The following is a 72,089-nucleotide window of genomic DNA, read 5'->3' as shown; positions in this document are numbered from 1 at the left end:
ATATGTTTTTCTATGACACTCGTGAAATAAAATACGATCTTACACTGAAATAAACAAATATCCTCTATTTATTATGAAGGATACTGAGTTTAGTTTGAAGAAAAGGTGCAGTAAACGTGGAATTTCTACCTTATGAGACATAGTAAATTGCAGAAAATCAGATTAGAATTCACCAATCATTTAATATTTTGGCATATTCAGCTATTAAATACACAGTTACAATCTTGTTATCAGTAATTAATATTTTCCATTAATGCATTATTACGGAAGTAGTTAAAGGCATATCACTATAGTTTTTGTTTGTTATATGCAGTGATTTTGAATAAGAGTGTCACTTTAAAGAAAACGGTTATTCAAGGGAATAATGTAACAAGAAGCTAAGTAAACTTGGAAAGTTCGTGTAATAATGAACTGCTTTCAATACCTAATATTTAGTTCAAAGTCTTGTATTTTTTTTAAATATTTAACAATTATTTGGACATGAGTAACAATTATTCTGCTATTATGGAATATATTGTTCGTTAAAAAAGTTCAAGACAAATAGTTCAAGAGTCAGCGTTCACAAAGCCGTTACTTTAGTTGCCACGTCCTGTCATACTACATGTATATACATATAATGAAAGTCATATGATTCGAAAGAAATATGTACACAACCTGGAAATCTGACATCTTGCTTGATGTGTTTTGTCCGACGGGGACTATTAATTGTTTTTCAATTAAAAGAAAATGTGTTTTTTTCGGTTTTTCGAGAAACAATCGTTCGGCAGAACGTCTAAGATTGTATGTGATGGCCCAGAAACATACTTGCTCCTTTAGCATGAAACAATCATAGTGAGCAAGTTTGCAAAACTTCTAAAATGCCATTTCCATTAAATGTTATCGTCAGAGTTTTAGATAGTTAATACCCTACCTCGATATATTTCACCAGTGGGCAAATCCCAGAATAAGCATATTATGCATTTGAATTGTCAGTGGCCCCTTAACAAAATCCACTCTGATAGTTTAGTTGACCCCACTTGAATCCGACATATCAAAAGAAGATTGCTATTCGCTGGAATAAAGATATTGAATATTTACGTCAGTAAGTTAGTTGACCATATTATAATGTATAGAAATATTGATTTTTAAGTGTAATTTTTCACCTTATATGATATTTCTTTGCCTTCAGCACCGCCATTGCATCCATACAATACATATTTTCAGCAATTTTGTGAAACAACCTGGTGGAATTTGATTGACTTTATTTTTTCAGGTTGATTGCAGCACCAACACGCCTCAACTGTTGCCTGCCGTCTTATCCACTGCGCTAGTAAAGTATCATAGTGGATATTTTCTATTAGAAATGTAATTTTTTATTTTACACTTTTTAAGATCCAGAGTGGTTTTTGCTGACAATATCAAAGACTGAACCATAACTGACGTCGAAGCATTATTGATTTATAGAGAAAATACAGTTAAATGTTAATTTCGAAGAAACTGGATGTTACCACAGTATAAAACAATGATTTGATATTACATGCAATATTTATAACAATGCTGAGTGATAATAAACGTTGAGATCTCCGTCAGCAGATTATCAAGTTACTTGTTTGCCTGATTCATATATTTTACAACATGAGAAGTATCTGTCCATTCATTTATAGAATTATATTCGGAGAGGCAACCAATACTGGCATTTATTTCAACATATCAGACATACCCACTCAAATCGAGATGGTGTTAGTGTTTTGATGAACAACGTAATATGAAAAAGGCACACGACAATGATGATGCTGCTGCTGCTGCTCCTGCTGCTGCTGTTGCTGCTGCTGATGATGATGATTATTATTTATAAGATTAAAAAACTACAAAGAACAGATTTATTCTGGGGCGTGTGTAAAAAGTATGGAATAAGCAACCATCTTTGTTATTTTTACACACTAACGGACTTCACACTTAGTAACTATCATAATTCTAGTCCCTTACAACCGTTTTAATTCAAATGTGTAATGTTTATACGAAATAACCCATGTTTGAGAAAGAATAAATTGCATATAAATAAAAGGGTAACACATATAAGCCGCTTTTTAGGTTATGCTATGCATACATATTATTTAAATAATGTCTCATATTTATGACGCTTTATTCATTATTATATTGTTGAGATTGGCCTGTTATTATAGTAAATAATTAAATTGTGTAGAAATAACTGTCGTATTATTTAATTATTCATTCTTGCTGGCGTAGATGGGACCGGTTTGTTCTCTGGCTTCCCGTTCCGGTGCCCCTGAGTCTTGTGTTGCCGTCTTGTCACTGCCTCAACTGTAGATGACGGTTCGCCTCTTACTACCTACTTGGGCTCGAACCGACTCTCTTTGTTTGGCCTCAGTCACCGCCTTTTCTAGCGACTATGCTGAGTCAAGCTGCAGTCTTTCGGACAATTTGTGGTCTCGGATTCCGACCACAATCCTGTCGCGAATTAAACTATCATGTAAGTCCCTAAACTCACAAGTTTCTGCCAAATGGTACAGTTCTGTGATGAAATTGTCCACGCTTTCACCAGCCATTTGTGATCGTTGGTTGAATTTGGCTCTCTCGAAGATAACGTTCTTTTTAGGAATGAAATGCTGATTGAGGTTTTCCACTACAGTGTCAAATTTCTTGCTGTTTTCATTCGAAAGATTGAACGATGACATAATTTCTTCTGCTTCTGGTCCCATTGAATAAATTAAAGTGTTAACTTGCACGTCTTCGTCTTTTTCTCCTTATCCTGACGCAAGCCTAAATCTCTCAAACCGTTTTAACCACTTTTCCCACTGTTCCTGCTTTTGGAAGTCAAATTTATCCGGATGTTGGAAATTAAAATTTGCCATTTTGTTTATTAACACTAGTGCAAATAGTTCCAATATTAGTGTTGAGTTTAATCCCACCGCTGCCACCATGTCGTATTATTTATTAACTATAGGGATGATAGATAAAGACTGCTATGTAGTTTACGATGTTTATTCGACGCTAGCTAACTACAGACTGCTGATAAGCCTGGCCACTCGCAGGTAGCCGATATTATATTACAACAATAACATCACTAATAGATGAGGAAAGCAATATCAAGCATTGTTAACATGTTATATAGCAACAAGAAGTTAAAGAGCTAGAGAAGCAGAGGCCGGAGTAGACATAAAAGTAGTTTTAGTAGGTTGGTCGTCGCGTGAAACAAAACAAACATTGTCACAGAAAGACGATGGCAAAGACGGGAGAGATTATCGCAAACACAAAATACGGCATTCCTCACATGAATCCAACATTTTCTGTTTGATTGAAATAGTTCACTGAGAATATCATTAATAGACAAGAGAAACACTATGCCCCAAAGCACAAGCTCCATTTAAACTCCTAAGAATATCACCCGTTTCTTCAAACTGTTCAGATTTGTCTTGACACTAATTTATTTTACTGCTTTTCACTAAACAATTTACAAAAGACCTGACGTAAATAACGTTTTCCATACGATAGGCCCAACGCTTTAAAATGGAGACTAAACGGAACACTTGTTTACTGTGAATAAAAGGGACATTAACTGAGTACTATAGGGAACTGTTTTACGTCATATGAAGATCAAATTGTGTCTTGCACTTGATCGCTAGCGTGACAGATCTTGTGGCATTTTTAATTAATTTATATATGTATTGTGATGTTATGTGTAAGTTGATTATGAGGGAAAAAGAAGATAGAAATACTCACGCAAGGAACTTAAACGGATGGAACAACTCGAAAAACATGATGACAAGGCAAAGACGAAAGAAAAGTGATAAGATAAATATCACACAATCAAACATAAAATGAATCTACATACCCAATGTATGAGGTTAAATGATACTTTATAGCTTTAGTCTGGCAAAGTTGGTAACGCGTGTCTATTGCTAAATCCAAAGGAGCTGGTCAGTAAAACTAATCAGACAATTATCCGACATACTGTCAAGAAAGATTAGCATCAAAATACAGATATGCTTTATGAGAAGGAGAAAAGACACATTTCCCTTTAATAATGTGTTTAGGATCTATGAAGGAAACAGGTCTTATGGGCATTGAATCAATGACGTTCATTTATGCCTTTATGTCAGACACAATTCCTATAAGCTCTCTGCACGATTCTGACAGTGGCATCTGCAAATCATCATGCATTTTGTTTATCAGAATGTTGGATGATTGACAATTGTATGATGAAAATGTTTGTGGATGAAATGGTATGTTATAGATGATATGGTGTTTGTACATATTCCCTTATGGTTTGACACAATTTGTGAACCAAAAAGTAAAAACACTTCTATCAATTTATATAAAAAATAATTTTGACGCAATCCAAACATTCCATTGTTCATAGAACTTGTCTGTAATGAAGATGTTAATATGCTTAATTAACAGAAGTTCTGTAAGGCATCCAAATAGATACTAGACACCTTTCTGCAATGATCACTTTAGCAGTTTAGTTAGACATACTGTAATTAAAGCATATGTAATATATTAATGTTTAGAACAATGTTCGAGGTGTAAGCTATTGATTTATTACACGTTCTAATTACGTACATACATAAATATGTGATATGTTTTAACATAATTGTGTTTTAATTATGCTTCACACTCTAACGGATCCAAATACATTCTGCATAATCATAATTGCCATGGTTGTACCGGAAATGTTTATAAAAAAGTACTTTGTTAAACTTAAGTAACTCATGGGCTGTAGCATATGGTCTTATAAAAAATATGCTTCTATTTTGAAGTTAATAGCCGCCTACTATTTGAAAGGGCACCCGACACAGGTGTACAACTAGTTGCTGAAACATGAACATGAAGCATACGTTGACTGGTTATTTCTGTGAATAATTATGGTCAACTCGTACAGATATCCATGATGGAATACGTTATCGTAACAGGTTTCCAAGCGCTCAGTAATGCTCTCGGTTGCCAGATATTAAACGTTCCGTTTATAAGCTGACTTTGACAATATTTTCGATCGAACATTTTCTGCTATAAAGACAAAGATTAAACAACAAAAGAAACTGTACTTTCTTCGACATTACTTGAACAGATAATGACATTAAGACACGTTTTTACCATGTTGTTATACGAGGGTTGTCCGAGAAGTTTTGAGAATGCATTTATAAAACAAGAGCTGTCACAGTATGTGACGAATGCCCCCGAATGTGACATTGACCTATGAACAAGGTCAGTACATGAAAAGTTAAAGATCAAACAAATACATATGGCAAGTTATTTTAAATTGCCTCTGAACATAAAAACATACAACCCATACTTGACAACCTACATTCTTATGTCCTTATATTCAGTATTCCATTGTGAATAAACACAAAGTGTATCTTTCACCTTAGAGGTAGGGACATGGGTCTTGCACGTGACACGTCGTCTTGGTATGTCGAACACCTCTGTATCCTTATATGCAGCACTCCATTGTGAATAAACACCTAAGTGTGACCTTGACCTTAGAGATAGGGACACGGTTCTTGCACGCGACACGTCATCTTGGCATGTGGCAAGTTATTTTAAATTCTGTCCATACAAGGGAAAGTTACAGCCCGGACACGACAATCTATACTCTATGTCGTTATATGCAGCATTCCATTGCAAATAAACACTAAGTGTGACCTTGACCTAAAAAGTAGGGACACGGGTCTTGCACGCGACACGTCGTCTTGGTATGCCGAACACATGTGGCAAGTTATTTTAAAATCTGTCCATACAAGGGAAAGTTACAGCCCGGACACGACAACCTATACTCTATGTCATTATATGCAGCATTCCATTGTGAATAAACACCTAAGTGTGACCTTGACCTTAGAGGTAGGGACACGGTTCTTGCACGCGACACGTCGTCTTGGTATGTTGAACACATGTGGCAAGTTATTTTAAAATCTGTCCATACAAGGGAAAGTTACAGCCCGGACACGACAACCTATACTTTATGTCCTTATATGCAGCATTCCATTGTGAATAAACACTAAGTGTGACCTTGACCTTAGAGGTAGGGACACGGGTCTTGCACCTGACACATTGTCTTGGTAATTCAAACACATGTGCCAAGTTATTTTATAATCTTTCCATACAAGGGAAAGTTACAGCCCGGACACGACAACCTATACTCTATGTCGTTATATGCAGCATTCCATTGTGAATAAACACTAAGTGTGACCTTGACCTAAGAAATAGGTACACGGGTCTTGCACGCGACACGTCGTCTTGGTATGTCGAACACATGTGGCAAGTTATTTTAAAATTTGTCCATACAAGGAAAAGTTACAGCCCGGACACGACAATCTATACTCTATGTCCTTATATGCAGCATTCCATTGTGAATAAACACTAAGTGTGACCTTGACCTAAGAGGTAGGGACACAAGTTTCGCACACGACACGTCTTCTTGATATGCCGAACACATGTGGCAAGTTATTTTAAAATCTGTCCATACATGGGAAAGTTACAGCCCGGACACGACACCCTATACTCTATGTCCTTATATGCAGCATGCCATTGTGAATAAACACTAAGTGTGACCTTGACCTAAAAGGTAGGGACACGGGTCTTGCACGCGACGCGTCGTCTTGGTATGCCGAACACATGTGGCAAGTTATTTTAAAATCTGTCCATACAAGGGAAAGTTACAGCCCGGACACGACAATCTATACTCTATGTCCTTATATACAGCATTCCATTGAGAATAAAACCTAAGTGTGACCTTGACCTTAGAGGTAGGGACACGGTTCTTGCACGCGACACGTAGTCTTGGTATGCCGAACACATGTGGCAAGTTATTTTAAAATCTGTCCATAATATTCTGAGTTATTGAGTCGGACGGACGGACGGACGGACGGTGCGATTTTAATATGCCCACCTTCGGGGGCATAAAAAAACATCCTCTCGTAGGATGCATATAAAATTTTATCAGCTGACAGTTTTATCTAATATAAACAAATCCTGAAAGTTTCAGCAATATAATACGTAGTCATTGCGTCACGTCATTTACATTTATTTTAGAATTACGCTCCTTCTGATATCGTATTACTGCTGTTCTCATAGCGAAACGATGGTCCAGTAGTTCTTCGTTGCGATTACCCCGTATATCATTATTTAGCCTCGAGAAGTTTGAAAAATCGGGGTCAGATCCGGACTGTAAGGTGCCTTATTTATCCTCTCGTACCCTTTTGTTGGGAGAGGAGAAGATAAATGTTTCCGAACCATAGAGGCTAACTTCGTTTCGACAGTGGTGATTATTCGCTGTAAAACCAAACTCCCTCTAGTTCGTATCTACGAACGAAGGGAGGCCGTTACACGTAGCGCCTTTTTTCTTTAGAGAGCAGCCTAGGGACCCATCTGGCACTTACCTTTGATAAATTGAGATGTTTTTTTCAAGATATTATGAACAGCTGTCATTTTTAACTGAACGGAGTCGCAAATTTCCCTATTTGTCCACCGCCGGTCTTCTTGTAACATGTCCCGCACTGAATATACGTCACTTTCACTCACAACTGACGGCCTGCGGCTCCGCTTTAAATGGCACATGTTCATGCCCGTTCATAAGACGTCCATGGCAGCGAAAGATCAAAGCCCTTGAACATGGCTTTGTTTTATCCCGAAGAAGAAAAAACAAACGAAGAAGTATTCGTAGGAGTCATCCCGCTGCGAACACAATGTTTGATCACAGCGCGCTGCTCCGTGCGTGACGTGAACGGTTTTTTTTGACATCTTGGAAAATACCTGTTTACTTCCGTTACAAACTAGTTTTCAGATAGATGACGTCAATACTTTGTGCAGTTATGCAGTTGAAGTCATACTATCGTCATATGTTTTAACATGACGTTTTGGCGTCTATTATTCAGACGGAGTAGTAAATATTAATTGTGAACTATTTTTAGAAAACATCAATTTCAAAGTGCTCCGTGAAGCGGTACATAGGTTGTCTTGACATACATATCCTTCTTAGTATGAGATTATATAATGTTATTTTTCAAAAGGAGTCTCATGAATAGTCTATATACAATAGGGTAATTAGTACTGCGCTTTGATCCGGGAGGTTGTATTCGACTCGAGTGGATTTTTGCAGATTCATTTAAAAGCCACATGTTTTCATAATCAATGTCATTTTAACGACGCACTATTTTGTTTTATAACGTCATTTTAACATCGCTCAACGATACGTGACGTCACAAGAGTTGATTACGGCCGTATTGCACTGGAGTGGAATACGGACTACCGTATTTTGCGATATGTATTGCGTATGAAATCATGATGTGTATATATTAAACAGCTATATATTGTCAACGAACAAGACTATAACATTCAATTGATCGTTATTTCATAAGATTACGCTTAATACGCACTTAGATCTAAGTCCTGAGCCCCTATTCACTTAGAACTAAGTCATGGGCCCTTATTAAATTAAAACTAAGTCTTGGGCCCGTATTCACTGAGAACTAAATCCTTGGCCAATATTCAATTAGAACTAAGTCCTGGACCCATATTCACTTAGAACTAAGTCCTTTGGCCCATATTCAGTTAGAACTATGTCCTTAGCCCCTATTCACTTAGAACTAAGTCCACGGCCCATATTCACTTAGAGCTAAGTCCTTTGGCCCATATTCAGTTAGAACTAAGTCCTTAGCCCCTATTCACTTAGAACTAAGTCCACGGCCCATATTCACTTAGAGCTAAGTCATGGGCCCATATTCACTAAGAGCTAAAGCCTAAGCCCATATTCACTTAGAACTAAGTCCACGGCCCATATTCACTAAGAAATAAGTCCGCGGCCCATATTCACTTAGAACTAAGCCCTGGGCCCATATTCAATTTGAGCTTAGTCCTGGGCCCATATTCTCTAAGAACTATGTCCTGGTCCCATATGCACTTAGAGCTAAGTCATGGGCCCATATTCACTTAGAGCTAAGTCATGGGGGCCCATACTCACTTAGAACTAAGTCCAGGGCCCAAATTCACTTAGATATTAGTCCTTGGCCTATATTCAAGTAGAACTAGGTTCAGGTCCCATATTGAATTAAAGCTAACTCCTAGGTCCCTTTTCACTTAGAACTAAGTCCTGGGGGCCCATACTCACTTAGAACTAAGTCCAGGGCCCATATTCATTCAAAATTAAGTCCTGGGCCTATGATAAGTTACGTCTCAGGACTCAGACTCAAAAAGGAAAAATTTAAACATTGTTCTTAAAATGTAATAAAAGCAGTAAAGATTTAAAAAAAAAACTATTTGTATGTTTCAAATAATCTGGTCTATTATCAGCGATAGGCCTTCATTTTGAATCAATTATAATTATATTAAAAACATTTGAGAACTCATTTTTCTGAGTGTGAGTCTCAAACTCAGACGTTAGTGAATACGGGCCATGTTTGTAATAATATTGTCTTGTTCATACTCTGGATTGATTTGGATTGCTGTGTTGTATATATGTATAATATATATTGGTTAATTGCCTGATTTATGTCAGTTGTATACTTTCGATTTTGCATTGAACAATAATCACATAAGAAATTCAAGCGAGAGTTATGGAACCATGTGCTCAATTTAAGAGTTTGAACTTTGACCAATATCGACATTAGCACGTTGTTTTAGTCTCAATCTTGAAGGAAAGTGTACATGTAGGCACCCCTAGAGAGCTACAATGCTGCAAAAAGACAGACATGTGTCTGCATCAAATAAATCAAGAAAATCAAATTGCTTGTGCCATCATTAAAAAGGCACGCAATTTAACTTGATTGTTCTTGTTTCATTTCTGAAAAACTCGGTGTTTCACTGAAAATGCATTAAACAACATCTTCGATACTTCTTTGTTCAGTTGAAACTGAACACTTAGCGGAATTTAGAGTTAAAACCAGCTCGCCATTAGTAATATTAGGAGGTTATCATTATAGCCATTAAATTATTATTGAATATTGAATATTGAAGAAACAACCCATGTCCTTATTTCCCACTCGAAGCACTTTCTTGTGGTGATACGGTCGACAATTATATTCAGCCATCGTCAGTATATTTTCTTCAGAATACACACACACACATATATATATATAGTAACAAATTAACGCTAAAGAATCTCTTTTACTTGATTCTGAAAAGTTGTTTCGCTTCTGTAGCCTTCACGTGTAGAGCTTTTATAGATACAAATCCACTGACTAAGTACACGTGCAGCTATACGTCACATACGTTTTTGTTTTTTTTAAATGGCCGCTGTCGAGCTTACTCTACAGCTGCTCGCCAACAAAGTATTAGATCTAGACGGTAGGATCGACCACAAAACTCACACCTCCCTTACTAAGGGGGTGTCTGATAAAAATGAAAATACAGAAAAAGCTACCGGGGGTCGGCTTAAGAGCTATTTTTTAATGCCTGACGTTTATATACGTTTTCAAGTAAAGACACCGACTGAAGCGATTTTTCTAGATGATTGTCGATTATTCAATCTAAATATGTTTTACTCGAATACAATTACACTTAAAACATACTGAAAAACCTCAAGCGAGTTAGTGTTCTCCATCCACCAAAACTGACATGCTCCTTTACATTCTTCATAGTGTTGCACTTCAATTTGTTCTTATTTTAATGAAATATTACATAAACAATGAATCAAACAACCTTTTAAACATAATACCACGAGCTCACTTAATCATGCAGGAAACTGATAACAAAAGTGTAACTGTTAGGTGTCGCGCCAAAGCAGTAGCCATTGTATTGCATTTGTTTATAATTTTATAACGTCACGATGTATGCCGTTATATAAATATTGTCGTAGACGCGAAGCTTATTCATTTTTGTTGGGGCTATATATTTTCCGGGCAATCATTGGGTTAGTAATATTACAACAAACATTTATTAAAAGCACCCCTATCTGTTGATGTGCAGAACATTACTTGGAACAGAACGATGCCAATATGCGTAGTAATACGAGTGTGCCTGTTCTGAAATTGTACATGAAATCAAAGTGCTGAAAATACATAATGGAGGTGTATTTTATTTTCAACCAACGCTCAAATCAAATGGTGGGAAAGAGGCTCGTGATTTTTTTTCTTAGCAATGCATGATATACTAAATCAATAATAAACATTAACCTAGAATCCTCTATTTCTAGTCTGGATAGACCATGACCGTACCTATGTTTTAATTATCCATCGAATTCAGCTTAAGATTATTGTACAAAAAGTTTTGAGATTGCATTCATAAAAAACTTACCACTCATAGGATGCATTTAAAATTTTATCAGCTGTCAATTGTATCTAATATGAACAAATCCTGAAAGTTTCAACAATATACTATGAAATGAACGTATACAACAAACATTACAAAAAGTACAGGTTACAAGCCACAGAGCACTTCGTTTTCTCATTGCGTCACGTCATTATCAGTTTTTCAAAATACGCTCCTTCTGCACGTACACACTTACGGTGACAATCAACCCATTGCTTGAGTATCTGTCCGTACCACTCTTTTATGATATTATGAACAACTGTCCTTTTTAGCCGAACAGATTCGTCAATTTCCCTCACTGTCCTCCGCCGGTCTTCTTGTAACATGCCCCGAACTGAATTTACGTCACTTTCACTCACGACTGACGGTCTGCCACTCCTTTTTAAATCGTATACATTTCCATACCCATCACTGAAACGTCCATGCCAGCAAAATACCAAAGCCCTTGAACATGTTGGCTTTGATTTATCCCGAGGTAGAAACGTATAAGTATTTGTAGGAGTTATCCCGCTGCGAACACAGTGTTTGATCATAGCGCGCTGCTCCTTGTGTGACGTCAACGTTGGATTATTTTCCGACATCTTCGAAATACCTCTCTACTTCCGCTGAATGTTACAACCATGTCTACAATTAAACTGCGTCAATAATTTGCGCAGTGATACAGCTGATGTCATACTGTCGTCATAAGCTTTGACGTGACGTTTTGGCGTCTATTGTACAGACGGAGTAGTATATATGAATTGTGAACAATTTTCAGAAAACGTCAATTTCAAAGTGCTCCATGAAGCGCTAGATGAGTTGTCTTGACAACCATTTCCTTCCATATTACGAGATTATTAAATTCTATTTTTCAATAGGAAACTCGTGAACAGTCTATATTCACAGCTGTATATTGTCTGTTGATTTATATTAAAAACGTTTTGAAATATAGACACAGTCTCAAAACTTTCTGGACAACCCTCGTATTATAGGCTAACTTCACAGACATTGCTTTATGTATTGGTGTTGAGAGTCAACACGATAACATGATTAAAATACTATTTTTTTACATGCTTCCAATTATCCCGACAGTTGCTGTTCTCATTTGAAGATGTTGTCCTATTTATAACATTAAATGAAACAACGCAGATTCAGCAATCAATGAATCACAAGCAGTCAAAACAAATATAATACATTGCTATTGACACACCAGCATCATACAACGCTTGCCCCAACCACATGAGGGTATTGACTCTAACGCCCGTCCACAAGATACACGCAATCGTAAAATAGTCTGATATATCTTATTTAAGAATACATCAAAATGTAAATTAATATGTCTCTTCGTTACATTAAAACAACAACTTGGTTGCTAAAGAACTGTTGTATATTTGCTAGAGGTGTCCTGGTCAGACGCCCTGACGCCACTATCTATAAATGATTAATGGTGAAAAGCCGAGATGAAAATGCGATTCTCCTCTTATTTCTCTTGAAACATAGGGCAATTTGGACACGTCTCTTCGTAATTTTAAGAACTAGTTTATTGATGAAGCATGTTTTCTACCTTGTGGTGGATATTTTTATTCCCTGAAATCGTTCATACAACACGATTTTGACTTACAATACCATTAGGAATATTGGGAAACAGTCTGAGCGAGATGGATGTTGTATAACTGCACGTTTTTTTTCAAAATTCTAAAACTATGTTGTAAAGAACCCATTTCAATGTCCGTAAATAGATAAAACACTGATATAAAACATGTTCACGCGCATCGAACTATAAGAATGAGAGTGTACCAATATAGTACTTAGCGTAAGTTATAGTACAGACAACTGGAGTATGTCATTTGTATATGCATATGTTTCTCCCTTTGTTATCTATCATATACATATGCATAAATTTGCCTTATATGACAGCGTAATGCTTCAGGTAGACATTAGGCGAGTACGCACCTGATACTGACCTTATAAGTATGGAACATTTTCCACAATTCTCCTAAATTGTCGCTTATTTCAATTACTTATTAGAACCATATATTTTTTCTGTATGTATATGTGTTATTATGACGATTAGATTGTTATGCTTAAGTCTAATAAATATCCTGTTCTGTTCTGTTCTGTTAAAACTCATGTTAACATTTAATCGGATTTTTTTCAACACAGCACTAAATAAATGCAGATGAATATTGAAAGTGCATTTTGCCTAATCGTACGTTAGTGAAGTGAAATCAATATCAGACGTTTTTATACATTTTAACCCAATTAACGTCTTCCTGCGTATTGTGACGTTTATTGCATCAAGCCTGAGTGATGTTTCGATGTAATCAAAGAGTGGGCAAATATCAATATCACTAAACTAAACTTCGTCTTGTGATATAAACATTGTTAGATTGAGTTCCTGTGTAAGCCACTTAGTAAAAGTTAGTAACATACGTGGGCTATGTTTAGATACACAAACCTTATTATCAACATACGTGATATTAAGAAGAGAAATCAACTTTGTAGGTCTATTTTCAGATAAGAAAATCACTCGAGTTTATTGCCATGGTGGTACCTTTCTAAACATAGTGACGTTTTTTCTTGCAGTTCACAAGACTTTCCAGACTTATGGCAAAATTATAGTACTAACACACCTTGCCCTTTTAATTCGGCATGCTTTAAGTGAATAACATAGGTGTTGTGCTCAGCAGGAAGGAGAGCTTTGTCACGTATGCCATTGGGTCTCCAATTAAACTAATAAATAAATTCTCTTCGGCAGTTCACTCGGAATATATCTACTATATTTTAGTTTCTGCAACCAAATGACCACTCTTAAAGCATAGGAATCACATATAAATATAGCGGTTCATTTTTGATATGTGGACTTCTAAGCTCAGTTCATTAAGGTTCTTTTAATGAGATGAGGAAACGTGCGATTGATTTGTATGGTGTGTTTCACATGTGTCTAGATCACTGCCACAAAACGTAGACGTTAGTTTCCGCATAACTGGTTAGGAGGTTCAAAAGCTTGGATCTTCAGACTTAACGGGTCTTGGTGTGTTTTCTTTCGCCTTTGTGAAAGATTCAAGATGTTGATGTTAAGTTTAATTTCCAAACACTTTAATTAATTATATTTCTCATCATAAGGGATCTTCAGGGGAAACACAACAATAACATGATTTTAATATATTCTATTAATGCAAACCAAAACCACTATTGCTAACTGATGATTACCAGCGGCACTCAATGGCACGATTAAAGCTCCTATATACATAGAGGATATTACATTCCTGGTCATCAAATGCTGATATCATTTAACAAGTTTTCTGAAATGGATTAAAAACAAGTCTCGGCGAACTAAATGTATTTAACAAATGTGGCCAATTGGTTTAAAAAATAAGAAGAACATATTTACTTATGAAGTTTATAGAACCATTCATTTTAAGCCAGACGAATAATGAAACAAACTGCTCGTTTTATTGCTTCTTATTAACCTGATAGGGAAATTTATTTGCATGCTGACGATCTTCGCTGCTATGTTAACACAATTCGATATAACTGTAAAGTGTGCTGACAGAGTTAAATAACACCTGATATATAGTCGAATCCTTCTGCCGATCTAAAATATGTTTCCTTTTTTTCTTCATTAATTTTATTACTTTCAAATCTTTGCATTTGTTCCAATTAATACCACAGCTTATATGCTTTTAAAATGATTTTTTTTTATAATATGTCATATAGCTATATAGTTTTATTCTTCTCATTTCATTTAAACGTTACAACAATTAAAAAAAAAAGAATATATCTCCAAATACGTGAGAATTTTTGGTGTAGCACATTTGACTTTAATTACATACACACTTAAAACTATATTAATCGCTTTAATATGTTACATGTGTCTGCCATTAAACCACTGTCACCCCATGTAGTACCATGCATATTCACAAATAAATGTACAGCAATGACTGTATGCCAACAAAAACGAAATACATAAAACTGTTAGGCAATTGATAATCAGGAAGAGGAACTAATTCCGCTCTCTATGTCGCAGCTATTCCTATGCTTCGGAAGGCACAGATTGTCAGTGAGCAAAAGGCTGGCTTCACATACTTGATCATCTTTTTCATCATTTGTTTTATCACCGTCTTCACTGTCTTTTATGGCAGAGTTCTTGTAATCCTTCACCTTTTGCTGTTTCACTGCACTTTGATCTGACTGAGTAATTCCATTCCCCCGATTGTCATATATATCGTACAATTCATCATCCTCATAGGCAGAATCCCTACTGGTATTTTTCAAAAGAATATATCCTTCGTGTTTGGATGTCAAACTATGACGTTTGTTTGAAGTGTTTTGCGCATCTAAAAAAGGTCGCGTGAGTTCCACTAAACTGTTCGACTTTTGTTTATGAGTCACTCCATCAAATATGCCGGAATTTCTCCACAGAAATGACAAATGAGACGTTTTCCTCCACTCGTTAATATGTTTATCTTTTTCCTTTTTGGCAATGGCTTTTTGTATGTTATAGAAATGTGATGAAGGTAACTGAAAATCTGTTTGCGATGACGTTGTCACCCTTGCTACTTTATTTTCTGTTATTCTTGGTTCTGGTTTATTAATATTCGCAAAACATTTTGATTTTAACCCTATTTCCTTGCTTCTTTCGGCTTCAAATAGTTTTCTTACTCCGTTTTCCGAAACTTTTGAATTAGCATCTTCATGTAATGTTTCAAGATCTGCGTGTATTTCTTTTTCACAAGTTTCAACTGTTTGTGACTCTACAGATCGCCCTAGGTTTCGGACTGATTGCAGAGCATAGCCAGAGTTCCTCGTGTGGTTACACAGTCTTTGTGCACACTTATTAACGGCTCCTTTTCCTGTCAAACTTTTAACACTTCCTCGTCCTTTCCGCCTTAAAACTTTCTGTGTATCTAACTTTGTACTGAGGTATACGTTACCTTCTTTAGTGTGTAAAATTATATCTGGACTGGATTCGCTTTCATCGTCCTCCGGGGTGATATGAGGAGGCACAACGCGTGATCGTTTTATTGGCACCAAATTATAACTCCCTCCGTGTTGCCTTTCAAATGACCGATTCTTTGGCAGAAGCAGTGATCTTCGAGGGGATGTCCCTTCGGCAGATTTAACATATCGTAAAATTTGCTTTTCCTCAGATGTAAGATGTATCTTTCTCATTGTTAAATCTGAGTCATCCGACGCCTGATTTGAGCTCGTTGATGGTTCCCCGGAAGTGCTGGGTTCATAAACAAGCTGATCACAACTTCCTCTTTTAGAATGAGAACGCCTTCCATTAGGTTGTCTATTGTTGGCTGTAGATGATCGTCCAACTCCACTGCTAGGCAAGTGTCGAGAATAACTCGATTCCTCTATACGTTTGCACAGTTTTACACAATCACGTTTAAATTGTCGTGTAAAGAATGCATACAAAAAAGGATTGGCACAGCTGTTCAAGGGCAGAACAAATATTGTAAGTACTTTGGCTTCATCTAGACTTATTCTTGCGGCTTCCCAGCCAAAGGCTGCAGTAATTGAACAAAATATTATAGGTGCCCAACAGAAGAAATCAGTAAAAACCAGAAGTGCCATCCGCTTCGCCACAATAGTGTCTTTTGAATTCCAAGAATGAGATGCACGAATCGATACAAACATGCATCCATAGCAGACGAGAATAATAAGAAAAGAAGACGCGTTGAATATCATGATGAAACAGACGTAAGCTGAAACGATAATACATTTTTGTTATCTTTAGGCATGAATCAATTTAGATACAAAATTCACAGAACAATTCAATTCTACATTTCAAGTCGAAATACATAACGCGTAAATTAAATGGGCTTGTTACCCACCGAGCGAAACATTATTTTCGGTCTCGAACGGTAAACATATTGCGAATTTTCTGTAGTCGCTGATCTCAAACAAAGGGAGACTTGCAATGCAGGTACATAATATCCAGCCGCAGATCATCACTACACCTGTTAACATAATGACCATTTTGTACGAATGTGTATATACATATATGTGCGATTTTCTAAATTTCATGTGTATTAGCAATGCATTTATAGATGGTATGTTCATCTTATATCGTATTTGTAAACCGAAACGAACAAAGTTATTATTACAGTATTGGTTATATCAATATCACAATGACTAATACTTAATTTATTTTTCAAATGAATAATTAAGATCTTATATCATCATGAAATTTCAGGGTCAATACCGGTAGAAATAATTTTAAAGACTATCCAGTTTAGAGGCACAAGGCTAGGGTTCACAGACATTTGTAGCAACACAACGTTAAAGTACCAAAGATGGATTAAACATACATCAGTACAAATATTAGCTGTACCGTAATGGTATAGTCCGAGAAATAGGGGGTTTTACCACTTAAATACTTACATGCTTGTCCGAGTCGGACCCGTTTTCCAAGCTGCATCGCGTGTGATATGGCATAGAATCTCTCCACGGTGATAACAACCAATGTAAAGACACTGAGCTCGCTTGACAGGACACCCAGGAACCCGGCTACCAGACATCCTGGGCTACTCTGCCATCTTGTCGCGTACTTTTCAAATTCTCCTGTAAAAATAAATAAAGATGATCCGTTAAGTAACCATTTTCTTAACTTGAACACATCATAGATAATATGTGCGTACACTTTGTACAACAGCAAATTAATATATTAGTTTAAAGCTTTATGTAGTAACTTAACAACCAAAATTTCAGTGAAAACTGTTTTAAAACCTTTAAGACCTTTCACAGCTTCTTTATTGAAAAATAAACACATCTGATATTCCAGGTTCTCAATTTCACAGCTTCTTTATTGAAAAGAAACACGTCTGAAATTCCAGGTTCTCAAATTCGATGAGCAGTATTCAATACATTTTGAAGAAAGTTCAATTCGAGGATTTTGTTTAAAAGTTTAGAAAAATGTTTAATCGATTATTTAGCAGTATTTGTTAATACAAAAAGAAATCCATTTTCTCAAAACTACGACCTATCAACTATCTAGTTATATTTTAAACCTTTACCAAGAGTTGATGCATCCACGATGGCAAGAAATCCGAGATACATTCCCATACAAAGGTCCGAGAGAGCCAAGTTGCAAATGAGAAAGCGGGTGACATCTAGTTTAGACTTGCTGAATACAGAGACAAAAAGGACACTCCCATTGCCGAGAACGGCCAGCAGAAACACAATCCACACGCCGCATCGCAGGGACCACCAACCAAACAGGTCGTCACATGGCTGGAACGGGTCTGGAAAAGATAGACGAGTACACGTATATTGTCCTGATAGCTTTATTTCATACACCAACCTTGTTTTCTAACATTTTGAACCAGTATTCTACAGCATACTTCATTGAAACAGTATTAAAAATGCTTGTACGCATTACCCCCGCCCAACCCTTATTAAAAGCTATTTTAGTAAAATAATATCATAACATTGATTTAAAACTATTTGTAAACGTACCTTATTTAATGTCATAAAGCTGCAATTACCTGGTACTGGAGAGCATTCCACAGGTGGTTTGATCTTAATGATCGTTTCTATAGGGTATGACGCCTCCCCGTCAATGGTATCGTTATAGTCATAGTCGTATTCGTCATAATAAATGGAGAAGTTCATCGGCAGATAACTTATATTACCCACTGTAAATGAATGTCAAATCGTCAGTTATGTATATCCATTGGAGTAACATTCAAACAAAGATTCAAACATAATGGTGCCATACAAAAATAGCAAGACAGTAAATTAAGTTTAAATTAATTGCCTAATTATCGGGCCTAAATAACGGCAATATTGCTAACATCTAAAACAAGCGCAATTAGACATGAGTACGTCTAAGCATATTCAAAGCGAATGACAAACACTATGCTAGACTTTATTAATTAAGAGACTAAATTAAAAAAAAAAACAATGTGCTGAAACATCTAATTTCAACAAGAGTTTTAACCATTCTTCAGCATATCGTTAAAGTTAAGGGGTTGAGTTGCGTTTTATACACATGATTGATTGTCTTACTAACTAGGCAAAGCACTGATGTACTATACACAAACACATTATGTTGGTAATCGGTTCACACAATATTTACGTTTGTATCCAATCTTTACGTTTGCATCTCACCCATGAACAAAAGTCTTCGTTTAAATCAACTAAGCTTTTATTTCTCGTTTTTCTCGACGTATAGCAGCTGATGTAATCGTTTAGTAAATTGATTGATACCCACAAGAGCATGGTTTTAGGACTATTTGTAAGAGAAGAAAAGTGAAAACCGTTTTAGATTTCGCAATTGCATTTCACGTTTTATCACTCCATTTCCATCATTTCCAACTTGTACTCTATACGATATTATAAGATATATTATGTTATTCAGGTGTTAAACCCATAGAACATTTAAAGTAAGTTTTACGAAACACAACGTTCGAATATATTGAATAGTTTCATTGCGTTAACAACAATAAACATCGTAATAAAAAAAAGCGTGGAACCTTTCTGGTAAATGTAATTAAAAAAATACAGAAATATCTGCAAATCTCGAATTGTTTTAATGGAATTTTACATAAATTCAACCATGTGAAAAAAATGAATAAATTATGATGTACTTTAAGCTAAAAATTAAAATGGAAGAGTAAATAGCGTTGAAAAATGGTCAGTACAAAACCCTTAATAAAAAGTGGAAATACTAAATTAGCATTAGCATTGAACGACACAGACAGCCAGAGCAGTTTTCGAATTGTGTTAAGTTGTGTAAACCATTGCTGATTATCATTACAGATATTTAAGTAGATGGGACATCGCTGTCGTAGGTGCGATTTATGTGCTCGTGTTTAAAATGTTTGCGTTCGTTTGTGTAAGAGTCCGCCTCGTATTGGTGAGTGTTTGTATGTATGTGTGAGTGTGTGCGTGTACGTGTATACGCGTGCGTGCGCGCGCGCGTGTATATGTGTGTGTGAGCGCGCGCGCGTGTGTGTGCGCGCGCGTGTGTGTGTGTGTGTGGGGGGGGGGGGGGGGCTTACATGTGCGTATGTGTATGCTTAACCATACTAATAGAAAAAAAGCATGTAATAAGTTATTATGCCTAACTTTAAAATGACAATGCAAGTGTTAATTTGTACTCAATGTGAAAACCAATGAGAACAGGTAATAAAAATATAACACGTAATTAAAAAAATAGTTCGTTTAAGTCGTTGTCCTAAATGTGCACACTGAAAAATGTTAAGGTCAGCACCGAACTGTTAAGGTCAGCACTGTCTTTTCTTGACAAAAATAGGAGAATGGGTAATTGAGGTGGCATTTAAGCATTGAAAATAAAAGTTCCCTCTTGGAACATTTTTTTATTAATTTTATGAACCTCTTATCATAGAATAATACTCGTACATCTTTGAAACGTGATGTAGCTGCCGATGAATATATCTGTCTTTGCCTATGCTAATCCGTATTTTCATATTATCACTCCATATCACATACAATGTATATGCTTTTCACTGCAGTTTCAAGCATTTTCACCATCATTTTTAAACCTCATTAATACCACATTTATTTTTCCCATAACATGGGAGTTGTCATGTTGTTCATCCTATGTAATATTCTAAAAATGTACAATAGATATTGCTTTTCATGTTCAGCCAAACAGAATGTCAAATGTGTATTTACGCTAGAGTATTCAAAAATGTAATGGAAAGACAAGAGACAACATTCCTTAAAAAGTTCAGCACTCGAGGGGGAAGGGGTGTGATTTTTCATTTATGTTGTATGGATCTTTTTGGAGATTAGAGCTTTGTCATTCATCAATTTGTCGACGGAAAAGACTGTCACTTTCAGTATATCAGGTCGAATGCTACGCTTGACACTTTCCCAAGATACTTCAACTTAATACATTGATATCTAAAAGATGATTGTAGCATAGCGTATAACATACATGAACTCAAGGATTGAAATCTATGTTATTACAGAGGCAGTGAATGATTTAACATTAAAGTCTTGAGTCGGAGAGCTACTGCCATTGCATTTTAAAGTTGCCATTTCTTTTCTCACCATACATATTAACTATCTATAAACTTTTACTTATGTCTGGTCAATTTCCAATTTGCAAGTTACTGGGCGTTTTCAGTCATTAAACCAGTGCATAAAAAGGGAGGTTTTAATAATCCCGATAACATAACTCTGGAAGATGAGTTCAGCAAAGTATATTGGTATTTTAAACAGGAGACTCACATTTTATACTTAGGATTTTAGATCTATGAAAGAGTTACAACTGACAATTCTTTTATTATATTTTGCTATAGCAAGAACTTATGCATAAAGGTTTAAAAGTTATATGTTGCTTTGAGAAAACTTTAAGAAAATGTTTGACAAAATATATAAATAATCCATGTTTATTCAGGAAAAACAATAACGAAAGGTTATTGAATGCTATTAAAGCAAATTATAAACATATAAAATGTATAATGGGAGCAAATAAGGGGTTACTGAGACTTTTAATTGTCAAACTGGTTTAAGACAGGGTTCTTTTTTAGGCCCTATTTTGGTACAACTTTTATAAATGAATTGCATAATATTAAAAAAATGAATTGTATGATATTGAATATTGAAGAGGGCAGTAACCACCTAAAGAAAAATAGAAATATAATAACGGAGACTGAGATTTACATATGTTCTATTATGTTAGACAAACAATTTGAGTATCAATTATTGAATTGTATGTACGTATTGTTGTCATACTAATGCTATAATACTACCTTAGATTTCATGTATGGTTTTCTGTTGACAACATCTACACCGTGTATAATTATTGTGTATGTATACATAGCGTATGTGTGCATGGACTGAATGCCTTTATACAGTAAAATTTGATTTTTGGAATATTAAAAATTGGCGAAATTGATAGGTTCCCATTCAACAAAAAGAAATTCAGAGAAAATAATTAGTTCTATATATGTATATAAATAATAATAATTGTTTCTTTAATCGTATGATTATTGTTTTAATCTGAATAAATGTATTTTTGTGGGATAAATAAAGCAATTAAAGGTATGCCAGGAAGTGCCTTACCATCAGGCCAGAGATCTAGGGACGTAACGTTGGGATCGTTCAGCCACGTCACGGTTTGATCCAGTTTAAACTCTCCGGTCTGTTCCTGGAAACCAATTACCAAGGAAGGGAATTATAATAACACTTCAAACTAACTCTTTCGAATTATTATCTTGGCTTTAATTTTGAATAAGTAGTGAGATATGAAAAAGAGATGACATTAACCGTAAATTAAAAAAACACACACTATCTAACGACGTCTGTTTGTGTTTTTACAATAGTTTATACCATTTCTTAAGTATATTTTTCAACAACCAATTACCTTACGAGATGTTCAGAGCGGTTTCTATTAATTTTTGTAATTACCATGCCATGTTCCAATTCGTTTTCATTAACAAGGCGTTTGCGAAATGTTGAAGAGTAAAACTTAATAAGGAGTGTCAAATTTATCGACGCACGCGCTATATTTAAATGAATAACACATTGAACGCTCCATTGTATTCTTATGTGAGTATTTCTTGATGCAAAGTATAAGGAATTACTCATTTCAATTCAGATGAAAAACGCATCCCCAAGACTCTGAATATTTAAGAGACAAACAATCAAAACAAGGTACTGGCAACTCAGGTAGACCATTTTATGACCAAATACGTACTGCTTGTGAGCGGAAGGCACAGCAGTGATATGCGTAGGCGACGACCATTGTGAGAATGTTAGGCAGCGCTTCCTTCGAGGGCGGCTCCTGCAGGTACCGGTTGTGGAACGTCTTCAGATGTCGAAGATTCTCCAGCCCCGCCGTCGGCAATGACGGAAATGTATTTTCTCCGAGGTTTCTTAAAAAACAATTAACTGATATCAATTTCATCCGTGTTTCCTCTTTTTAAGTAACAATGACATTGACCTTGACCGAAATGGCCCAAAATGCAATCCCATGAAAGGTATCCATTAACTTCTCATATATATCAAGTTTTGCCCAAACTAAAGATTTTCAGTTTCAACCATTCTTATATTTTTAGTAACAGTGGCATTGACCTTAACCGAAGGGCCAAAAACGCAATCCCATGATGATTGCCCATAAACTATTCCTTTATACCAGTTTGGTCACAATATGTAAACCAAAACTAAAGACATTCAGTTGTAACCGTTGTTTTCTCCAAATTAGATAACAGTGACATTGACCTTGATCCTAGTGGCCCCAAACGTTATCCCATGAAAGGCCTCCATAAATTTGATATTGGCTATGTTTGGATACAATATCTCAACTCTAACTAAAATATTCAATTTCAACCTTTTTTAGTTAGAGTGACCTTAACATTGACTCTATGGGCATTACACGCAATCACATGAAAGGTCTTGATACACTTTTCCTAAATTACAAGTTTGGTTTATATATTTCAACCTGAACTAAATTTATTCAGTTTCATGCGTGAATTTGACGCCGCACGCTCGCCCGCCCGAACAATGACGTAAGCCATTCTAATAACCGGGTTTATTATACACATGCGCCAGTAGAATGCTAAAATACATGTATTACAAAGTCTTTAGAAAGCAACTAAGCATCGTGTAACTCTTTGTTTAAAACAAAAGAAGTATAGCCATTCGGTATTAAAATATATACACCTGGTTTGATATAAACATAGACATGGTTTGACTTACGAAAAGTTCTCATTTCTGCGTCAATAGACGTGTTTTATCGAAACTAAACACATTTTATTTCTTCAAACAAAAACAAACGAGGCTATACTTACAGATCCATCAACTGTTTCAAATTAGCGAAGGCATCCTGGTTGATAAAAGAAATCTTATTGTAGGAAAGGTCTCTGGAAAAAGACAAACATGTCATTTTTATTTTTTTTAGAAAAAAAAGGAACAAATGTTTGTTATATTTAGATCTGGTCAATGCCCTTTAACATTCTTTAATAATGTGTCCGATTTACAGTTTTGTCCGTTGACCTTATATAATTGTTTATATTTTATTTACGTAGAGAAAGAAATACTGTGAATTTGACATCTATTCACTTCATTTTGCAATATTATTTCCTTTTTGAACATTTCATGTCCGTACAGATATTGAAGCCTTTTTAAGCTGGCAAAGTCCGATGCTGAGATGTGGGTGATTTTGTTGTAGGACAGAATCAGGTCCTTTAGGTTCTCCAGCCCCTGAAACGGCATCTTGTCTAGACTCGCAATCTCGTTATTCCCAAAGTTCCTGCAAACAAAATGTATTTGTGTACACATCGATGTCTTGATACATGAATATATCACGTCTCCTCACGAACATAATGCAGTTTATTATCCTCGAAACTGAAAATAAAGTGTTATATGCACGTTTATCAAAGTGTAGTAATTTATGTGCAGATTCGACGTTAATACTTGCTTTACCAGACGTTCTATTGGCATGTGTGGTTATGTAAAGAAACATTGATAGAACACTCTAGTATCTAACATATGAGGCTGAGTCTCTGTTGGGCAGTTATGTTTTCAGTCTGTAAGCGGTTCGGCAAATAAACGAAAATATGAACGAATTAGACTCTTTTGATTATTGAATTAACTATAATGCTAATATAATTTTTTGCGTGATGAACTATGAAGACATATTCACGTTAATATTATTTCTCTTAGTCGGTATAGTTATAAACCAATCGTCCTATTAACTTGATCTTTAAAAAACCGCGATTTACTGCAACTATTTAGGTTTGCATGATATTTTACAGAACGTTTTGAAGTACCCTTTTATAGCTTTGATTAATATTGTACTTAGAGAGAACTCGTAAACGAACTACATAGATTGCTATGCTTTGGTAGATGAATAATAGGAATGAGAATTGTTTTAAATTAAAAGTCTAATTTGTTATATGAATTGTATATATTTTTGTTATGAAAACGGTCACCCTGACAATTAATTTGATATAAAACTCCTATCACTCACACCAATGGAAAGTCATTGGATATAACAAATGGAAAAAAATGCGTAAGCACAACATTTAAGCCGCAGACTTACAGCAATGTCAGGGAGCTGCACCCGGTCATGTTCGGTATCACAGAGATGAAATTGGAATGCACATCGCTAGAACAAACAAAATCAAAACAAAAGGTCCTTTACAAATTGCGTCATTGTACATCGTGCAATCCAAAGAGCATATCAATGTAATTCGAGTGTATGTGTTTATACAGAGAAATTAACCAAGTATATGTTTTACCACCAATGGCATGTCCATTATAATTACGGACCAGTTTCACCACTAATGGCATGTCCATCATAATTACGGGCCAGGAAGTCAAAGCATCTAGAAAAAGTTATTCTTTTATAAAATTATTATGATCATTTGTAAGCACAAAGTACAACGCAAGTATGAAAATAGCCGTTTTAATTTAATCGAAGCTATACATTGATAACAATTTGAAAAATGCAACACTTCTTGCTTCTGCTAAAGCTGTTTGTGTTGTTGTTGTTGTTGTTGTTGTTGCTGTTGTTTTTGTGTTAGATGATGAGATGATGATGAGGATTATGATTATGATGATGATGATGATGGTGGTGGTGATGATGATGATGATGATGATGATGATGATGATGATGATGATGATGATGAAGTGGAGCTTAAGATGTTTTAGGAGTTCCGAGGACAAAGATTTTGCGGCACTTACAAGACAGCGAGGTGTGGGAGGTTTTGACAGAGGTCCTCTGGAAGTACGCTTATGGAGGCCCGATCAAGGGTTATCTTCTCCAGACCCGTTGTGCCAGACAAGTTAGGAAATTCCTGCATCTCTCGAACCTCGGATAATACCCTTGAAACAACACGACCACATTGTTTTCCGAGAACAGTAATGCATGAAATTAAGTAAGGTAAACTTGGACATTTTAGGAAAACATTGACTGCAGCCTTAGCTTGTTTAAAAGTTTGGTGTGAGTTCAAGATATTTCATCATTTTTAACATACAGTTCAATTGTGTTGTCGTGTAGTTTAATGTTTTAATTAAAAGGGTTTAATGTTATCATAAAACACTGTCGAACATATTGCACTTGGATGCAATTGTTTTGTTATTTGCAATTTGAAATTTGTCTTTAATTTCAAGTTATGGAGGCCTTTATGAAATTATACGACATTCATAAAACAAATCCTAGACAAGTAATAACGGAGATGGACTGCATAACCCCTTTACTTTAGATGACGCGTCATTTCTTTTATATTACATCCAAATATCGAAAATTGAATATGATTCGGGATTAATACGTACAAATCCTTCAAATCTGGCATGTTGCTAAATGTGTTTTGTCCAACGGAGACTATTGGATTGTCTTTCAACTTCAAGAAAATAAGTTTTCTGTTTTTCGAGAAACAATCGTTTGGCAGGACCTTTATGCGGTTGTCCGTGATGGCCCTGAAACAGATCGGTTCATTTAGCAAGAAACAATCGTAAGGTACACTACAAGACGCGTTGTATTTAATGTAACACTGCTACTTTCTTGTGTTTGAATAAAAACCTGTTACAATTTAATTCGTAGCTTCTGTGCAAGCAAATTCAAAAGAATGCACCAAAACTGCAATCGAAGAATCATTCCTTTTACAAAGAAAAATACCATTCAGAGTTAAACTGGAAACTGGTTGTAATCGCAACAACCGATAATGAGTCAATAGAACATTTAACATTTAATGTTTGAAACCATGCTACATGTTTGACTTACAGATCACTGAGATCAGGTAACGCGTCAAGGCCTTGAGGTATCTCCGTTAACAGATTGTTGCTTATTTCCCTAAAGCAGAAAAAGAACACATAGTACAATGGAAAACAACCTGAGACACGGAAAGATCTCTTTGTGGTAAAGAACGTAAATGGAACAATATGTTGTTCAGGAAAAATCAACCAGTTTGCAAGGAACATTTCTCGTGATGTTATTTCATGGTTTCAATGTTAAATACGTAGTGTAATATCTGCCCATACATTTATTAAATTACGGAGACGCAATCACAAGTATTGCTTTTAGTTCGAACATATCTGACATACCCACTATAGTCGAAATGACCCACATTCAATTGCTTTTTTGTGATATAACTGGTGTAAAGTGTTTACCTATTTATTGAATTGCGAAAACGACAAAAGTCACTCCCCAATGATGATAATGAGGTAAAATTGAAAAACTAGATGGACTAGATGGCCCATTTATACCTTTGCATGGTTATGAAATAGTTTCCATTTTCATTCGCAATATTTTAATAGTTTGCTATGTTTCATGCAATGAATTAAAAAAGTATTTCATAAACTGTGTATTTTACATCGTATAGTTTTAATTATTGTCGTGTAGACGAATGTTCTTGGATAAAAATTGAATACAGAAAATGGAATTAACATTTGCGACTGATACATCCATATAGATTAATAGCGGCTTTGGTTGTTACAAGGGCATTATTAGACACTTTATTTCACAGACATCTAAAACGTCTTACAGATGTCGCAGGTCCACATGTCAAGTACTTACAGGAGGTAGAGTACGGAAAGGCCCTCAAACGCAGCCGGAGCGATGGTGCGAATCCGATTATGAGACAGCATCCTGTCAAACAACAATAACACAATATTCTGGTCTCAGCCACGTATAATGAAAAACATTAATAATATATGTCTGAACAAAACATGTTTGGTTTATTTTCTGTTGCTTTTTAGTACAAAACAAGTTTCAAACTAGTCTTGCCCTTTAACTAGGAGCAAGTTATTCAAAAGGTATAAACCAATTTTAATATTTTTTAAAAGATTTAACCTACCAAAGCTGTGCTGTACATCATTAAAACATCTACAGAAAAGATAAAGCAATACTTTTTATAGTGTGCTTTATTTTTTACAATTTCACATTTAAAACTTACATGCAGTAATAATGAACAAAAGCCACATTCAAGTATTATTTTTATAAAACAGAATAGGTATATTATAGAAGTCAAAACATATTAAAAAATAAAAGCAAGCATTGACTCCGATTCAGATCTTAAAATATTTTCGAGAATTAATTTTCGTGTATTGCGCACCTGTGCACCATATTTAACATTTAGTTATTACGTTTTATCCAATGTCTGAAAAGTCAATTCGTGCCAGGTTTTTATCTATGTATGAACACATTATTTGAACGAGTTTGTCTTTTAATTTCACATTGTCTGCCTTCTCAATTGAATCCATTACTTTATATTTAAGAATTATTTACTATAATGCTTTGCAGAAGAATAAATGAAAAGGCGAAGGTATCATAAAACATATTATTAATTTTGATTTTGAAACGACATGAAGATTTTACAAAACAGATACGAAATAAGTATTACATCAGTTGCAACTACAAAACACCATGCATAATACAATCAAAGTACACGAAAACAACATTTTTTCCATACAACAAAACCATAGATTTTCATAATATGTAGTATAGATATATACATGCATATCAACTTTTCACAGAATTTAGTAATATTTTAACAACATTTTTTCGCAATTAAATTAACAAAAGTATGCATGCTCAAAACGATTGTTGGTTGGCAACATGCAATTTGTAATAGCAAGTATCTGCATTTGAAAGTAACATCACAATACTCCACGACACAGTTTTTCTAGACACAACACTTGCGCATGCTTGGCTTATCAGACTGGCCGTACAGTAGGCCTAGATTAGTCAGGTTGACGAAGGATTGGTTGAGAACATAGTCGATCAGGTTATGCTCTAGGTCCCTGAAAAAGAAGTGTCACTTTAAGACATTCAATGACCCATATGACAAGAAAGTAAACAAGAGGGCCAAGATGGTATAGTGAATGAATGAGTTAATAAATTTATGACAATGCAACCATCGATTAAACTATGATCGAGTTTTGTTAAATGTTGAGGTGGTAAAGCGTTCAGAACTGTAACAGTTACGCAAGTCCAAATTTATTGCTGTAACATGAAAAATAAATAAATAGGTGTCAAAGGTCATAGTAAAGCCCGTCCGATGACAACATTTATATTTGTTTGCAAAACTTCACACATGGTCTGACACTCATAGCTGTAGCTTCAAAAAAATAAAATAGGTCAAAATGTCACAGTACATCTTTGATATTAATATGTCTGAAATTTCAAAAAAAAGAAAAAGAATGTCAACAGGAAGGTCAAAAGGTGAAGGGTCAGCTTTGACCCCAGTGGCACAATTTTAACAAACTTCGTAGCAATGTGGTTTCAGACAAGAATATTTCCAAAGATTGCGCTAAATTAGTATACAGGAAATTTGAAAAAACTTGGTGCAGGACCACTGTATGATGCTACATGGTGCAGGACCACTGTATGATGCTACATGTACAAAAACAAGGGCCTGTGCCTATGGGTTTCATATAATAATATTTCAAAGATTTCCTTATATTAGTCTTTAAGGATTTTGTATACCCGAGGGCGTGGCCGGTTCAATCACCAACACAAAACCTTGGTACCACATTATGTGAACACACAATAATCCATCACGGTCGATGTTTCTTAGCACGGTCATCACTTATTTAACCAGATTTGGGTCATTTGTACGTATAAGACCACATAGTTTTTCTAGAAATAGTTGTGAGCGTTTTCAATCATTGTTGCTAAATGATGTTTTCACTATTACTCGAGTTAATGATTAGGCGGTGACGCCAATAATAGTAGTACGAAAAAGGCTATTTGGCACCAAGACAATACAATGACAAGACAAGACGAAAGAAAAAACGCAACAGAATAAACAACTTTGAACTAAATTATCTATCATTATACTGATCATGATTGATTTTCAACATGAATATTGTATGAGAGTAAATTGCTCTGTCAACTGCAGTCTGACAAGTTGGTAACGCGGTTCTGTTGCGAAACCCCGAAGTGCTTGTCAGTAAAAAAAATCAAAAAAAATCAAGAAAGGTTAGTATCGAGATAAAGAGATGTTTTATTGAGGAGAACAGTACAGTAACATTTTTGGATGATCTATGAAGGAAACGGGTCTTAAGGACATTGAATCTCAAGTATTCATTTATTTCCAAAACCCATTATGTCAGACAAAATTATCATGAACTATATAAAGAAATCAAAATTGACGCATAAACAATGCGGTGAATGATAGTCAGTGACTATCTGTGTTTCTTAGCGATATGACAAGTACTAAGGGGGTAAGTCAATGTATTACTTACAGAGCCACGAGCGCCCTGGCCTTGTTGATGGCGATTACTGGAATCTCTCTGATCTGGTTGAAGTCCAGTCGAAGTTGCTCCAAGTTCCGTAACGACCGGAAACTACCATCCGGTACATCAGATATGTTGTTGTTGTCAAGGTAACTAAAGTATAGAATGTATAATATCTTTGATGTGTACAATATGGCTAAATCGTTCAGGAGTCATGGAGCAAGTGTTTGCTAGACAATTTGTCCCTTGAGGTTCTTTGCATTGTAATGGCTTTATAGAGATGTTTTGAATACAGAATAATAGCTATCATGCATAATTGCATTCGCCTTTCACAAAACGGTTTTATATTGAATGCACTGAATCAACCATGCAACTTCATTGGCCAATCTAAATACTACCAAGATATTAGTTTAGTAAGAAAAAGTGGCAGACACGTTCATCACGTGTTACAGTTTATACAAAAGAACAAAAATGAGTTACTACTGTACATGAACATATCTTCAGTTGAAATTTCCACGTTATGTACATTTTCTCGATATAAATATATCTCATAGAGAGTGTTTCTCCTCAATGCATATCCGATTACTTCTCAGTAATATGAGGACTCCGCCCACAGATTTATAACAGAAAGGATTAAGCAATATGATTGTGATGATTTGAAACGTATACGAGCGGTTTTGTATCACGAATGTTCAAATGTGTTTGTATATCAGTGTTTAATTTAAAAAAAATGAGCAAATCCATATTTTAGTTTATGAATTAATATTACGTTTAATAAAAAAGGCAATGTTTATCTTAAAAGAGAAACCAAGTTTATACAAACAATTTGTAAAGAGAATAGTTACTTACAGTGTTTTCAATGAGATAAGCTTTCTCAGTGCCTGTACTGGTACTGACGTAAACTGGTTTCCCTGGAACGTGCTTGAATGCATACATACGTTAGTAAACACAGTATCATGGATATATGGCAAGGGTGACTGTCTTACTCAATAAAAAAATATATCATGTGTTCAGAAGATACAAAGCCCTTTTTGTACAAAATTAACTACACTAGATAATTTAGATATGAAGTAGATCTCATACTCCAAAACAATTGGCAACATTTTAATGATTCATCTGTTTATATTAATTAACAACAGCAACAGTAAAAACTTACAGGTATTCCAAATACGCAAGTCCAGCCAAAGCGTTGGGCGATAAATCAGACAGTCTGTTATTTGCGAGATGACTGAAATATCACACACATATGCATTATTTATGGCGGAAACTTTTCGTACAATCGTCACAACACATTCGCAACTTGTGCAAGTGAAGTTAATGATAATACAAGAGGACCTTAACCACAGGGGAAAGCCCTGTAGCCTATCATTTAACCAAGATCCTGCAGCTTAACATTCAATAAATATCACGTATCTTATCATTAAATCAAGATCATGTAACTAAATATTCAATCAAGATCATGTAGCTTCTGTAGCCTACCACTCACTCCAGATTCTGTGCATACCATTCAATCCAGATATTGTAGCCTATCATTTACTCCAGATCTTGTAGCCTATAAATTACTCCGGATCTTGTAGTCTACCATTTACTCCAGATCTTGTAGTCTACCATTTACTCCAGATCTTGTAGCCTACCATTTACTCCAGATCTTGTAGTCAATCATTTGCTCCAGATCTTGTAGCCCACCATTTACTCCAGATCTTGTAGTCTACCATTTACTCCAGATCTTGTAGCCTACCATTTACTCCAGATCTTGTAGTCAATCATTTACTCCAGATCTTGTAGCCTACCATTTACTCCAGATCTTGTAGTCTACCATTTACTCCAGATCTTGTAGCCTACCATTTACTCCAGATCTTGTAGCCTACCATTCACTCCAGATATTGTAGCCTACCATTTACTCCAGATCTTGTAGCCTACCATTCACTCCAGATTCTGTAGTCTACCATTTACTCGAGATCTTGTAGCTTACCATTTACTCCAGATCTTATAGCCTACAATTCACTTCAGATTCTGTAGCATACGATTTACTCCAAATTCTGTAGCAGATTATGCAATCCATTCACTCCAGATTATTTAGGCTACCATTTACTCGAGATCTTGTAGCTTACCATTTACTCCAGATCTTGTAGCCTACCATTCACTCCAGATATTGTAGCCTACCATTTACTCCAGATCTTGTAGCCTACCATTCACTCCAGATTCTGTAGTCTACCATTTACTCGAGATCTTGTAGCTTACCATTTACTCCAGATCTTATAGCCTACAATTCACTTCAGATTCTGTAGCATACGATTTACTCCAAATTCTGTAGCAGATTATGCAATCCATTCACTCCAGATTATTTAGGCTACCATTTACTCCAGATTCTGTAGCCAACCATTTACTCTGGATTATGTAGCCTATCATTTACTTTAAATTATGTAGACTCACCTCCAGATTTTGTAGCCTACCATTCACTCCAGATACTGTAGCCTACCATTCACTCCAGATTCTGTAACCTACCATTAACTCCAGATTCTGTATCCTACCATTCACTCCAGATACTGTAGCTTAACATTCCTTCCAGATTATGTGGCCCACCATTCACTCCAGATTATATAACATTTTCCATTCCTCTCGGATTGTGTACCACTCCTCTATCATAAACATGATATTATGTAGCCTTACATCAAATCCAAATCCTGCAGCCTACGATTGTTCCCAGATCCAGTATCCGCCCATTCACTCCAGATTTTGTAGCGTAGCATATACTCCAGATAAATATAGCCTACCATTTACTCAAGCGTTTGTAGCCTATCCTTCCTTCAAGATTCTGTGGTCGAACATTCACTCCAGATTCAGTAGCCTAACATTCATTCCAGAAACTGTAGCCTAGCATTTTCTCCAGATTCTATAGCTTTCCATTCACTCCAGATTGATTAGCCTATCATTCAATGCAGATGCTTAAACCTACTATTCACTTAAGATACTGAAGCCTACCATTCACTCAAGATATTATAGCCTAGCATTCAGTCCATATTATGTAGCCTACTATTCACTCCAGATTATGTTGCCTACCATTTACTCCAGATTCTGAAGCCTACCATTTTCTCCAAATACTGTAGCCTACCATTTATCTCAGATATTGTTGCATACCATTTATTCCAGATACTCTAGCCTACCATTTATTCCAAATACTGTAGCCTACCATTTATTCCAGATACTGTAGCCTACCATTTACTCCAAATACTGTAGCCTACCATTCATTCCAGATTCTGAAGCCTGCCATTTACTCAAAATACTGTAGCCTACCATTTATTCCAGATACTGTAACCTACCATTCATCCCAGATACTGTAGCCTACCATTTACTCCAAATACTGTAGCCTACCACTCATTCCAGATACTGTAGCCTACCATTTACTCCAAATTTTGTAGCCTACCATTTACTCCAGATTCTGTAGCCTGCCATACACTCTGGATTCTGATGCCTACCATTTATTACAGATTGTGTAGCCTACCATTTAACCAAGATGATGTTTAAAAGCACATATATCAAAGCAAAATTAACACCAAACCAGTCACACAGCGCTACAACAGAACCGATATTAATAATTAACTTATGTTGAGAAACCGAGGTTATAAACAAGTAAAATGTTAGCTGTTGCTTACCGAAGGTCAACGTAGGGTTAACTCGCATGAGGTGTTTTTTTTTTCTTTTCTCAGTTTCTATTAGTAAATTAAATTCTCGCCATAAAAATATTAGTCCGTTGTGATAAAGCGTTCTTTCAAGATCAAGTCGTCGTCGATACAAGGTGGGTTATAGATTATGGAATTAATGTTATTGTCAGTTAAATAGATTACTTATATTACAACATTTTGATATAAATTGTATTGCTCCGTCATATGTAAATTTTTATGTTATATGTCTTTATCGGTATATTATTTATTGGCTACACTTAAAACTATTTTAGGTTGTCCTATGTCTATTTACGATCGATATATCCTCAGCTGTTTTTGACAGTGCCACGTGGTTACCGGTAAAGTACGTATCTAAACATTGGTTTGTTATTATAAAGCTGTATCTAAAACAGAATGGCGATGATACGTCCCGCATACATGGATGCGAAACAGTGGCTCCAGCTCTTTTAGGAGCTGTATATAAAAAAGCCAATGACACTTCCGAGTTACAGCAAAAGAACGGACATCATCATAAAGCGTAAGTTAGTATGACTCGTTATTCTATCCTATATCACAATTAAGAGTGCTTATTTCAGAAATCTGGGAATGTAATGCCAAATAAATATGTTTGATCTTCAAGGGCACTGTCTTATCACGCATTTCAGTTTTCATAGAAAAAAAGGTAGATTAAATGGTGGTAATCAAGATGATGACCTGCATTGTGGGAAGAGCTGAGCTGGGCTGGGGTAGTTATGACAACGTCAAATGGCCTTTTTTCAATGCCCCAGTACCAAGGGCAGTAATGTCAGGTGCGTCCATGCTCCCCGGTTCATTATTTTGAGTGATAAACGTCCTCGATTCGGTCAGTATTACCACTGTTTTCTACATGTTTCAACGACAATTTTTAGAAACGACCGTGTGCACCGAATGAAGAGCAATTGCTCGTTTACGAAGACGCTTGTTTTAGATCAAAATAATGTCTGTATTAAAATATCTCGTGAAAACAATGCATGTTTTACCAGGCTTCCCGACTCACTCAATACATTTTTTGCTTTAAAACAACTATTTTATACCGTTCTCTTGCACCCGATGCTTTGTTTTGGACAAAAACAGTAATGCTATTGTTTTCCTAATGCAGACAGTCAAATTTGGAGTTAAATCGGCTCCTTTACGAAAATGCTTGCTGGTTCATTCTGTACATTTTTAGAACCTAGGTTCATCCCAAATCTGGAAGATCTATGACACACTGTATTTACACGAATTATCAGTCGTCTTGTTTTAAGTTTTCAAAAATATTAATTTTGTTAATTATTTAATTCAATAAGAGGGTGTACAGATATATAATTTATATTTTCAAGGAATAAAAGATGAAACGAAAGAAGAGATCAAACCTGAATCTAAATAGACAACAACAAGACGTTTTAAGTTAGTCCATATAAACGACATAATAAATGAATTCTGCATACTTGATGATAAAATAAAAATAGAGATTCTTTATATATTAAAGGCACTTTCCAGCTTGGATCCAAAAAAGTTTGTTTTTTTCTGTAAAGAAATTCAGGACAAGTATTTAAGGAAATGTTTTACTCTTTCATATCATTAATGTAGAAAAAGAAATTGAGTCAGAGACCGGGTTGGGACCGTTGTCGCCAAAATTGCAGTCCAGTGTGGTATCCACTGTGCTACGAAGGCTGACCATAAACGGTTGGAATATTTGAGCTATATACCTAACTTGGTTATATCACGTGATGACATCGACTAGCGAATCACGCATTACGGGAATGAATTCCACTAGGACGACATACCTAGTAATTGTTTTCAATTAAAAAATACGAAAAACTGCGAAAAATAAATTAATTTTGAACTATGTAATACTTCGGTTTGTAAGTTTCAATGTATTGTACAAATCGATACGAAGTTTATGTCAGGTTTCGACAATTTTCTCTCTCTTTCGCTATTTCATCATACGGAGTACAGCCCCTTTAAAAATTGCTAATGTAATAATGTAAGGTAAAATTGTGGATTATTTAAAACTACCTTTTTAGGAAATAGCAATGAAGAGGAACTAAGAGTTTACCTTAAAGAGTGTGCTATATGTTTACTTTGGCAATCGAAATAAAAAGGGAGACAACCTGCAGGAAACAGTCAACAATTTAAGGTCTTAAAAATGTTGTATGAACAGACATAACCGTGTCTCAACTAACTATATAACCTCCAAAAATAATTCTACTTTAAGTAGAGGGCCCCGTCAGAGTGTGTATACCACGTGATAAATAATGTCATAAACGCTACGTCCGAAAACAAAATTTTGCTTCGTATGAAGACTTTAAACAAAGATAACTTTCTTATTTCTTCACCATTTTAAATTAAATATAGCGCAGTCTTTTCCGCTTACAGAGCCCCGCCTTCGGTCGTTTACCAGTGTTTGATTGAGAGTTTAGTTTCTTTAAACACTGGTTTGTCGAAGTGTTTGATTAAACTAATCATATTATCAAACTCCGGTAAAACAACTTAGGCGAGACTCCTAAGGTGACATAGACTGCCTTTTGTTTCATTTAAAATGGTGCAGTGATTATTATCTTCGATTTAAGTCTTCATTTTAAGCAAAAAGTTGCCTTCCGACGTAGCATATATGACGTAATTTATCACGAGGTATACACACACTGCCTAAACAAAATACCCTTCTTAGACGTGCTTTAGAACATATACATGCATTTTAAAAAATCGACGCCTTTTATTCGTTATTTTAATGTGCCATATATCTTCCAGATTTGGAATGAACCTAGGTTCTAAAAATGTACAGAATGAACCAGCAAGCATTTTCGTAAATGAGCCGATTTAACTCCAAATTTGACTGTCTGCATTAGGAAAACAATAGCATTACTGTTTTTGTCCAAAACAAAGCATCGGGTGCAAGATAACGGTATAAAATAGTTGTTTTAAAGCAAAAAATGTATTGAGTGAGTCGGGAAGCCTAGTAAGAACATGCATTGTTTTCACGAGATATTTTAATGCAGACATTATTTTGATCTAAAACAAGCGTCTTCGTAAACGAGCAATTGCTCTTCATTCGGTGCACAAGGTCGTTTCTAAAAATTATTGTTGAAATATATAGAAAACAATGATAATACTGACCGAATCGAGGACGTTTTCCACTCAAAACAATGAACCGGGAAGCATGGACGCACCTGACATTACTGCCCTTGAGTACTGCACAAAGACAGTTGTGAAGGATATAACATTTCTCGAAAGAACCCAGTTGTTTTAGCCGTTTACTTGTGGGCGTATCAGTTGGCAAATATGTTAATCATTTTTCGAATATATAATTTCACAAGCAAACAGCAGAATCAATGCAAGTCATAAAAATTGTAAGAACTTTCGAAGTGACATTTTGTTTTCACTTTTTAGGGAATGGTGACGGCGCTCTTGATAGGGGAAAATAACCTCGTTATGACAAAAGCGGGTAAATACTAACATGATTTGTATAATGATGAATTATTTTCAAACCCTTTTTTCAACAAACCTATCCACATCTTCATGAATTGCATTACATTTGTTAAATGTTAAGAGGTCAATGCTCCTTTAAAACCTGATCTCAAAAATGAGAGTCTAGACAACAGATATCGATGGTATTAGCTGTTAACACATTGAAGTCAATTAATGTAGGTTTAACAGGTTTGAGGATTTTCTATTTCTGTACCCAGATACTTGGCCCATGGACGACGATCATGCAGTCATGTTTTTGCCATACTTTTCAAGACAAAAACACATCATTCAATACAAATGCGCATTGACATTGAAAGCTTTTCGGTCATCTAGATGCCATAGAAAATTACTTAGTTAATCATATATTTAAAGGCATCCAACAAGGCAAAATGCTTTCTAGAACAAGGCTTCTTATTATGATTGGCTTGCTAGCTATATAATTGACGTATTACCTTTTGTAAATCTTTTTGAAAATCAGCTGTAAATCGCTATTTAATCACTTTTACAAAACAAGAGGACCATCAAGGTCCTGAACCGCTCACCTGAGATACGTTAAGAAAATCCCTACTGCCTATTATCATTTATTTATTTATTTAACCAACCACAATCTAATCTCTTTAATTACATTCTATAAGGGCAAGCATTAGCATTTTTATAGATGTTTTCTTAAAAGTACTAGATAAGATTGTTTGTATTGTTACATATAAAATTAAAACATTGTATCCATACCTGTTGTATCCAGTTTCAAAAAGGAAATGATACTCATATTTACATATCTGACTGTTCACTATCTAGAACCCTTAATAAATGGCCATTAAATGCTAACGTGCTTCAATGTGTCCAAAATATCTTGAAGAGAGATAACAAGCTAATCAGTGGTCAGTCCAGTACTGGGCAGGGTGTTTCATGACTACAAACCTGCTAAGAATGTATTTACTCTGCATAAAACTTTTTTATTTTAGAATTAAACCATAAACACCCAGTGGAAATGTAACTCAGAATATATTGAAGTTTAAACTGTTATAAAAGTTGTTGCTGTATCTTAGTTTTTACTACAGACGTCATTAGAAGTATGTTGGCAACATTCTGGTATCAAAATTGTGTATTCGTAAACTTAACGTAGATTTACAAAGCACCATTTCAGAAATCATTTCGTTATGTACAGAGCCAAAAGTCTACTGAACAGCCTTTGCACAAATTTCAGATGGCGTCCATTTAACAAATGTAGGCAAATTATCACCTGCCTATTTAAGGATCCTGAGTTTTACTCTCCATACACAAACATTTGCATTAAACGCATTATATTATCATTGTTCGATGTGAATAGTTGCCCTCTTCTCTTGTGTCGTTTGATGAGTACAGTTATGCCTCTATTGAATGACGCAAAAACCGGGAAAGCGGGCGAGCCAGTACAGAAACTTCAATGTGCCTAACCCATCATAAGAAGTCGCCAGGCGAATGCACCGAAGAATCCAAGTCCGGCGAGTCCCCCAAAGGCTATACGAAAAAAAACTCTTTTGTGTCTCCTAGGCAGAATGTGCAATTCTCATCATATCTTGCTCTTTTGCAAAGGTTTAGTGTACGTTGACCAACATGGCAATCCCCTTTGTATTCAATATGCCATACTTGTGAATGCTCGGCAGCACCATTCCATCCAAATTTTGTGCAAATTTATCTCTACCAATTAGTGGTTCCGAACATTGCTTTACCTAGACTCCCCTTTCATTTGCTAAAGAATGAATAATAATTTGTGCTGTGGTGAATTGGGCCCAGTTATTTATATACGTGAAAGGTAAGTATTGCCAAACATTCCAAACCATTAAAATAATAAATGAAAAATAAACATACTATAATGGACAGTTAAATTGTGTTTTCTTCATTTAAGAAGCTTATGGGGTCACCGTTTAAGAATGACTTGTGAAACACAGCGTCAAGCTAGGTCTAAGAAATCGTCACGTCCTGGACTCAATGTTTATCATGGAAATCAATTAATAAAACATTGCCTTAATCGGGTTTAGGTTTTAGTCAAGTTGGTTTTGGTCAACTTAAAATATCGTCATTTGTTAATATTGTGTTTATTATGTAGGTAAATAATATAAAAGTAAATATTTATCAAAACATGAATATTGTTTCTTTCATTTTTGAGTAACGTCGTCAAATATGTAAACTTTTGTCGTTTTACGATAGTCTAATAAAGGATATTAAACATGGTTTCCGACATGTTAAAGCATGGGGTTCATTACGCGTTCATAAAAGGTAAAAATTGGTTGCATTCCGCCCTACATTTGAAAGTACTTCCAAGACTTCGGACCAGATGCTTAAAACATTAAGCAATTTGTAAAACTCGTTGTGGTCTCTAATATCTTTGAACAATGATTGTTAATTCGTCGAAATACCCATGATGATATTTATTTTTTTGATTGCTTTTTATGAATACTAACTCTGTTTTCTAATACTTGATTCGCATATATATTCTTCGCATATTTGCGTAAGAAAAAATAGTATATACATATATATTTGTCGAGGGTAAAATGCATTGTAACTCTGGCAGGTTCTGACATTAGCATAGAAATATTGTAGCATTGATCTAGTACTTTCTACAGAACAGATATCGTGCATGTTACATCAGCGCATACAATTTCAATCGCATTATCTCAGAGAGATTTAAATGCTTTCAGAATGTGCAAGGGGTAACATTGCATTAAGCGTTGAAGCAATCTGCCTGGAATGGTCATGTATAATTGCTTAAAAGTTGAAAATTAAATGAAAGTTTACTTGCACAAGCTTGTCCTTAACGACACATGTACATAGTTCACCAACTTCGAGGCTACTCAAGTTGAGGCATGAATAAGAAGAAAAGAACAAGAACAAGAGGATCACGAAGATGAAGAAGAAAGTTTGCCGATATTTTATAAGGTTTTGATTTTTTTTAAGTATTAACGACGCTTGCATAACTGTTTCGCCTTCCACTTTCTGATTGTGTTGTTATTTTGCGTTTTTATTGGACATTTAAATCCGACCAATGATGTGGAGTAGAAATGATTATTTAAAACGGCAACAACTCTTTTAAGACATAAACCTGAGGGAAGTTATATACAGCTTATCCCTAGAGGGATTTAATGTAATGAAAAAACAGAAGTCTGCATGAAATCAATCAAGTGCACAAAATCTTTAATGGCACGCACTTGAACGTGAACTTTCACTTCCTATCAGAATACTGATTTACTAAAAAGGCATTAACAACAAATCGAACAACACTTTACCTACCTCCAGACTAATATATCAGCAAATAAAATAAAATAACTTTTCGGAGTAATCGCTAAAATATTTCAACCCGATACATCGATCTCAACTGCATAACAACGCATCTGAAGTATGGGTGAAATCAAAATTACAAGCAAAAGAAAGTGCAGAACAAAACAAAATAAAAATAAAATGACATGATCAAAGGATGCACTTTGAAATTCAGTAGTGTGTCAGTTATATCGCTGGAACACATGTACAAAAAACGACAATGTTTCGTGTGCATACTTACAGAGATTGTAGTCGTGGGAGATGGGCGAAGGAGCGGTCAGGGAGCTCTGTTATGTTGTTCATGCTCAGCCCCCTGCAAGCAGAGAAAGATGTTATAGAGGTACATACAGTCGAACCTCGCTATATCGACGTCGGATAAGTCGACTTTCCGGTTATGTCGACTTTTTTTCCGGTCCCGGATTTATTCCTTCTTCTATATAAAATAAATCTGTTTGTGTCGATTTTTTTATCTCGACTTTTTCGCTATGTCGACCTCGTTGTTCAGTCCCAGTGGTCGAATTTCACAAATTTCCTATGTTCTTTATGTCGAACTGTAGATCGAGACATAGGTGTGAAAATATTCATGACGGTTTGCGGCATGTCGCAAAATACCGTGCGTGTCAATATAACAAACTGTCATAATTGGGGATACAAAAATGTAATTGGTAAATTGCTCAAGCTCCTTGGTATTGTATAAAAAATGAACATTTTATTGATTAGACATCAAACCCGAATGGGAACAAAAAGAATAACTAAAAAAGGTCAAATGTTAGTTCCACTGCTCTGGTCGACCAATTCAGAGAAGGACCCGGTATCAAATCTTACAATGTACAAATGTATGCAATTGTGGTTTTATATGTGTTTTGTGTGATCCATAAACGTAAAAGAAATAAATTTGACACAAATAATACTTCTTTTGTTTCACTTTATTTTTCAATAATAAGTTTGCTGTTTTCACGACGAAAATATTTAACAAGACCGTTCAATTGTGGATGTAAACATCGTACAACCCAACTCAAACGTGTTGGGATTGGTGATATTTTTTGTAATTCGGATGAGTCGACTTTTCGTTATCTCGATTTTTTTCACTAGGTTCCGAAAAAGTCGACATAGCGAGTGTCGACTGAACATAAAACACTTACAGATAGCACTTTGGCTGTACGGTTAATAATACATGTACGAGGTATTTTTCTACCTTTTTGCATCATAGTTCGACCATTGCAGTTCGCCAGAGACGCTACAGAAACTATAAATAGAAAATGATACTACTTTTTGCAAACTTAGCGAAACGTACTCTTAAATCAGTTAAACAAACACGACAGCAATGTCATTTCGCACCGAAGAGCCGGTCAGTTTGAACAGCCACAGCAGCAGCTTCGAACAGTCAGTTTCAACATTTCAGTGCGTTTTCATCGCGCTGTTTCCGCTAGCGTTATTAAAAGCAACAATGTAATGAGTTCGGTTATAGTAAACAATTGCAAACAGAACGCATGGCTGCTTTGCCGGGTATAAGCTCATGTCTCCAGTGGTTACTGTAACGGTATATGTCGAATCGCCGATTGCGGCCGTCGATTTTTAATTGCAGTATGGAGTCGTTCGACAGGTTAATGAACTAGGTTTGAAATTCTCTTCTTTGATATGGGCGGAGTGAACGCCGTGCTTATTCAATGCCCCAAAACCTTGAAATGCTAAGCTCTTTGTCTCCATGTCTTTCTGATCTCTCTACCGTCGGGTACTGATAAAAATATGATAATTTGCCTCTAGCGATATGTACTCACATACGACAGTTATGTTCAGCCCAAACGGTACGTCATAGCCGCCGGAACAATTATATTGTGCCAACCGTCAGAACAAATATTTTGTGATCAATGCCGGTATACTTAGGTTGGAAATATCACTATATTATTAGATTAAGATTTTATTCGTATTTGTGTTGGTTGTTAAGTTAAAAGCTCTTAGCATAAAGCCGTCATATGAGTATATTGACTTTATTGCCGTGCACTAGATGGATACACGCAATCGCGAAACTGTCTGATATATCTTATTTAAGAATACATCAAAATGTAATACCGTTATCGTAAATTAATGTGTCTATTCGTAGCATGAAAACAGAAACTTGTTTGCAAGAATTGTTGTAGATTCACCAATGGCCCCTCGGTCAGACGCCCTGGCGCCACTATCTATACATGATCAAAGACGAAATGCCGAGATAAAATGGCACCCTAAAATGGGATTGTCTCTTTCTTATTTCTCTTAAAACATAGGGCAATTTGGACATGTCATTTAGTGAAATAAGAATTGATGAATAGATAAAGTATCCCGTGTTTTCGTTATTTGTACTGTATATTTTGTTCCTTAAAAGCTGTCAACAGTCATGCATTCGAACTAAAAACAATATGTAAATCAAATGAAGAACAAATAACATATTACAATCAGGGCTTCCAAAGTTTATGTGTATTCTGTGAATATTTTTTTGCGATGTGGCAACTCGTAAGAGGGCTTTAAAACCATCATAGCCGATTTAGATAGTATTTGATACAAACTTAATTTTAAATGAGATTCTCATCGAATTCTGCGGCGTTTCTAACAAGAAACGCTGCGATCGTAATTAATTGCGGCCGGCGGGAAGCGGTCAGACGACAAAAAGTGAAACAGTATTGCGATTTATTTGCTTAATGCTACTTCAGTGATCAACATTCAACTGATAATTATTAATACACAAATATATCTATATTCATAATCAAGGCTTCTAGCTTTAAGTCTGATATTGACAACAAATTTTTCATTATATTTGATTAAAATGACGTAAGCGGCACACTCAGCTTTGAGACTCGAGTTAATCCATTCGGAGCTCCTCGGCCATTTTATCGAAAACAACCTCGGATGTATGCAGATACATCAGTTGAAGTAGTTCGTAATTTTTTGAATTATATCATTAATTAAATGTAGTGTTTTAGAGTTGTATTTATTGATCTAAGTTTAAATTGATTGCCATTGAATTGTATTATTGCAAACATATTTAAGAATCCTAAGAATAATGTCACAAAGTTTAACTGCTAAATAAAATTACTACGCGATCTACTTGCAGCGGTCTTAAACGTACCACTTTTTGAGTATGTAAACCGTCCAAATACATCCGAGGTTGTTTTTGAAAAAAAATGGCCGAGGAGTTCCGAATGGAGTTAATCAAGCGCGTCGCTGTTGATGTCCTAAAAAAAATAAGGGCAGGACCGATTGCAAGCGTCTGCTAATTGACAGATATCGAGTGTTCATCGTAGCGGAAAAAGCAGCTGGTCGCGTTGGTCTGATGGTAACCAGGACAGTTTTATTGGGGTCAATTTTGAATGTGTGAATGACCCAAAAAGGATTGTGTATTATAATTTCTACAAATTTTACTGACTAAGTAGTTTTGGGTCGAAATTATAAAAAATGAAAAGAATTCGGACCGATTTTTTGGACACTTTTTGAAACTGAAATATTTACAATATTGTGGGACTTAAACAAGTCTAGTGTTATTTCCAAGACATGATTATTTCTTGCCTATAGAGTTTTGCTTGTCGGGCCCCGTTGCGTCCAGCCAGGTACCGTAATAGTGAATGTATTAAGAAATACTGTTAAAGATTTAAGCAAAGTTCACATATTGGTATATGTCAGTGAGTATGCTGACATGCAGTAACCGAAATGATTTAATGAATATTAAACACATTCAAGTTTAAATATCCAGTTTAAACATCTTATTTCATGCTCGCTGACACTCGAATAAAACGTTGAATTATAAATTCATCTTTAGATGCAGCTTTAGTGCCCAACGCATTCAAAAGTTCACGAATTAGACCTGATCTTAATACAAAGATGCACCAATCGTCCGTTACTCTCCATGATCGTAGAAAAAGTTTTAGATGTTCGAATTGAAAATCATCTGAAAGCAATGACATTCATGAACTCAGTCAATCTGCCTATAAAAAGTTCCATGCTACAGAAACTGCCCTACTATAAGTCCATACCGAGACTCTCCATTCGCTGTATAAGAACAATGTGACAATTCTTGTGATGCTGAGTCTCATTGCAGCATTTGATACCATCGACCATGGGACGCTAATTCATCGCCTAGATCGTCACTTCGGTCTCGGGCAAACCCCTCGCATTGATGACATTATACCTCAGCGACCGCTATCATACAGTATGAATAGTTGGCGAGCTATCACAATTTACAGTGTACCCTAAGGATATGTCTTGGGGCCAAAGAACTACATTCTGTAAACAAAACCTGTTAGAGCTATCTGCAGAAAGCATGAACAATCATTCGTATACGGACCATTCACAGAAGTACTTATCTTTCAAACTATCTAGTTGTCAATGTCTCTGTGGACAATTATGAAATCAAGCAATCGTCTAGCGTTAGAAACCTCGCTGCTTCTCTGGAGACTCGAACATGAAGATAGAAATCATGTGAACAGTGTATGTAGAAAAACATTGGCACAGTTACGGCAAATAGGAACCATCAGACAATAACTATCAACGAATGCAACCAAATATCTTATTAACTCTCTCGTGTCATCACGTTTGGATAATTGTAACGCTCTTTTATATGGAATACCCAAACTTTCAATGCACAAACAAAATGTGCAAAATACGGCAGCTCGAATCATTTCAAGAACATCTAGATATGACCTTATTACTCCCGTTTTACGTGGATACCATTAGCTTTAAGCGAAGTGCAGTGTAGAGAACAAGTTTCTTACACATACTTATAAAGCACTAAATGACCAAGCAACAGCTTATTTAGTAAACATGCTAGCAATATACGCGCAATCCAGGAACTTTAGATCCAAAAACAACTCTTTAACACTTGTGTGCCAAAATGTCGAACGGTAAGATATGGCGACAGGGGCTTTCAGACAGCAGCTCTATGGCTGTGAAACGTGCTTCCCTCCGGTATAAATGACAGTTAAACAGTTTCAGAGAGGCACTCAAGACTAACTTTTTCACTGAAGTATACGGGAACTGATTTCCTATAGCATCAAATTGATATAAAAAGACAATGTTAAAAATTGGTTTATTATTTTAAAACTATATCATATAACATATTTTAATTGAATTAACTTTAACAACTGTTCTAAGTATTATGTAATGTTTTATATTTTATAAAATGATATTTTGTTATAGATTTTAGTACTTTTAAATAACAGTTAGGCATTGGAAATTTATTTTAAGCATTCTTATGAAAGGTAATTTTGTTTTCATTTCATGTCGTATTGTTTGTCTATAATCTGTGATATGTAGTTTGTAAAGCAATTTTGAACTTGTATTTTTATATGAAAGGAGCGCTTAGTATAATCAAAGTGCTGAAAGCACTGATGGACTAGGGCTTCATTCAGGGGAATGTTGACAACCATATTCTAAGCATTGAAAAAAATCGGCTCACATCACAAGGGGTCACTGTTTAATGGGATAGCTTAAACTTTAGACTAAAACTGCTTGCAAGCTGCAAAGGAAATTTGAAAAATCTAGTTAAATGTGTGTAAAGTGAGGGGGTAGGGGGGCACGGGGGGCACACATACTTCTTTAATTTGATCAAATCCTTTTATATCAAAGGTCTGTTATTTGCAGTTTCAGAGATGATTTTCAATGATGTAATTATATACTATATAGAAAACCCGTCACCTCTTTTTCAGGGGAGCTTTAACCCACAGGGCCATACTTTGAACAATCTTTGTAAAATACATCTACATTGTACACCTATGTCATACTGCATACACAATGCTATTAGGAAGTAGTTTTTATTTAAAAAGAGAAGAATAATTTTCTCCCTCTTAATTTGTGCTTGGTATTTAATTCATATAACATGTTACCATGATAACTTAGTGCTGTTGATAAATATTAGGCACTGCCTTCTGTCTAATGCTATTCATATTACTGCTGCAGAATTTTGTACATAGCAAAGCAAGTTGAGTAGACTAAGATGAGATGAATATCGTTTTTAAAGTATGAAATATTGAAATGTCTTTTAAATACTTTGACCAACAAATTTCATAACATGGTGTCAGCAGTTCATCACACTGCTAGTGATAATGGAATACCAAACATAATTTTATTATTTATTATATATACCCATCATCAATCCACATGCAATACATATCACAAAATACTTTAACCTATATTCCGCTCCAGTGCAATACGGCCATATACCACTCTTGTGACGTCACGTCATAACAAGTATGTTGCGCAATATTACTTTGACGTCATTAAACCAATGAGTGCATCCTTAAAATGAAATTTATTATGCAAAGATGTGGCTTCTAAGTGATCTAATCAGTAATGTATATAATAAAAGAGTTATTAGTACTGCGTTTTGATTCGGATATGGCGGAATGTCATATTTGATTCTGGTAGGTTTTTGTAGATTTGATTTTACTCGGCTTGTGCCTTGTGAAATCCGAATCTGCAAAAATCTACTTGAGTTAAATACAGCCTCCTGGATCAAAACGCAGGAACAACAAAACCTGTTACCCCGTGGACAGAGCATCTTTAACCCACAGGGCCATTGTAACTTTGAACAATCATTGTAAAAGACAACTACATACAAGATGTTTAAGGAAGTAGTTTGGACAAAATTAAGAATTATTTTCTCCATCTTAATTTGTATGCATTAGATAACTCAATAATTGCAGCAGTTGGCCATTCTTGTATTGTTATCTGTCACTGTCCTGATAGCTCCCTATCTCAATAGATGCAAAAGGTTGTAGGTTCATGATTCTCCTGGTCCAATATGTCATACTAGTATAGAAAGAAGATGTTTAATGTCGAATCAAGAAGCTTTCTTTTCAGGCACTCCAAATTGAATAGTACTGTAACATTTAGAGTGCCAAGAATTTGTTGGATTCCTAGGCAACAGGTATCAGGTGTTGCAGTACATTTGGCAAATACTTTTCACCCGTCCTTGTAAATCTAAAAAAAGCTTTCATTTCGCAAAAGTAGTTCATATAACTATATTAAGGTTGCTAAATCAGAGTTTGAATAATTCTACAAACTAGATGTGTCTTTAATTGCAGCAATTTGAACTCCAACTCATAATGTCAATTAAGCTGGTTAAGCAATACTGCAGTTCCTTGGTGTGGGGATTGCTTTATTTACTTTAATAAACAAACAGTTTTTGCGTTGGAAAGTAAAATGTATCAATATGCATTTTTCTTGCCCTGACTCCATCCAAGCCTTAAATCTTAGATCAACATGTACTTGGGGCTATGTGTAATATCAATGAGAACTATAAATTATGTTCAATTCAGTGTCACTTATAATATTTCATTCCACATACGAAAACACTAACATGTTCTTTAAAACCAATATCCTATGTTATGATAAAACCATTGCCAAGTTGGTAATTTGAAAAGACAAGAAATTATATCTGGTAAGGGTTTGACATAGTCTTTCTAGACAGCGTGCTGGACTTGTTTTGCAGTTACTTTGAAAATCTTCAAAAGCTAAACTGAACAAGACTTGAGCAAAAAACTCACAATACCAAAAGGGGTTTTAAAGACTTACGAGATCATTCTCACATCACCTATACCATTAGTTCTTATCTACAAACTTAAGTCAACATAATAATTAATGTTTTACATAAATATTGCAATGAATAAAACATATTGCAATAAGTGCCAATAACATAGCAATCAAGTATGATCACTATAAGCCTAAACATGAGATTTCATCATTTCCTGATAAACAATAAAAAAAAAATACTTAACAATTTTCTCATTATTTACACAAGCTGAAAAAATGGTCTCTTTTTGAATACTTCACATATTTCATGGCTTTCATCATTCAAACTAACATTTCGCTTGTTATTTCAATATTCAGTGATTTTGTAAACATTCATAAATGATGGTTAAAATTAACATTCATGCTAATCATGCCTACCAAAAGCACCTGACTGACCAATCAGTATCCAATTTTGGCAGGGCTTATTGGTGGTTCATTGAAATCAACCATGACCTCCCACAATCTGCACTGATCAACAGTAGTTAATGAGTTGTTTCAATTGTTCATAAACTTAGAAAATAAATGCAGTGAATAAAATTTATTCCTCATCACTGAGAGAAAGTTTAGAAAAATGAACGAAGCCGAGTTACATCTAGTAGGATATCAAATCCTACAAATGTATTTATCATTTTATATAACCGTTTATAGTAAATGTTAAATTTTTGAAAGTCTAAATAGTTTCATTTTTTGTATATCAAAGAACATTTGTGTGTATAATTTTGATGATATTTTGTGATTCATTTAATTTCATTCTTGTTTCATTTAGTGTTCAATCCCAAGCTTTCTTGTTCACATTTAAGTGCAAGAAAAGTCACTTAATAATGATCTGAATAAATTCATTATAATGTAAGGTCACATAAAGGATATATTGTGCTTTTTAAATGTAACATTTTTTTATCTGTTTAAATTATGTCAAATGTAGTGCATTAAAATTTTATTATGAGTTTAAAGCTGCACTCTCATTTTGACAACTTTTTTTTTATTTTTTTGTCTTGTAACGAGCCAATTTTTGCGAAAATCCATGGAAACCAGTTATATAAGACTGCTGACCAAAATTTAGATGGCATATTTTTTATATTAAAGTTAAAAAAATGATGTTTTAAGCATTATTCTTAAACTGTTAGTAACGGTTTAAGCCATAAAACATTAATTTTCGAACGGAAATATGACAAACTACGAGCTGATTGTTTGTCAGCAATCTGATATCATTGGTTTGAAGATGTTTACGCAAATATTTGCTCTTTCCAAGACAAAAAAAAGTTGTAAAAACGGTAATTCAAGGGAATGATTTTTTGTGATTTCTAGCATTAAAATTGTCTGAATCGCATGAAAATTTATAAATTATGTAAGGTATTCTCACATTGGTCACACTTTTTGAACTTTGTGCTGTCTTCTTTTTGTTTGTCTCAAATTAATACAGCATTGGCTTCACTTGTTGTTTATGAAAGGGACTGCACACCAGATTGGCACCAAAACAGTTTGTTTTTTTCCTGTAACGAATCTAAGGACACTTTTTTAATAAAATATTTTACTCTTTGATATTGTTTTTGTAAATAAAATACCAAAAAAAAATGCAGTGAAGTGTCGTATCCACTATGCTATGAAGACTTACTTTTACTGGGTGGAATTTACCAGTATACCTAACTCGCTAATATCATGTAATAACATCAACGGCAGATCACGCATAAGGAATGAATTCTACTCGGTAGACATACCTAGTAATCTTTTTTTTAATGAAAAAAACACGAAATAACTGCTATTAATAAATCATTTGTAAACTATGGGGATCATCAGTTAGTTAGTTTCAATGCATTAATTGTAAACATCGATACCAAGTTTATGTCAATTTTCTACAATTTTTTTTTTCATCATTAACTGAGTACAGCCCCTTTAAACTGTACTTTATAATGTCTGTGACCTATCAAATATTTAATAGTAATGGTCTACAACCAAGATTTGTTTTAATTATCCAGGTTTCAAACTGCATTGTGTATGCGATTGGAAAGGTAATCTTGAAAGCTCACTTAGTATAATTTTTACAAATAACATTCACCCTGCAAGGTACTCATATTTGGATGATACATAAAGATTTGCACAGTCATTTATGTATACTTGCATTTATTGATAAAGGATACCTTTTTCAAATCTTTGATTTAAATTGCAAAGTATAACTTATATAAATAAATATATATTCTTAACTTTATCTGAATACACAAGCTAATGCATCAGTCAATTGTTACCATGCCCCCCCCCCGGTCCCGGAATAGCGGGGACTTTTACTTTCGGTCCAGACAACCCCAGCTAAAATCCCCGCCCTGCGGTTATAATCTGATGGTAAAGTCCCGACCAAATGCCCCGCCGCCAAGGGACATTATATTAAGCCCCATCCACACTGTATTTTCCGGGAAGACCTGGCACTGCGGGGCCACCTGAAAGGTAAAAACATGGCTCATTTCGCCGGCTATCCCCGGTATACTCCCGGATGTGTGGGAGCCGTGGTTACAATTGACTGGTGCATACTGATCCATAGTGATCCAATCTCATGCCAAGATGATTTCTGGTCTGACATCGCGAGGTAAGTTATTCTTAAGCATAAAAAAGCCTGGACAGCATTTGAGAAAGACTGTTATGAGGTTAAATCTTCATTACTTCACTATTCCACAACATTGGGTGATAAGGGAACTTTATTGAATATTTTGATTTTAATTTTGTTCCCTAAACGCCACAAGTCAACTGATTAATTAATACAAATTCAATTCTATCTCCACAATATTCGGCACTGCATTGTTAAATAAAACTCAAAAGTTACACGTGTAAATTATTCAACCAAGTACAAATATTTCACAAACTTATATTGATCTATCAACAACAATGCATCACCATACAGTATCTTTGACTGATTTTTTATTTTCATTCTTGGCTTGAAAACAAAAAGTGAGCACAAAGCGTCTTCAGAAAAAGAACTTGTAAAGTATGCACCAGACAATTGTAACCACGAACCACGCCCCTCCCCCCCCCCCGGGAATAGCAGGTACTTTGACTTACGGTCCAGCCAATCCCCGGTAAAATCCCTGCCCTGCGAGAACGAACTGGTGGTAAAATCCCGTGAATACCCCCCCCCCCGCAGACTGGGGATCTAAGGTAAGAGCAATTCCCTGATATATTTTGAGGGAAGACAAAACCACCGCAATCACCCGGCATTGCGAGGACACTAGTTCTGGCTTCCATAACTTTAATGTTGATATTTATTTTTGACTGATGCATTTCACAGGGGCAGGTTGTGTTGTTTTGACACACCACGCCCCTGTCCGTTTTTTTTTGTTGTTGTTTTTTTATCAATTTTTAGTAAGAATATGATGTGGTAACTGTAACTTGTGATAATTGGCAAAAAAACAACATTTTTTTAATTTATTATCTTTGTAAAGGGTGACGACTTGACCCTGAATTTCCATATATTTGCTGACATGACCCTGCTTAAGAAGCCATAACTTTATCAAAACTTTTGTGTCAAAACAACGCAACCTGCCCCTGTGGTAAGAGAGGAAATCAAAATTGAGCATGCAAAATTGTTTTATCAATGGCGATGGTTTATCACAATGTCATGTACTTACACTGAGAGTGGCTTCAAGACTTTTCTATGCATATAGGTAAACAGTCATCTTATTCACAGATGCTGTGCACATATTCATACATTTGGCTTTATTTAGAATGGAACTTTATAAAGTATGCGCATATTTGATATTTTTTATCTCCATTTTGCAAAATTGAAATCACATGATTTTTTCAAAGAACTTGTATTGCTTGAAAATTTACGTGTCAAATTAAAAATGCTACCCACGGTAAGATGAAAATAAATCCGTTTGATGGTGGTAATCATTCAATGGCGGCTTTATTGATAAATTTCCTCAATAAAACACTATGAAATTCACATCATCAGCATCCGGAAGTAGTGATAACATACATGTATGTCTGAATCATTCGGCCGCTCTGATCAGAGTAAATTTTGAGGTCAATAAGTAGACTGTACCCTGATTTACTTTTCCTAAAAATATTAAGTTATAAAGGTACGCGGCATATGGTTTTTAGTTAACATTAATAGTATTTGAACAATAAATACCAAAAATCGTGTTGTATGTAAAAATGTGCTAAGTGCCATGCGATGATTAGTTAAAAAAACTTTGTATCTAAAAGAAAATATCACGGAAACATGCAAATTATGTCGAAAAAAGAAAGAAGAGGGACCGACTTCGGAATACCAACATTGTATGCAAAGGATAACAATACTTTTTTTAAACCAACTTTCCTGGTTGTTTTCTACTTAGACCGCACGCTTTATTCGCTTTACGTTTGAATTCACAAGACATTTCGAATGCGCAACGGGCACCGCGGTTAGCTGATACTGGTTTCTTTTCGGATAAAAGAGAAAGAGGGTACCAGTCTATCAATACAGAGCATTAAACGGAAAAATTTCGATGCGTACTTTTCCAATATGTTCATATTCTTATTGCATATAATCTGACCGTATGCAAGAATATTCATGTAGTTAACCCGATTAACTCACTCGCTACGTATGAATTTCTTGTGCTTCATTAAAAGAACATACAGCTAGCTTGAATTGTTAGGAGAACTATTTTTATTGGATGTTTTTATTGTAATCAGTTCTGGTACTACTTTGATTATTCGAATTCGCTAACGGCAATCCAATCAAACTACAGCGTATGAATACATTACGTCAGTGAACCCCCAGATGCGGCTTGAGAATGCAGATAGCGCCTTTATGGCTATGAACTAGGCCACAAGTGCCCTAGTCCAAAAACTAATTATAATACTTCTGGCTATACCGCATGTACACTTACATTGGACTTTCATTAGACTTCAGAACTCCTTTAATAGTTAAACCAATGTTGTTGCCCGCTGACCACATGCATTACATGTTTAAAAACAATCCATCAACGCTTTTCTAAACATCGGCTCAATCAATAATTCGAGTATTTGATCTAATTTAAAAAAAAAAACTTTATCGTGCACTTATTGTATTTGCCAACTTTGTCTTATGCCAATATTTTGGTATCCAGATTAACTATGTCACGGCCTGTAAACGCCAGCTCCACCACTTTACGGTGGTGCAAAGAAAAAGAGCTGTCGACACTTCCGTGGTGGAGCTGTGCCCTATGTAAACATGGACAAACGTGAGTATGATTTATATTTTATGTGATAATTTCATTTAACGGACATATTTCGAAAATCGGAGAATGTGGTACCGTGTAAGAACACTTCTACTGTAGGCTGGTTACTATTTCGTTTCAATATTGTGCAAACTGTGGTGCCAGGAGCTTTTCTCCCGAATCAGACTTGTGCATCTTTTGAGATCTGATTGCGTAGCAAGTACATTTCAGTGCTTACACACCCCGTAAGAACATTCTCACGCATGCAAACATAACTGTTATGTATAGTACCTATGCCGGAACACAACAAAATTAATAAGCACTTCTTAAAAAGGAAAAATGCACATATTTATAAAAGTGGTGGCGCTGTTGCCCTAGTGGTGGCGCTGTCAAGTAGTGGTGGCGCTATCGAGTATGTTTTGCGCATGAAGTAATATAAAAAGTTAACGTTTTTGGAATAAATACTAAAGTTGCTATGTTTATCATTCATTGAACATTATGCTGGTATGCATACTACTTGCGGAAACAAAACTCTTCGCGAACTACCTTATCCTTACTTAAAACTATTTCGAAAACAAACGGCTAGGTGCTGTTAATTTCATGCTATGTTCCGACATATGTCTCTTATGTTAAGTACATTTGTCTGCCTCCAATGGTTAGAAAACTCCTGGTTTAAGAGGCAATAATTAATGCTCCGTTTATTATGTATAGAGAAGCTTTAAGTTCATTTAAAAATCGCAAGTAATATCAGTCGTTGTGAAAAATGTAAAACTATTTATAATCGATTAATTTACTTAATTATGCTTTAATTATTTTGTTCTCGGTGATTGATTTTAAATGTTGAAGTTACATGCTGACAATGGAGCTCTAAATTCTCACATAAAAAACCGACGGTCGTGGTTCGAGTACCATTTTCTCCCTTACAGTTTCACGGATCCGTTCTGTTATAATATGAGAAACAAGTTCATTTGTATGACTAGACACTTGAACGCGAGTTATATAACCTATTGTGAAACTAAACATATATACAAGCAGGTTTTGTAAAGCTTAGTATAGCTTTATGTTTTAGTTTTAGACAAATATAGCTCACATTTACGTCATGCCATGCAAAGGATATTATGAAGTTGGGGACCACAACCACAACCCCTTATGTCACTTTTAGAATGAAAAGTGTGATGTGGGCAACTAGTATAAAAGGCAATGATTTTTTAAATATAAGATCGCTATGATTTACAGATAATTTACAAATAAAAAAATAGTTAACAGATAAAAATATGACACGATATGTAGCATTTATATCAGTGAGAGTCTGGCTAGACCAAGTAACTCCTTTCCTATCGATATAAAATGATGGCTGCAGACATTATTTACGATATCAGATTTAAGTGCGAGTCTGTAACTTATGCTTGCAAAGTAATTTGTTCTAGCATGCCGTGAACGTTGTTGGTTTTGCTTGTGTGTGGGGCGGGTGTAATTGTATTATCATTAAAACAATGCAAGCTTGAAATATTAGCACATTCTTGACAAGAGGAAGAGCCGCTTTACACAAATAGCCATGGTGTATCCCAAATGTGGAGACATAAAAGACTACGTTGCAAAACCATAACTATGTTTCAATGGTAATGATAGTACTATCATATCTCAATAAACCATTTTGACCCTGCATCAGGAGAACCGGTTATCGGAGTTATTGCATGTGTGCCTATACGATGGCCCAAATTACCGTACATATCTGTAATACTTTCATGTTTTTAAACATACCATCAATTATCCGTATCATTTCTGGCGTGTGTATTACATTTTACATAGGAATCAATCTCGCCTTCTGATCGCTTTACAATATTTCGTGTGAAGAAATAGCTTGCATGCAATCCAGGTAGGCAGCTTTGATTTCGTTAATTCCGTTTAAGAAATGAACACCTGAATTGAAATACCAGTGGATTTTACTCAATGCAAAATGCATACATCAACTCATTTATCCTACATGTGCGTAGTAAGCATTTGAATTTGAAAAATAAGTCTAAACGCGCCCAAGTTACACAAAGTATAGTCCGATTTCAACCCGTAAGCTATGACCTTTACGACAAATCCATTGTTACTCCCTCATAGAATATAGCTACTTATGAAACTGATTCATGCAACAGATAGTAAGGCAGGGTATATAGTACAGAAGGTAACGTAAAGGGTTGTAATACCAATAGATGCAAGTTCGATTCCGTTATGAGTAACACGTTTTATTGCTATTTGTGTAGTCTTTTGTTGCTTTTTTATTCAAAACATATTTTTTTATCTTTATTTTTTTTAATATCTATTATTTTTCCGTGTTCATCAATTTTTATAATAACGTCATTTCATAGAATTTGTTTAACATAATTAGTTTTAAACAACAAAAACATTAAAAAGGTTTGATGAAAATGAACTCAAAATGTGCACGACTTTCGTTTTGTGAGATGTCTACACGTATGTATTGAAATAAGGACATCATTAAAAGACAGAGATGAAAGTAATTAGTTTCAAACTCATAACCGTTATTAACCAGGATTAGTCATCCAGCGCGCTACTGCAACGAATATTACATATTGTACATTATTGGTTTAGTTTTACCATTATCAGCTGCGATTGAAATAAAAAAATACTCATTATGTGGATTATCAAAATATCTTTAAATACAAAAGAGCATTCACGAATAAATGCGTGAAAAGCGCTATTAATTGTTAGTGAAGTTGCACTGAATTAACAAATATAAATTGTAAATAAATAAATAAATTCCATTGAAGCCGGTGTGTTCAGATCCCTCCCAAACACTACTACGATTTATCGCCAACAAACAATTGATTTATTTAAAATTTTAACAAAAAATATTTCGCAAGATACTATTCTGAACTAAATTAGAAATAGATTTGTTCTACTACAGGATCACGTAAATACATAACATAATAGATTGTTTATACGTAAAAAAACAAACGCCTCTTGTATATTCTGAAAAGACTGAGAAAAAAAACTTTGCTAAGCAAACGGCGTGATATACGTAGGTATTGTTAGTTTGGACAAATGGGGGGGGGGGGGGCTTCAACCCTTAACCTATTGCGATCAAACTGGAAAAAATCATTCGTACACTTTTGTTTTGATGGCTAATAAAACGTTAGCATATTTCACCACGCAAGTTAACGCGAGTTGAAGTGTATTTCCGTTTTTGTTTGTTTCAATCTAAAACAAGCAACAAAATAATAATTCGATAAAGATATTTCCTGTTTTAAAATAAACATAGGCATAAGTCTTCTTTAATCATTGACTTTAAAATCAATGAACAACTCAACCTAAATAGTTTGATCATGAAACCCATATTAAACACAATATCCATCTTTAAATGTTTGAAAGTTTTGTTTGCACTAAACTGCACGTACAGGCTATAAAGACATTATTCAATTGTTTCTATACATAATATATTTTTAAATGCTTACTTAAAACCCAGAATACCCTTATTGACAACAATCCTTAATCAGATATCTTCAATTGATAAAGATTGATTTAAGGTAAAAAAGATGAGAGTTAACTGAAACTGTAGAAAGGGATGAGAAAGGGATGGTTATACTTTAGAATAAACGTGTATAAGATTTTGACATACCTATACACAGTTTTGATCGTCGATGACGTAGACTCTCATTCCTACACCGGCTTGTGGAAACTAGGTGGCCAAGTTTATTTTTTACTCGTGTTTAAATTCAAAACGTTTAGTAGAATTTATCAAAAAAATAGATTTATGCAATTTTATTACTGGTATATGCCTTTTGGTTGGTTTCCGTTGGTTTATAGAGATTTATAAGCGAAATAAAAATAATACTTCACTGTTTCAAACACTGAAATAACATTTTGATCTGTTTCACTATTTTGACATTTTAGCCCGCTCTCAATTCCAAATCAAACGTCAGTGCGCCAATAGTCAGTGTGTGTATACCACGTGATAAATTACGTCATATATGCTACGTCGGAAGGCAATATTTTGCTTAAAATAAAGACTTAAATCAAAGATAACTTTTCGTTTACTACACCATTTTAAATGAAACAAATTCCAGTCTATGCCGCTTAAAGAGCCCCACCTTCGTTTTATAACAGGAGTTTGATAAGGTGATTAGTTTCATCAAACACTTCGACAAACCTGTTCCCAAAACAATGTTTTGACAGTGCTCCGTCAGACGGCCGTATCATGAAAAGGTTTGTAGAAGTGTTATTAGAAACTAACCCCTCAATCAAAATTTGGTAAAAGACCGAAGGCGGGGCTCCGTAAGCGGCATAGACTGCGCTATGTTTCATTTAAAATGGTAAAGTAAATGAAAAGTTATCATTGTTTTAAGTCTTCAATCGAAAGCAAAATATTACCTTCCGGTGTAGCATTTATGACGCAATTTATCACGTGGTATGCACACACTGAGGTTGGGACACAAATTCAACAACATCATTTCCGAAATGACGTTACGTTCACATACAATTTCGTGCGCTTTTCTGAAAAAGTACAATTAACTGTCATTTAAAATTCCTTTAAAGCTTATAATAAAAAGAATTTCAGTGTCAGATCGCAATAAAATTCACCTCGTGAACAAAAACAGTAAATAATTCACTCGTGGCTATGCCACTTGTGAAATATAGCTTTTGCTGCTAATTGGGTGAAACGTTATACAATCTTACACTGCAGCAAATAGTTATCTTCTATATACTCCAAATAGTAAAAGTTAATGTACAAACATATTAAATTGAACAGCCATTGACTTGGTCGCCATCTACAAAAGTGTTAACAAATTATTATTTACAGTGGGTTAAAACAGTTTTGCCAAATGTTAGAGTTTGCATGTGATATACTCTTATTGTCAGAGATCAGCCTGATTCGGTTGAAGACGGGTCGTTTTCCAATCAAGCTTCGTTGTTGACATTAGACATGTTTCAGATTATTAATGTAGAGGCATTTCACTTTATTGATTGTTGTGTGAACTTTCCCCGGAGCTCGTAGTGCAAAGTGATCCAGTTTGAAAATATATTAAATAAATGACAAATCATTGAATTTATGCTCGAGAATTAATTTTGTATTCGTTTGTAATGAGTTTGTACAGCATTCAGTTTCAAGACAACATTTGAAAAACTAGGCTAACCATTTCCCGAATAAACGGTAAGTTATGCTTTATTTCAAACAAAACTTTATTTAAACATATGCAAACAAAATTAATGTCGAATAATAACCTTTCTATGGAATATATTTTAGCAATTTTCTAAGAAACTTCATAGTAAAAGTCCATACTTATCATTTTCCTGATTAATATTTTTTTATTTCTTACGATATCGCGTTTTAAAATTAAAACTTTGAGCCAGAATTAACATTTTCTGTTTCTGACAACAACCCAATGTGGAACAATATGAAAAGTTATCCTGCAAAAGCCTGCTTTATATAACTAATTAAAGATCAATGGGATCGAACACTTTCCAGTAATGAAAAGTGCCGTTCGCGACAATGTATACTTTGATTTGCTATTGCTAAATATTTGTGTCAATTGAACTTTAGCCAGTACATCGTTGAATTTATTTATTCAGTATAATATATTAAATTTATACCAATGCCAAGCTGATGTGTACTCTTGACAGTTTAGTTAAAAAAGTACGGTTCCCGTGTCATATATGTTGCTTCTCGACTTATCATCATTTGTTTCCCTTCACAGTTCTGTCAGATTGTAATGGAAACTGACTTCAAGTGTCTTCGTCTAGATTCCTTCTGCAGACTCGTTAACCTATATAACACATAACCTTACCACTTAACTGAAAATTCACAAGCCTGTTCACCAGCCTGTTTACAGTTTACTGTTAACAGATTATTAATGCAAATAACATAAACTTGCTCCACTTGAAGTAATTGCGTATTCCCGAGACGCCTCTTTAATTGTCTATAAGCATTTTCGTTTTTTGTCCAACGAATGAGGACAGATAGTATTCTTGTTCAATTGCAAAAACAGACCCAGGTATGTGTTGTTATGTTTTGACATATATTTCTTATGAGTGATTAAAGAAATATGAGGAATTGATATTTATACTATATAAAATAAGTATTTTTTTCACCGCATGACAGGTTTGTTCAATCAGATTTTGTGTTTTAATGTTGGCTATAAATGGTGCAAATTTTTCGTTTGAATCAGATATTGATTAGAAATGTTTTAGCTATAAAAAGCATGCAGTAAACGTGTGATTGGGGCCATATTTTATTTTCCAATCCAGGCTTATATTAGATTAATAACCCAGAAATGTCCCAAGTGTAAAATTAGGCCTGGAATATTTAAAACACAAGATAAAAATATATTCACAATCTACCTGATGTATTTGTTTGTAGTAGAACTTGCATGTACATAATCATTTATATGTTTCTTGGTATCATGTTCTGATCATAATTTACCATGTCGCTTCATATCGGAGGAAATAAAGAATTTCTCTTTCTCTTACTTAGGAAACAGAATACAAAGTATGATGAGGTATTCAAATTCAAAGATAGAGTGAGGCACAAAAAAGCTTAAGAGAAAGAAGGCAGAGAAGAGCTGTTCTGCTCTCCTTTTAAGTCAATCTTTATTAACCTTTTTTTCCCCGTATATTTCATAGTACTAAAAAGTGATTGAGGAAATTTTGACACCAAAGATCTCCAAGTATATTGAGACAATGATGCTGGATGGCATTTATGAAGTCTAATCTGGTGAAAGCAGAAATCCGCATAGTTCATATTCGTATTGATGATGTTATCCCTTCCCCTATTCTTGTTTCTCTATTTCTTCTCTTGTCCAGCATCGTCCAGAAAGGCAGCACCACGTGACCCCTCAGCCTTTTTTCGAGCTCATCATATATTTAAAACAAATGATTTAAGACTTTCGATATATATTCTGTTTCTATACAAAAAACATGAATAAATGAAAAATATTCATGTTTCACTTTAAACACATGTATATATTTATGTTAGATTTGAAAAGGAAGATTTTGTCATTTTGTGAAGGCCTTTGTGTATTGAAAAGGAATGCATGACGTTTTTAGACTTTTTTGAAATCTAACGCTTTGTCGATTTTAAGCATTGCAAAAAACATCAAACATACACTACTGTATAGTGAACAATCCTGCATTTCAAAATGCTGCAAATTTCATGCTAAATTTGATTTTAAGGTAGAACCTGTACGTTTCTAAAAGTCAGTCAGATCAGAATGGATTACGCATGCCAGGAAAATGACCACATTGCATGGCAGACTCAGTCTGATATCATACAAAAGGTGAATTGTTTTATGCAAACGCAGTGTTTACTTGTCTGAAATGTTATTGAGAATAAGGTGTGACATCTTGATGTTTGTCCCAAGTGTAACATTTTACCAAGTCAATCCATCAAGAATTATAGACAGAATTGTATAAATTTCCATCAAGAATTATAGACAGAATTGTATAAATTTCCATCAAGAATTATAGACAGAATTGTATAAATTTCCATCAAGAATTATAGACAGAATTGTATAAATTTCCATCAAGAATTATAGACAGAATTGTATAAATTTCCATCAATAAATATAGACAGAATTGCATTCAAAATGACATACCAGTTGTCCTTTAACATTATAAGCATGCATTTAAGTTAAGAAATATGCACAGCTGTTCTTAAATTGATCCATTTTGTAAATTTAAGTCAATTACCTTTACTGAATACACGAAATTTAATGATTTCGACTTATCTTAAATACAATATTCTTAGTATGGGTTGATCAGATAGGTTTTAATATGCTTCAAAATGGTACTTGTTCTGTCTTGCATGATAAGTAAGCAACTGTTCACGTCCCGAGTGTCCCAAATGTACCGGAATGTTAAATATGATTTAAAAACACAAGTTAGGTCTCCTAACTTTGTCATACAAACAGTACATTTGTTCTAGAATGTTTAAATTCCGTGAAACAAAATATTTAGTTTCGATTCTTCTTTTTTGAAAATACAAAAACTTTAGGTGGTGAAAGAAAATGTCCATTCAAAATGTAAAATGCATTGTTTTTAAAAAATAATTTAAGTTTCAGACCTATTTTTTCTCGAAATAGTATGTTTATCCATATACATATAGAACCACATCAGTAATTTATATCTAGTCATCATCTTTATTCATTTACTTTATTTAGAATGTTCCTGTTCTGTTTAAAAGTTCCTTTTATTTTTTTAACTGTTTGAACTCAATGATTTCATACAATTCAACCTTTCCTGATTACAATAGAAAAAAAACACACACAAAAAACAATAAAATCATATCTTTATTTGACCCTCACTGTCACTCTTGATAATCTTTTATTTTTAATACACACAAATGTTCAAAATGTATACCAAATTTCATTCAGATGGTATGATAACTACTTGTATAAGAGGTGGTAATATGATTTCTCAGCTAATAAAAATACTTTAAATTAATAATTTTGTTACATTATGATAATCGTTCGATAACAAGCGATTGTTCGTTCGCTGCAGCATTCGAAGATGATGCTAAAATTCTGTGTCCGTCTGGAAATACTTTTGACTAAATGGAAATAGCAAATATTGTTAAATGAAAGGTAATTCGATTAAAAGTATTATATGTGTAGAAAGTTTCAGAGATTATTTGCATATACAAAGATAACGATATATGTGGCATTAATATTTTATTTACAATTATGGTCTGGCTCAGCCATATTACTGCGTTTCCTGTCGATACAAAATGTTCTCTGCAGACATTATTTACGACACCAGATATCAGTGCCAGTCTTTGACTTATAATGAAGGTAATTAATTCTAGCATACCATAACAACATGTTTGTTTGTCTCTTATTGTATAATGAATACAACAATGCAAGCTTGAAATGTTGACAAATATTTCAAAATTGTAGCACAACTTTACACAGATAGCCATGGTATAACCCTAATAAAACACTTCCTAGCCAAACTGCAAGTGCTTCATTTATCAAGTATCGATACCTATTGCACTCTACCTGCTTGCGTGCCTGTGCGATGACCGTACCTAACTTTAAAACCTATATGTTTTGAACATACCATCAATTATCCGTATCATTTCTGGCGCGTGTATTACATTTTACATAGGAATCAATCTTGCCTTCTGATCGCTTTACAATATTTCGTGTGAAGAAATAGCTTGCCAGCAACCCAGGTAGGCAGCTTTGATTCTTTAATTTCCGTTTTAGAAATGAATTGAAAAACCAGTGGATTTAAACTAATTGCAAATTGCTTATACCAACGTATTACCTCTACGAAGTAATTATTTGAATTTCGAAATTATGTCTAATCGCGTTACCATTGAGTGACCAATCACATACAAAGGTAATAAATCATAATGGTTATTAAATTTGGTTATATATAAACTCTTGACAAAGTTGGAGTTTCACACATACACGATTTATCGCCTACACATAATTGCTTTATTTAAAATTTAAACTCAAGAAACGATTATAAACTAAATCATTCAAAGCCTTAAAGGGGCTGTCTCACGTATGATAAAATAGCGAAAAAAAAAGAAAATTGTCGAAAACTGACATAAACCTGGCATCGATGTGTACAATGCATTGAAACTTACTAACTGAAGTACCACTTAGTTTACAATTTATTTAAGTTTAGCAGTTATTTCTTATTTTTCCATTAAAAAGATTACTGGGTATGTCTAACAGGTAGAATTCATTCCTTATGCGTGATTGGCTAGTCGGTGTTATCACGTGATATTACTGAGGTAGGTGTATAGCTTAATTAATATGAAAACGTCCTAAATCGTCATAAAAATATTTTCGATACAATGTTGTTCATTGATATGGATTATTTTAGTTTAGTATTCTGACTTCTGTGTATTAATGTATTCACCCATTTTGAAGAGATAATTCCGCAAACTTAATTTTATTTGACTGCAATTAAGTTTTCTACAACAGAGACTTAAGAATGCAAACATGCCAACATGTCAATATATATTTTGAATCTCAGCATTTCAAACTATCTTGTTAAGCAATTGTTATATAATAACCAATATTCGGGTAATTATTTAGTATAAAAACTATACATGTTTTGTTAAGACAAATATAACAGTGTTTCTGTCACATACCGCTGTGTACTAACGCCATACTTCATTACTTGACGTAGGTTAGCCTTTTTAACTACAAAACTGGTGTCATAACAGGATGTATATGACATGGAAATACAAGGCTGGATATTTTCGTAAGTGAAGCTCTAATTTGTATTCTATATATTAAGGTAAGAACGCAAAGATGTGTTAACACCGAGATTATGTCTCACTTATGTATTATGTTGATTGACCATTATATTAATCTTGCATGGATAACATTTTAATAACACCATAATGATACTACCATTATAATAATATCTATCCAGTAAAGTGAAAAAAATGATTAATAACTATGATTATATAGCATTTTTATTAATTTTTATTTTAAATAACATCACACCTATATAAAAGCTCTCGGTGAAAACTTTAAAAAATATAATATTTAATATTATACCTTACATTTTGTAACTATAAAATGAAATTTTACCAGTAGCATTTTTTGTATTATAACTTCAATGTATGTCGCGAACCAAACTCAATAAACTGTGAGGATAATGATTTGTCTTCTGAGATGCAAATAATTTTATGTCTTGAAACTTTTGCTGTTAAAACAACATTAATTACGAAAAAGAGTATCTCAAATTGAACTTAATACTTAATACACAATAGCTTGGTGCAAAATATTTTAATGCATTTATTATAGCATGTTTTACTCATTTGACTTCGATGGACAAAACAAAAAAGGCATACGATTAAGGTAAACATAACAAATATTAGCGATATTTTGGTGCTTTTTTAAATGCGGACTGTGTGGCTATGAAGCTATTAATTAAAAAAACATTTATAAAGGTAAATATATATATATATATATATATATTATCTGTACCTTTATCATATGCTCTTTTTTAGTTTTGATCATTAAAGTCAAATGAGTTAAACGTGATAATGCATTATTATAATAGTACTTTTATATTCATCAACCTATAGTGTGTACCTTTAAGATACAATCGCCTGCAGGCAAAGTGCTATACGATATGTAATATACACGATTGTAATCAGTAAGATTCTAACTCGGTATCTCAGCGAATGTATGAGACATAACTCAGAGATAACTGTACCTTTATCATATGCTTCTATGTTTTGATCATTAAAGTCAAATGAGTTAAACGTGATAATGCATTAAAAAAAATGCATCAACCTATTTTGCGCCTTTACTACAAGTTAATGACGTTGAATTATACATAACAAAGTACATTTCAGCTTTTCAAAATAGTTAAGTGTAACCTGTAAGCAAGAGATGCGGATTCATTTTAACACTTAGAAGTATTGAAATACTAGTAAGTCAACGATTTTCTATGATATTTCTGGAAAATACCACGGTAAAACGCTGACCCAACGTGAACTTTTCAGTTCTAAATTCTTGCCTCTTCACCGAACTAATTATGTTTGACAATTTGTGATTATATTTTAGATGTGATAAAAGGGAACGGACAGATTACTTCATGGCGTGTTAATGGAATGTTTAAATGTCAATGTCGTTGCATTGATAAAACAGAAGTTATACTATAAGATTCCATTTGAATGATTTATGGATGCAGTTTAAGTGCTATTTATTATCCTATCACATAAGACTTTTTTCAACGAGTTATCATTCGAATCTTTCCGAAAGTACAATTTGAAGAGAGGAACAATCTCTTTCTTAATATTGGCACCACATGAAGATGATGAATCTTATTATGGCGGCATTTAACTAAACATTAACATCGTGTGCCATTAAATAATATCTATGTTAGTTTTTGGCTACTGGGTTTGTCCCAGTAGAGTCCATATTACATGCGCGTAGCTGCCTTAACGCGAGTACGCGGCTGAATCCACATGATTCTGACGGCAAAAATCAGCCAATGCGTAGGCGTACTTGACTACATGATCCTAAAACTTCCAATTCCGGTAATACATAAAGCACCTCAGAACGCCTAGAATGCAGCATGGTTTTCAAAAATTGTCCGAGGGGGCATGCCCCCCAAAACCCTAGCACAATTATGAATCCACATGAATAGAGAGCTAGCTACGCTCTGCATGATGTTAATGACTGTTTTATGAAGAGAATACCTGAAGAAAACAAGAATGTATAAAACATAAATGTTAATAATTAGATATAACATTAATGACATTTAATCACGAAATCGAAAACATCTTAATGACAATCTAAATATGGTCTATTCATGAATAATTGCTTGTATCTTGCCTATCTTTAGACACTGTCCCTTATTTCAATTAGACAAATAAATTGCTTATTCTCGGTTTTGCAAAGCAAAACGTAGTTTATCAGAATTATCTTTAAAATGCTTTCTGTTATAGCCTCATGATAGAATTAAAGAAACTATACCAAAATAAAACAGTGAGTTAAGCTTAAGCCTGTTACGTGGGACTTAAAATGTTTCGAGAAATTGTAGCCAGCAGAATAAGTATTGATATGTATAAGATAATTTGTTTTAGGTATGCCTATGAGATGGTTGTGAAGGAGAATAACTGCTGAAGATAAAGCTCCGTGATAATGATTAATGCGCTTTTAGACCGGTTGTTGGTTCACCATTGGCGGTAGGACACAGGCTCCAATAGAATAGGCCCATTTTAGTAATGCCGGCAATAGTGGTATGAGTGATAACACGGTGATTGACTATGTATTTGATAAGTTAACAAGCACCTAGGGCAGACTGTAGTTGTATTTATTTATTTAATTGCTAGGTTTTAGTTTATGAAATAACACGAAAGGAAGAGTTTTACCAACCTATACCGCTGTGTTATAATGCAATACTTGACGAACTATTCCCTCTTCATGTTCTTGAAAAAACAAATCTCGTCGTTTTATGCTTGTATCAAGAACTAAGCTATTGTGATGCACAGCTGACTAGGAATTCTTGCTGTTAAATCCTCATCAACTCCCTAAATGCGTCTTTTAGATGCCGATTACACTGAGTAGTTTTGTAATCTGCAAATACCAGCTAACGACATTGGCTTATATAACAAATATTAAAATGTTCATAACAGCTTTGCGAGATTATAAAGGAAACCTGCTGGTCGAGGTGGTATCGCTGCTACATAGGGAAGTATTCCGGGGATCTAGCTAGGGCAGCTGCGGATTGTTCTGACAAATTCATGGCAGCTTATTCTAGCAAAACTATATGGAGAAGGCCGTGTTCTGGTATGTCGACGATTTTCTATGACAGTTGGTTTTACATTATTACGGTGCCTCTTGTCATAGTTTTATTTTGTTTTTCTCCAATGTTTTTTCAAGTCTAGTAGGCCGTGCGCAGCTCGGGGCCGATTATATTGCCAAGATGCCAACAAAGAAATTTCACTATCTTAGTGTTTCGCGCGAAATGTATATATATATATATATACTGGCCAGTGTGCATGTCGAAACTGCTGTACAATCCACTAAATAAAAACAATTATTGACTTAATGTAGTTTGTTTTCGTCCTGTTTGCGAAAACATGAGACCGACTTTAATAAGTTTAGATGTGTTTTGAGGAAAATATTGTTTTCAGTTGTATATTTTAATTTTGTTCTCTCAGATTAATAAAAAGCAAACGGACAGATTACCTCATGGCGTGTTAATGGAATATTTAACTGTCGATGTGTATGTATTGATAAAACCGTAGATACACAATTAGATTTCATTTGAATGATTAATGATAGTAATATGGTTGCTATTTGTTATGATATCATACGGTAATATATTTTCCAACGTTAAACATTTGAAATATTTCGGAAGATGTTCGAAAACCATTCGGAAACTCCTCGGCCATTGTATCGAAAACAACCTCTGATGTATGCCGGTACATTAGTTGAAGAAGTTCGTAAACTTTAATTTGAATTATATCATTAATTAAGTGTAGTGTTCTAGCTTGTATTTATTGTTCTAAGTTTAAATTGATTGCTATTGAAGTGTATTATTGCATACATAATTAAGATTCCCAAGAGTTAAGTCATTTAATGTAACTGCTGAATTAAATTACTAAATTATGTACTGCTTTTGAGTATGTGAACCGTCCAAATACATCAGAAAACCGAATGGTTCGAAAACGTGCTGCAAATCACCGTCAAAAACGCGAGGGGATCATGATTATTTAACTCTAGACAGAAGGTCTACTAAAAAAGGTTGGGGGTTTTAAATGGGGATTTTAATACGAACAAATATTTTTAATCAATTCTGTCATTCTTGATTTTGCCTTGAACAAATATCACATTTCTTATACGTTTGTCTCTTTATCAGTCAAAATATCTCTTTTTCGGGTAATGGGATTTTACCGTTGTAGACTAAAGAGAGGTAAAATAAATAAATATATTTGTATACGACGGTTGAATTCAGCGCAAGCCCGCAAGCTGGTTAGGGGCTGCCGATCGGGGCAGTGACTTATCAAAAAATGCAAGTCAGACTAGCATGAACACTTCGCCGAGAAAAAAAATCCGAGTTTATTCATTTTCTTTCATTTTTTTTATTATTTTTTTGTAAGTCGTCATTTGACAATAATCTAAAACGTGGTGGCGTATTCGGGGCGCCTCGAATGCTTTCCCTTTCATGACGAAAGTCGCGATTGTTCTCGGTTATTTTCGTGATTAAGTCCGCAATCTTCGGTTTGCAATCTGCCTTTTCTAGAATCTGACTGCAAGACAACACAGGTATGACCAATCGGAACGCCTCAGCCATTAGACAACATATATGTCCTCGGAAATGATGCGAGTCGTTTTAAATAGTCATGTTTAATGTTTAAGGAAGGAGAACTAGTGATATTATACAGGTACTGGAAGCTATTATGAATCTTATTTCAACTCTCTCCTAAGCGTCATTAAGACACGAATCAAAATCATTCATTTGAGTACATTGCTTATGATGATTATTGAGTTAATCGCCGGCGGCCTCATCATATTTTAGAATATCTTGAGGCCTATTTACGATGTCAAACCCGAAGCCTGCCGGACTTGATACGATTGAGTTATAAATTTCACTTTATTTTCGAAACGCCCTGGCCGGCAACTTATTATACGACGGAAATTGGCGGAAGGCATTCGTAATTGTTCCATCCTCTAGGATTGGTTCATACACATACAATGAATGGTTGTATAAAGCGACAGCCGATAATTTCATTTGTTGGGCTTCCGTTGTCAACAATATTATTTGTCCTTGAAATATTCATGATGCATAAATGCGAGAATAATGAAATTATTCTATTTTGAAATGTCAAGAGATTGCTAGACGTTCAGAGTCTTTTCTGCCCTTTTCTGCCCTTTGTATCGTACGAATACATCGGAACCACTCCCAAAGCAATGAAGTCTATATGTTTCTTATTCAGCTAACATCAGAAATAAACTCAAAATTAAACAATTCATTTTACTTCTAATTTTATTTAACCATCGTGAAAAAGGGAGAATGTGCATGTTGACCTGTATTCTGACTGAAGCTCAATTGTTATTTGCCTAAATATTTACCAACGTGTAGGTGTTTTATATGAAAGTAACTAGGCATGGAATTTCCAAAATTGACGCCTTTGAACATTTTTCAAAATAGCTGGGAAAAACGCTAAATTGTTTTCTTTCTATATAACTGGCTGCTTTATAAATATATTCTCAAAAACGTTAATGATGCAATTGGAAAATAACTAGTTTAGCGCAGTATTTAAAATTGCAAACAAAACCGCTTTATATACACTAGGAGAAAGAACACACTGTACCTATGTTTGCCGTTGTTTTTAAACGATCTTTATTGTTCATTATATCGCCGTGATTATTTTTTAATGTTTAAATAGGCGACTATAAAATAATTGCTAGAATTTCATTGTCTTGTTTCCGCCGCCCCTTTATTTTTTTATGGACTCAAATAAAAATGTTGAACTTGGGTCTGTAAGTGAGTATTAGTCCGGTAATGTCCGGGAACGGCGTTTATTCAAGGTTTCAGCGTTTATTAAAACGCATTGCATATTCATACCTACTAGACGGTGTCGATGTTTGATATTCACATGTAAAACATATTTGTTACGAAAAGGCATGAACACATCTTCAATGGTATATAACAGTCATCTAAGAAAAAAACGTTGCCCCCGTCCCCATTGAATAAAATGGATGAAAATCTAGCAATTAATTTATAACGGCCTTATGGAGATTATATTGTCTTAAACGCGGATCGATAACCCTGAAGCAGTATTCGTGATATTTAATTTTCGAACAACATTTTCTTCGAATGTGTAAACCAATAGCAAAAGATCGAAAAGTTTATGAAAGCGAGTTGGACAAAAGGGCGTTTCGAGTAAATACCGCTGATTTTCAACAAAATTAGTTTACAGCGGTTGTGAAACAAATTATTCAACATTATATTGTTCAATCATGGTCTTGTGTTGTTGTGTTATTGTTTTTTTGTGAAACCGGAGTGCCCGAAAGAAACCCATTTGTCCAGCTTGATGACCACACACTCAATACACCCAGGCCGGGACGCTTTGGTGAGAAGTGAGTGCGCTAATATATATGGGAAAAGCCGGACACAATGGTATAACGGGTAAAGTGCGTTATCTACGTTTGGTTTAGATTGTTTCCGCTCCAGTATTGTCCTGATTTTTGATCACCTTGATAACGCCATATTCATCGGCAGAATATTTCTACCTCATTCATATTTTTGTGTCCGTCATTCATGTTTATACTCATTTAAAGATGAAACTTGCGGTGCAAATTCTTTCTTACATGTGTATTTTTTATTTATATAAGCGTCACATGATTAGGATTCACAACACGGCATTATCATGTTTTGATGATAAATCTTTGGTCGCATCGAATTATGAAATTAAAAAGAATAAGTTGAGTGTTGTAATGCCATTTACACATCTAAATGTATGTGCAAAGGGTGTTTTATAGCATATAGATATTTTCGAAATTATGCCAGATATTTTCTCCTAGGGTCGAAAAAGGAAAAGAAATTCGTAAATTAATGACGTCAGTAGCTTTTATTTCGGCGTCCGATATTATGAGTGTGACTGGAAACATATAAAAATAATCGTCCAATTCTCATAGACATAGATGCTATTCCAAAATTACATTTTCTGAATAAAATATGTTTTAATTGTTTTTGTGTTATACGTTTAACTTTCACCGCTGCATGTTTGTATTACGCATGCCGTCATTTTCATTTTATTGAAGGAAGCGCTCATTTATATGACGTACTGTCAAGTGACCGCTCAGGCTACGTATACAATAATTTGAATAAACAATAGGTGTATATATGGTTGTTTATATCGTAGATGTACTTACAATTTGATGGTGTTGGGTCCGAGGCCAGGGGGTACGGCGCTGAGGTTCTTTCCCGTACAGTCCACCAACATTCCTGTTTTCGCGTGCTCGCACTGACACATGGACGGACATTGGTACGACGACCCACATCTCACGAATACACATGAAACTAATATAACCACAATGTACACCAAAGTTCTTGTTGTTCGTGTAAATATTCTTCCCAATGCCAATGTCTGATCACCCATGATACTCCAAACTCCAAGTGTTATGTGCAATAACAGTTATTACCCTTCACATCTCCTGTAAGAATGTTCATGGTCCTTGTTAATCAGTCTATCAACTGGTTCGACTGATGGACTGTTTACTTTCAACCCAGATAGTCATACTAAATATGGATCTTTTTGTGTAAGGTCTTTAAATGTCAAAACTGATTTTTTCGGTATCAATGGAAACGTGGTTAAAATCCCTGAATTATCAATGTTTATCACCATGCAAACCGATTGTTTAAATATTGAAGTATTAAGCCGCTTTAAAATTGTCCATATTTTGATAAGAAGAGGAAAGTCATCCAAAGTGACTGATAACAGTTCAGTTTCCTAAAACAATAGCAAATCCATTATCCAATACACTCTATAACTAGCAATCAAAATGTAACAATGCGAGGAGAGAGAAGAACTCGGGGGAATTTAGTGTTTCCAGGCAGGAGCACATTCCAATACAGAGATCGAGGAAAGGCTTCGCTTGCATAGCGCTTGTCGATGTTAAGTCGATACAGGGATCCGGAATGCGTGCTCAGTGGTTAACACCGTCACCCCAATAATAGCATGTATTCGGTAGACCAACAAGAAGTATATCTAATCAGACACAATGATACAAAGCCTAAACGCTAACTAATTGGGTGAAAAATCTCTGTATACGCCACAATTCTCCCCCGCATAAATTCTGATTAATTATTTACATTTGCATTTCCACGTTTTGGGCATGCATAAAATAATACTTTCGAAATTTGGAAAGGAGAAATACTATCAATAGGAGAGTTTTGAATACTGGTTGGTTTGCTGTATGATGCAGTATATTGTACTGTTACCCACCATGTACTACTTGAAAGTCTGCGCTTATACCCTAATATCATCCATTAGTCTAACTAGACCATACAATAAAGCCGAACAAATTGGACAGATAAATAACATGGTATAAGAAAA

The 72,089-nt window shown here is 34.8% G+C and overlaps 1 protein-coding gene across 2 annotated transcripts; it reads right to left on the bottom strand.

The window, feature by feature from the left end:
* Positions 1 to 14,384: 14,384 nt before the first annotated feature.
* On the bottom strand, positions 14,385 to 71,638 carry LOC128232885 (leucine-rich repeat-containing G-protein coupled receptor 5A-like). Of its 2 annotated transcripts, XM_052946668.1 has the most exons (20): positions 70,906 to 71,638; positions 41,074 to 41,145; positions 31,547 to 31,618; positions 31,240 to 31,311; positions 30,400 to 30,543; positions 28,882 to 28,953; positions 27,728 to 27,799; positions 26,936 to 27,004; positions 26,488 to 26,631; positions 25,897 to 26,037; positions 25,253 to 25,318; positions 24,317 to 24,460; positions 24,000 to 24,071; positions 22,907 to 23,084; positions 22,273 to 22,357; positions 18,720 to 18,869; positions 18,249 to 18,476; positions 17,617 to 17,796; positions 17,067 to 17,192; positions 14,385 to 16,937 (listed from the first exon to the last, which is right to left on the bottom strand). In XM_052946668.1, the coding sequence occupies exons 1-20, from the start codon at positions 71,130 to 71,132 to the stop codon at positions 15,214 to 15,216; spliced, it is 4,038 nt and encodes a 1,345-aa protein (XP_052802628.1). In that variant the 5' UTR covers positions 71,133 to 71,638; the 3' UTR covers positions 14,385 to 15,213. The 2 variants fall into 2 exon arrangements, with proteins under 2 accessions (XP_052802628.1, XP_052802629.1); XM_052946669.1 differs by lacking the exons at positions 28,882 to 28,953; positions 30,400 to 30,543; positions 31,240 to 31,311; positions 31,547 to 31,618.
* Between the last annotated feature and the right edge of the window lie 451 nt (positions 71,639 to 72,089).

The sequence above is a fragment of the Mya arenaria genome, chromosome 4 (genome assembly GCF_026914265.1).
Source record: "Mya arenaria isolate MELC-2E11 chromosome 4, ASM2691426v1".
NCBI lineage: Eukaryota > Metazoa > Mollusca > Bivalvia > Myida > Myidae > Mya > Mya arenaria.
Note: the sequence above shows the minus strand (reverse complement) of the source record. Positions and strands in the feature narration are given on the sequence as shown.

What these genes read in the sequence shown, in the direction of transcription:
- LOC128232885 (XM_052946668.1), bottom strand. Translation starts at nt 71,132, where the DNA reads ATGGGTGATCAGACATTGGCATTGGGAAGAATATTTACACGAACAACA. An exon ending in GGACCCAACACCATCAAATT is followed by an intron (nt 41,146 to 70,905) that starts GTAAGTACATCT and finishes CTCTGCTTGCAG; the next exon opens with GGGGCTGAGCATGAACAACA. An exon ending in CTTATCTCATTGAAAACACT is followed by an intron (nt 30,544 to 31,239) that starts GTAAGTAACTAT and finishes TCTATACTTTAG; the next exon opens with TTACCTTGACAACAACAACA.